The following is a 72,089-nucleotide window of genomic DNA, read 5'->3' as shown; positions in this document are numbered from 1 at the left end:
CGGCTCGTACTTTTGTAACTTTTAGACGTTTCTTATCAATAAATTGAACCACTTGGATTTTACTTTGTACTTTTGAGCTTTTTGGTCGTTTGCATCTTCAAATCGTCGAATCTGTCTTTTGTCTTCACCTTTTATTATTTAAACGAATATCACTTGTAAATAGAACAATTGCAACCAAAAGCTTGTCTTTCTTGAAGGATAATGCTATGAAATATATGTTCGTTTTTAGCATTATCAAATATTCCCACACTTGAGCATTGCTTGTCCTCAAGCAATATAGTCTTGAAATAAAAATACTAGAATCACTTCTTTATTCTTCACACTTTGTACATCAGTGATTTCAATATGGCGGTATGAACAATGATAGTAACGTTGTGGTTTACAGTCCCATATGACTATGAAAATTTAGATCCTTGAGGAAATTGGATCCTTATGAAAACATTTGATCTTTCGAAAATTCAATCTAGCTTTTACCCTAGATATGTTTTCCGGAATAACCCTTCACCGGTGTTTACGAAATTGTTTTTGTGGGTTTTGTGGGTTTCAGATTTGAAAATTTTAGCTCAAAACTTTCAGTTTTGTGTCACCCACTTGCTAACCTTGTATTGGAAAAGCAACACGTCCAGTATACTTGCTCAGTATATTACCTTTCGGTAAACTACCGTCCGGTTGTAAAGGAAAGCGTTGAACAAGCAACTGTTAAGGCAATGTCCCGTAACATGCTTTTGATTATGGTTTATATCGTATCAGATGCAATTACTATCCTTTGTAGGAGCAATAGTAAAGATCACCTATAGTTTTTCGGTCTGGCACAAGGTCCTGTCTTTGACCATGCTATGCAACTACCGTTCTTACAGTTGACACCCGATTTGGTTCAGGTGACCTAATGAATTTCAGGTGAATTCCTAGGATTTTACGTTCAATGGTAATGAACGCATTGAAAATAGGGTTTTCAGAAAAGAAATCGGTTTGTAATTTGATCAAAATTTTTTCTTCGTTCAATCTCGAGTTTAGATATCATTGAATTCCATGAGTTTGAATTCTCAATCTTTAAGGTCAATCTTAAGGATTGAGTAATATCAGTCTTAAAAGCTGATTTTTGATCTATAAGAGGATTATCCTTTCTGGGGATCTGATTCATTAGTCTTATAAGCTAATTTGCACGGTGCCCCCCCCATTGTACGAGACAGATCCTCTCATGGTTAGGATAAGTCTGACCACTTGGCGACCCTGTTTAATGCTGAGGTCCGTGGATTTCCATCTGATTTTTGAGAAAACTTTTCAAGGTTTTTCGTAGACTCTACAACTGGTCTGGACGACAACTTCCTGACCTAAATCAAGAAATGCGTGTCTTTTTCTCGAAAGACTTTACTTCCTTTTAAATTCCATTTATATTACAATAAATTGAGTAAAACTGATTAATATTGTCCAAAACAAAAGTATCTTCAATTATTTGTACACAAATATGTGATATATGTTCTAAATAACTTGGTAAATTTTTCCCACACTTGGCTTTTATTTTCCTTTCTTTGCCTTTTTATTTTCCTCTATTCCATTTTAAATGAATTCTAACATTTTGGGTTGTTTCTCAATTTATGTCCTTTACGAGGTAACAATAATTTCGGTGTTAACACCTAGTTTTATCGTTCATAAATATCATGATTTTGAGTTCATTTAGTTGAAAATTTTGAAAATTTTTACTAGAATTGGGTAGTCAGTATATAAGACTATGGTTGTTCTTTATTATCAGAGAGCACTAGATTATAATACAACTACTGCGTTACTAGTATTTTTAATGGTAACCAAGTGTTTAAATTAAAATTTTAAAAATCCGAAAGAATTTAACCCCTTCCCACACTTAAGATCTTGCAATGCCCTCATTTACAAGAAATCAGTAACAATTTAAATTATTGAGGGTGATTAGCGTAGAAAAATGATTAAATTTTACTAAAGTTTCCAAACATATTGGCGTTTGTTTGTTGAATGATAAATGGTGCACATCATTTGTTCATTCCGTCTTGTTGTTACATCACATTTGTTTTTCGTTTTGTCGTTAAAATTAGTAGCTTTTGCTGAACTTAATGCCAGTCTTTGAAAGTTAGCTGTTTTACCCTGTTGTGTACAATTGACAATATACATACATACAAATAATAACATGCATGATAATTTGAAATGGGACTTAACATCCCACTTTCAAATTATAAATACGAAATATTAGTAACAAAATAAAAAAAATGTTAAAAATTACATAAAAGTATCACAATATTATATGTTTTAAACATAAGTAAATAAAAATAATAAAAGATAAAAATCAACAACGGGAACTGTATCAATCTGGATAGGGGTTCCAGTTCATGTCATCGGTCGAGTTCCACGGTTGGTTATAGGTGTACTGATAGGCTTGGTTGGGGTCGTAGAGAGTAAATGGTGGTCGTATATCGGGCTGGTGTGGCAGATAGTAAGCAGGTCGGGTCAGTACGTAGTTATTTGGTACCTGAGGTGATAGCTGGCTCATGATCTGATGCTGATGATAGTGCCATCTATCATGCTGTCGTTGCCTGGAATGCTCGTACACATTATCGGCGTGCCACTGCTCGTACTGACTATGTCTAGCCTCGTTTGTCATTTCTACCTCATCTATACGCTGGTAAACGTCAGTAACAGGCTCCCTAATGACATCCCTAATGTCATCCGCTTCCTCCATTTCCTCATCTGAACCTCTCTCTACTGTGGATGACGGCCCTCATATGTTACTGCCTGATTGCGTCTGCTCTTTAATACCTTTGCACCCTGATAGACCCGCAATCCTAAAGTCTCAACCTGTTCCCTACACACCATTAGTGGACCCCCTTGATCCCTATCTACGCCTAAATACTCTCCAATGAGAGTAACAAAAATACCCCCTCCTATTATTCCCCCGTCCTGTATTCCTTCCATCATTTTGGACAGATAAAAACCAACACAGTAGGGAATATTAACAAAGCTTCTAGTGTTTCGAATACACTTCAGGTAAAATAAATCGTGTAAGGTCATTTTCTCCTTGTTGTTACCTCTTTGTGTAATCAAATTAGCTAAAAATCTATGTATAATACGAAGCTCTGCTTTGTTAATATCTAAATAGGAGTGTCTTCCTCTCCGCGCAAAAACATTATAATTTGACATACGCCTCCAGACGACGTCCGTGTCAAAATTCCTATCTACCCTTTCATCATGATAAATCAAATTTGTACAACCAGGTAGTAGTAATTCAGAAGGAGTGTAAATCTGTAAAGCCCTGGCCATGTCCAGCATGGACATTCTGTACATCCTACGGCCAAGTAAAAATTTAAGAAAATTCCTATTGTCTAACCTAACTACATTCGTATCAAGTGATATAGTACTCATAAGCTCAACACACCATTCCTTATATACAGGCCTACGAATGGTGAATAAACGTTCCCAATCGGGAAAAGAAGAGTTCCCATACCTTTGAATTAGATGCTGCCTAACTGAGTTAGCTAGTTGGACCCTTTCCAAAGGCTCCCAATCGATTACCCTCGGTACTTTCACATTTTTCGTTATCAGTTTATATTTGTTACTTTGGTACGTCGGGTAATCTCTCCAACTTCCATCAAATCTCAAATTGGGATGCAAAAGCTCTTCATGAATCGTTGGGTGTTCTATTATTGGATGAATCGGAAATTGTACATAGGCATTAACATATTCTTGCTCCGGATCATAATATGGTATGTGTTGATCATTATGATATTGTTGTTCTTGTTGTTGTTCCTGTTCAGGTTCTGGTTCATATTGTGGCTCATATTGCATTTCTGGTTGTGGTTCGTTTTCAGGTTGTCTGGATGATGATGCACCGCCAGATTCGGTATATTTCTGCAAAACACATTAAACACAAAATTTGTGCATCCAAATATGCATTAGTGTTAGCAAAATAATAACTTGAAACAATTACAATGACATGTTTCATCTGTATTAAACTCATGCTCATTTTCATATTTTTATCAATTCCACACTTTTTCAAATAAGCATATATGAAAATGTTTACAAAGTTCATAAGCATTCAACTCAAATAACATGTCAAAATAATCATTACTATCAATTAAACAAGTTTCAAATGGTATTTACATCAATTTAATCAAGTTCATAAATTTTAGACTTGAAAAATCCACTTTAATTCTCAAAAATCTTGTTTAGGACCAAAGTTTGGATCATTTAGCTACCTAAACATGTTACACTACTCAATTTAGCAATAATCCATGACAAAAATCGGCCATAACCTGTTTACATCAAAAAGCCCCAAATTGCTCAAGAACACAAACCCTAGATTTCTAAAATTTTTGAAGTTTTTGACTTCAAATCATGTTAAATAGCATCAATCTAGGTTTTAATGCATAATATACTAACAATTTAACTCTAATTACACTAGAAATTAACAAAATCAAATTAGGTAAAATTTAGCTCAAGAACATTAAAATTCGAATTTAAAGAGTTTTAGGGGTGAAATCTTTACCTTCTTGCTTCCCCATCTGAAGAAAGGCATGATTATAGCGGATTATTGTGAGAAATTTGGTGAAAATTGATGATTTTAGGGGTGATTTTGGAGTGTGTTCGTGTATGTGTATGTGTGTGAAGTGAGGAGCAGAAGCAGCTCGTCTGCTTTTATGTTTCTGACCAGATTTCTATGGCCATGCGATGGCATGGCTTGACAGTTCAAACCCCATGCGATCGCATGGTCCCAGGTATTTTTTTTATTTAAAAACCTTTTACTTGTTAAACATAAATAATAAAATTAATTTTAAAAATTTGTTTCTTTTAAGAGTGAGGGCGTTTCGGATCGTTGTCCTAGTCTGTCTCTCGACAAAATTTTAAAATTTGTCACTTTTTAAGCGTCGTTTTAAAAGCAAAGATTTTTGGGTTTTTTTAATATTTTTGGCATACTTTAATTCAATAAGATTAAAAATAATGATAATAAAATTTCTCGTCCCACCCTCGGGTAAAGCAATTTTGGTTCAATGACCTAGTCTTCAACTTACGACGAATTTTTAGAAATCATATTTGTAACTTAATGAAATAAAGTAAATTTTTTTTGTTTTAAAATTCACACCAAATTTAAATTTAACATAAAATTAAAAATTCATATTAATATTATTAATATTTTTATACATTAATTTTACAAACTTATATTGAAAATATTAATTTTTAAAATATTTAAAAACTTAAATATATTGATTTTAAAAGATTTACAATATTAATTTAATATTTATATATTAATTTAAAAAAAACAAGGTAAAAATAAAATTAAAAATCTTTTTAGTCTTTTATCCCACTTTAATCAATCATATATTATCAAAAATATACGCCCCTCTTTTGGGTAAAGTAATTTCGGCTATATTACCTAGTTTTACTCCTGACGAATTTTTGAAATATTTTGGATTGATTGATTAAAGATATTTATACCTTAAGAATAAACGGTAAATTTCGCAGTGATGTAATAAATTTTTGTATGATATCATTAATTTCGGTTTCGCATACCTAATTTTATTAAATACCAATTTAATACTTTATAGCGAACGATTTAGCATTTATTATCAAAAGGTTAAAAGCAATAAATAAAAACAAATAAAAACTGTACATACTTACCTGTGAGAAAGAATTCCCAGAGACCTGCTTTAGTCGACTCATAGGAGAGTCGTGTGATTTGGTTTTCCATAGCTACATAAGTGTAATCTCGATTCTTCAATAACTTTTCTTCTAAACATATGAACGGTCCTTCTCTGCATAGAGTAACAAATTTGGTATTTGAATATGTTTGATTGTTCGAACATTTACCTTCGTGTGACTATTTTCCACATTTATGACATCTTTCAAGGTGTCATGCTCTTCTTTTTGTTGCAGATTTTGATTTTCCTTTACCAAAATGTGTCTTATGGTGGTCTTTCCTGAGTTCTTTCTTCACTTCGTCTATTTTGCCTCTTATGAATGATACCGGTTCACTCGTGAAGATGTTATTATTACGTTTAGTAATCATAGCGTGTAGTAGTAGACCATGGTTCAGATCAAAGGAATTCTTCATCTCGTAAAACCTAAAAGAAATAAAAATTCAGAATGGAGGGAGAAGACTAGTTCTTTAGGGTCTGCTAGGGAAAGACCATTCGGATTCCATTCTCGGAAACTACACGAAAACATAAAATCTAACTCTAACAGAAATATATATATATATCCTTAAAAATTCAAATCTTCCCACACTTAGTTAGTTGTGGTATCGAAATTGTGATTAACTTCATCTTCAACTTTCATTGGATTATCTATGTAATGTTTAACTCTGTGACCATTAACCTTAAATTCAATCCCATTTGAATTTATTAACTCAACTGTTCCGTATGGGAAAACTCTTTTCACTATGAATGGTCCAGACCATCTTGATTTCAATTTTCCAGGAAATAGCTTGAATCGTGAATTGAAAAGAAGAACTCTGTCTCCTTCCTTAAATTCTTTTGAACTTCTGATTCTTTTATCATGTCATTTCTTCGTTCTTTCCTTATAGATTAACGAATTTTCATATGCTTCATGTCTCAATTCTTTTAATTTGTTTAGTTGACTTAATCGTAAATGTCCGGCTTCATGTAAATCAAGATTACATGTCTTCAAAGCCCAAAATGCTTTGTGCTTAATTTCTACTGGAAAGTGACATGCTTTTCCGTAAACGAGTTTAAAAAGTGTGGTTCCAATTGGAGTTTTGTTGGCTGTTCTAAAAGCCCAGAGTGCATCCTCTAATTTCATGGACCATTCCTTCGGATTTGATCCTACGATTTTCTCTAGAATACGTTTTAAAGCTCGATTGGTATTTTCAACTTGTCCACTTGTTTGTGGATGATAAGCGGTTGAGATTTTATGAGTTACTCCATATCTTTTAAGAACTTTCTCAAGTTGATTATTACAAAAATGAGTACCCCGATCACTTATTAAAGCTTTCGGTGTTCCGAACCTAGCAAAAAGACGTTTTAAGAAGTTGACTACAACTTGTGCATCATTAGTTGGGAGAGCTTGTACTTCCGCCCATTTAGATACATAATCAATGGCAACGAGAATGTAGAGATTATTATGAGATTTTGGAAATGGACCCATAAATTCAATACCCCAAACGTCAAATACTTCACATACTTGAATGACATTTTGTGGCATTTCATTACGTTGACTTATTTTTCCGGCCCTTTGACAAGCATCACATGATTTACAAAGAAGGTGTGCGTCTTTGAAAATTGTAGGCCAATAGAATCCAGCGTCGTAGACTTTTCTTGCTGTGAGTTGAGGCCCATAATGCCCTCCTATTAGTCCTGTGTGACAATGGTTTAAGATTTGACTGGCTTCATCCCCGAATACGCATCGGCGGATTATTCCATCGGGACAACTTTTAAACAAATGTGGATCTTCCCAGAAATAGTGTTTTTAATCACTAAAGAATTTCTTTCGTTTTTGGTACGACAACCCTTTTTCAAGGAATCCACATACTAAATAGTTTGCATAGTCTACAAACCATGGAATTTCACTATAATCGATTTTCAATAGATATTCATCAGGAAAGTTATCTTGTATGGCCGATTAATTTAGAACTTCTAATTCGGGATTTTCAAGACGAGAAAGATGACCAGCTGCGAGATTTTCTGCTCCCTTATTGTCTCGGATTTCAATATCGAACTCTTGTAGGAGTAAGATCTAACGGATTAATCGTGGTTTAACATCTTGTTTTGAAAATAGGTATCTAAGAGCAGAATGGTCGGTATAGACCACCGTTTTAGCTAGAACAAGATATGAACGAAATTTGTCAAAAGCAAAGATAATAGAAAGGAGTTCTTTTTCAGTAGTTGTGTAATTCGTTTGTGCTCCTTGTAACGTCTTACTAGCGTAATAAATAGGTTGAAATCGTTTTTCAATCCTTTGTCCTAAAACGGCTTCCATTGCAAAATCACTTGCATCGCACATAAGTTCAAACGGTAGATTCCAATTTGAAGTTATCATGATCGGCGCATTAGTGAGTTTTTCTTTAAGAATATTAAAAGATTTGATGCATTCATCTGAAAAGATGAATGGAGCATCCTTTTCTAGGAGTTTATTCATAGGAGTGGCAATTTTAGAAAAATCTTTTATGAAACGTCTGTAAAAATCGGCATGCCCTAGAAAACTCCTAACTCCTCTAACATTGGTGGGATGTGGAAGTTTAGCAATTACATCTACTTTATCTCTATCAACTTTAATTCCTTCCTTTGAAATTTTATGACCAAGAACGATGCTTTCTTTAACCATGAAATGGCATTTCTCCCAATTAAGAACTAGATTTGATTGCTCGCATCTAATAAGCATTCGTTCAAGATTAACTTGACATGATTCAAATGTATCACCGAAGACTGAAAAGTCATTCATGAAAACTTCCATGCATTCTTCTATCATGTCGTGAAAAATCACCATCATGCACCTTTGAAAGGTTGCAGGGGCGTTGCATAATCCAAATGGCATGCGTTTGTAAGCAAAAGTACCATAAGGGCACGTGAAGGTGGTTTTCTCTTGGTCCTCGGGTGCTATTGAAATTTGAAAATATCCAAAAAAATCGTCAAGAAAACAATAGTAACTATTTCTGGCTAATCTTTCCAACATTTGATCAATGAAAGGTAAGGGAAAGTGATCTTTTCTGGTGGCGTCATTTAATTTTCTATAATCAATACAAACACGCCATCCTGTTACAGTCCTAGTAGGAATAAGCTCATTTTTTTCATTTGTGATGACAGTCATGCCACCCTTCTTAGGTATACATTGAACTGGGTTTACCCATAGACTATCAGAGATTGGATAAATTAAACCTGCATCTAGCAGTTTAATAATTTCTTTCTTAACAACATCTTGCATATTAGGATTTAGTCTTCGTTGGCGTTGCACATAGATTTTATGACCTTCTTCCATAAGGATTTTATGTGTGCAATACGAAGGACTTATGCCTTTAATGTCATGAATCTTTCATGCAATAGCTGGTGTATGAGCTTTTAACACATAAATGAGTTGAGATTTTTCATTTTTCGTAAGAGAAGACGATATTATTACAGGTAATTTAGATTCACCATGTAAATAAGCGTATTTCAAATGGTTTGGAAGTGGCTTTAACTCTAATGTCGGTAGTTCTTCTATCGATGATTTGTATCGATATCTGTCTTCTTCTTTTAGCATTTGAAGTTCTTCTGTTGTTGGTTCGTATTCATTTGCCATAAGTGCGGCTAACATTTCAGTTTCATCAATTGGTTCAGTTCCTTCTCCTATAGAACATTCTCCTGTTCCTTGTAATTCTGGAAATTCTTCTAACAATTCTGCATGTGAATCTATAGTTTGAATATAATAACATATATCATCTGCAGATTGCGGTTTTTGTATGGCTCTATCAACAGAAAAGGTAACACTCTCGTCCTCTATACTTAGGGTCAATTTCTTACCGAACACGTCTATTATTGCTTTAGCCGTGTTTAAAAATGGTCTTCCTAATATGAGAGGAACTCGAGAATCTTCTTCCATGTCTAGAATAACAAAATCTACTGGAAATACTAAAGTACCAACTTTAACTAGCATGTTCTCCATTATCCCTCTAGGATATTTTACTGATCGATCTGCTAGTTGTATGCTTATTCGTGTTAGTTTCAATTCTCCGAGGTCTAGTTTAGCGTATAGTGAATACGGCATTAAATTTATACTAGCACCTAAGTCTGCCAATGCTTCTATTGAACTAAGACCACCCAGAAAACATGGAATTGTGAAACTTCCTGGATCAGATAATTTTTCTGGTATCTTATTCAACAATACTGCAGAACAATTAGCATTCATTGTAACAGCCGAAAGTTCTTCCATTTTCTTTCTATTTGTGATTAGATCTTTTAGAAATTTAGCATATCTAGGTATTCCTGAAATCACATCAATGAAAGGAAGATTGACATTTATTTGTTTAAACATATTCAAGAATTTGGATTGTTCGGCTTCAAGTCTTTCTTTTCTCATTTTACTCGGGTAAGGAAGTGGTTGTTGGTATGGTTTAACATAAGGTTTAGCCTTAACTGTATTATCTTCATTAACCTTTTCAACTACCGGTTCTTTTTCCTTATCTTGCTCAGGCTGTGGTGCCTGTGTAGTAGGAATAGAGTCGTCAGAAATTTCAGGTATTTCAGGTGGTTTAAGTGTAATACCACTTCTTGTGGTAATGGTTTTAGCTGTTTCATTCCGGGGGTTAGCATTTGTATCGCTAGGTAGACTTCCCGATTTTCTTTCACCTATCAACCTTGCTAGGTTACTTACTTCTTGTTCCAGATTTTGAATAGAAGCTTGTTGATTTTTAAATGCTTGAGCATTTTGTTCATTGGTTTATTTCTGAGATGTGAAAAACTGCGTTTGAGATTCAACTAGCTTTGACATCATGTCTTCTAAATTTGGCTTTTTATCATCGGTTTGTGGTGGTTTAATTGAAAAAATAGGTCTTTACCGATTGTAAGTATTATTAGATACTTGTTGATTGCTAGGACCTTGTTGATTGTTGTATGGAACATTTTGGTTATAATTCTAATTTTGATTGTAGTTTGGTCTTGGCGGTTGATAATTATTTCCCGGCCTTTGGTTCATGTAGGAAACATTCTCTCTTTGTTCCATTGTTTGTTCAATAATGAGACAATCTTTTGTCAAATATGGTCCTCCACACTGCTCACAACTAATTTGTATTGCGTGAATATCTTTAGTCATCTTTTCCATTCGTCTTTCGACAGCATCTATCTTTGCGGAAATAGAATCAAAGTCATGGCAAGAATCAGCTCTAGCCGCTTTAGATGATCTAATGATATCTTTTTCTTGATGCCACTCATGTGAGTGGGAAGCAGTGTTATCAATAATTTTGTAAGCTTCAGTTGCGATTTTCTTCATAATGGAACCACCAGCTGCTATATCGATGTCTTTTCTTGTAGTGATGTCGCATCCTTGGTAGAATATTTGTACTATTTGATAAGTGTCTAAACCATGTTGCGGACATCCTCTTAACAACTTTCCAAATCTTGTCCATGCCTCATATAGAGTTTCATTTGGCTTTTGCGTGAACGTAACAATTTTTCCTTGAAGTCTCACGGCTTTAGATGCCGGAAAGAATTGTTTAAGAAATTTTTTAACTAAGACATCCCATGTATCAATCGCCCCTTCAGGTAACGATTCTAACCAATCTTTGGCTTCTCCCTTTAAAGTCCAGGGAAATAACATGAGATATATCTGTTCATCCTCCACTTCTCGGATTTTAAATAGAGTACAAATCCTATTAAAGGTACGAAGATGTTCATTTGGATCTTCCTTCGGCGCACCACTAAATTGGCATTGATTAGTTACCATGTGTAGGATTTGTCATTTGATTTCATAATCTGGCGCATTAATGTCTGGTTGAGTAATTGCATGACCTTGGCCAGTGCATTTAGCTCTCATTCGGTCTTCCATACTTAGAGGTTCCAGATTTTCCATGATTGAATTTGTTGAATCTGAATCACTAGAGGATTCTGATTTAATGGTTTCTTCCTCGACAATATCTGATTGAGTGATTTGTGGTTCAGGAGGAATGATTAGTGGTTCAGGATCTCTGAATTGTCCCTAAATATCCTCCGGATTCTCAATTGTGAGGTCGGGTTCAAAAAATAGATTATCGGAAATTTGAATTGGGGTACTTGGTCGACTGGATGATGATTCTAAAGAAAAATCAACGGCGACAATGTTGGCTAGATGTCTTGATCGAGTTACAGGTGGTAAACGTATGAAAGGTGGTGAGCGTTTTGCTCGGTGCATTCATTGAATATCCTATTAGTTATAAAAATAAAAATTATATAAGTTATCAAATTAATAGATTTTTCTGATTTTACCCACGTTTCGAATAGCCAATAGATGCAGCAGGTAGCCAGGACCCTTTAAATCGGAAGCTGTGATGACCCGGAAATTCCTGATCAAATTTAAACTTAATCTTTGTATGATTAACATTTCCGACACGATAAGCAAAGTCTGTAATATTGATTCTCAAAATTTTTGAACTAATGTTATATATTCAGTTAACCTTTGACTATTGACCAACGATTCATGAACATCTATTTGAAAATAGATATATAGATATATATATATATATATATATATATATATATATATATATATATATATATATATATATATATATATATATATATATATATATATATATATATATATATATATATAAATTGGAATATTAATTATTCATAAATAACTTGCAATGTGTATTTAAAAACTGATTTATGTATATTAAAAAGATATATACATATATATAATTTCAAGTTATTTAGTAAACGATAGTAACATTCGTTTATTGATTCGATTGATATTTAGATAAGTTAACTAAAGCGTTTAAGATGAACCAGTAAAACACTAATTTGCTACAGTATTTTCAAATTGCTACAGTACCCAAAATGCTATAGTGTTTTCGAAAATCACTATTTGCTACAGTGAAATTTACTTTGCTACAGTGAATTGCTACAGTACAGTAAAACACTATTTCAAAATGAAAATGTATGTATTATATGTTAAAAAATAGCGAGACGATGATTTATAGAAGTAAATGACCAAAACACTCAAATGTATAAGTTATACCTCGAGTGGTATAGTTTATGGATGATTTAAGACTATATTTTGACAAAGGTACGATTCACGAAACGTAAAGTACAAGTTTTCTCAGTATACGATAGGACGTTCGAAAAACCGGAACCGGGACATAAGTCAAGTGATGACGTACGACTTATCGGAATAAAAATTACAAGTCAACTATGCACGTGAATTTAATATAATATATAATTAATTATATAAATTATATATTATAAATATAATATAAATAAATATGTCGACAAGAGTCACGACAAAATCATATGTGAGCTGGAAAAGCTTCCCATGCGATCGCATGGGAATTACACTGTCCAGCCATGCGATCGCATGGCAACCCTGGACAGGCCACATCTATAAAAGCCGATGTTTTGTGCTTCTGATTTCATTCCTACTCCGTATTATATTTATTAATTATATTATTATTATTATTATTATTATTATTATTATTATTATTATTATTATTATTATTATTATTATTATTAAGATTAATATTATTATTAATCTTATTATTATTAGTAGTATTTGTATTATTATTAGTATTATACATAAAATACTACGACGAGGTCATGAGCGTGTCACTTTCAAAATATGTTTTCAAGCGGGATAGAGTTAAGGAAATTATGGGTTATTGCCATGAAGGTTATGGATAATGTTCGGGGGTATATTTATGAATCAAATCTAGTGTTTATTATCTCCGTTACTTCTACGTACTTTTCTACAATATTGAATCTCAATATTGATATGTTGAGATCTACAGTTATTTGGTAATCCGTGTTTCGATCACATTTTGGTGAACGACTTTATATACTGCTAAGGTGAGTTTCATTTGCTCCCTTTTACTCTTTACATTTTTGGGACTGAGAATACATGCGCTGTTTTTTACAACTGCTTTATTAAATGCTTTTGAAATATATTTTGAACTGCGAATACATGCAAATGCTTTATTAACTATTTTACAATATTTATATGCGTGAGTTTCATTTGAATCCCTTTTTACTCATTACATTTTGGGCTGAGAATACATGCAAATGCTTTATTAACTATTTTACAATATTTATATGCGTGAGTTTCATTTGATTCCCTTTTTACTCATTACATTTTGGGCTGAGAATACATGCAAATACTTTATTAACTATTTTACAATATTTATATGCGTGAGTTTCATTTGCTCCCTTTTTAATTGCTTTTGCAATCTATATTTTTGGGCTGAGAATACATGCACTTTATTTTAAACGCAATGGATACAAGTACATACTAAATTCTACACTGAGTTTGAACCGAAAATCCCTTAGCTTTGGTAACTAGTAACTGCCAGTTATAAGAACTGGTGGGCGCGAGTAGTTGTATATGGATCCATAGGGCTTGATATCCCCGTCCGAGCTAGAGCACTAGCCTTTTAACGGACGTATGCTATTTGAGAAGCGTACACGTTGGTTTGCGTGTATTATTAAGATGATTATACAAAGGGTATAAATTATATATACGTTAAGTTTAGTTACCAGGGTGCTCAATTTCGTAGAATATTTTGATAAACGTTTCTGGATGAAACAGCTGAAATCTTGTGATCCACCTTTATATACAGATTATACGAAACATTAAAACTATGAACTCACCAACCTTTGTGTTGACACTTGTTAGCATGTTTATTCTCAGGTTTCCTAGAAGTCTTCCACTGTTTGCTTAGATGTTAGACAAGCTATGTGCATGGAGTCTTACATGACATATTTTTCAAGGAAACGTTGCATTCACCAAATCATCACCATGTATCTTATTTTGACTGCATTGTCAACGGAAGTACTGTTGTAAACTATTATTTATGGTGATTGTCTATATGTAGAAATCATCAGATGTCGAAAACCTTTGATTTAAATATTCATTTATGGTGTGCCTTTTCAAAAGAATGCAATGTTTACAAAACGTATCATATAGAGGTCAAATACCTCGTAATGAAATCAATGAATGACGTGTTCGTCCATATGAAAATGGAGCGATCATCACAGAAGCTCACAACTCGCCACTAACAAATCCAACTATTACTACGAACCAGAAAATTTTGGATGTCTATCAATTTAACCGCTTAAAATAATTTTTCGTTTTGAAATTGTAGAGAAGAAATAGAAAATTCTATGTCCTAAAAACTAGAGCGTCGAGAAATAAGAAAGAAAAAGAGTGCGTCGAAAAATGTCGAAGAATAAATGTCGAAAAATTAAGCGTCAAAAAATAAAAGTCTAAAAACTAAAAATTAAAACTTACGTCTAAAAGTATTAAAGCTTAAAAAGAATTCTATATCTAAAACGGCAATAACTTAAAAAATACTAAAATCTTAAAACGGTGTCGCAAAATTCTAAAGCACCTAAATCTTAGTTTAAAGAAAAAGCACTTAAGGGATTTTATGGCAAAGCCTAAAAATCTAGAAATAAAAATAACTACGGCAAAATACTAGTCTTAAAGTTAATTACGAACTATAAATATAAAATTTAAACGATTAAAAAGATATGAAAATATAAAAATAAAACTTAAAGTTATAAAATACAATTTTTATGAAAATATTATTTTTATATTATTATTTTATAAAAATATTAATTTTAAAACTAATAAAACTAATTTAAACTAAATATTACAAATTAATTAAAACTAAAACTAAATATTAAAAACTAATTAAACAATTAAACCCTAATTAGGGTTAATAATAATAATAATTATTAATATTCCGTAATTAATGTTGTACGATGATTAAACCTGGCGTGTCAGATAGGATCATGCGATCGCATGAGTTCTCCGTGTATGGGCCATGCGATCGCATGAATTCAGATACCAGGCCAGGTCTTGGGCCGCTACAGTATTGTGGCCCGATTACAATTTTAATTATTTTTTTTCTGTTTTTAATTTATATAAAATATTTATATAAATAAAAACTTATATTTTAAAAACTACCTATTAGTTTTTGTAACTAAAAGAAAATACAAACTTTTTAATTTTAAAAAAACGCAAAAATATATAGTAATATATATATATATATATATATATATATATTTTTCTTTTTCTTGTTTTTATATTTTTGATATTTAAAACGTATTTTTACAAAAGTAAATTAAGACTTAATAAGAATCTTATATATATATATATATATATATATATATATATATATATATATATATATATATATATATATATATATATATAGCGTTTCGCTTTCGGGGTCCCCGGCAGCGGCGCCAAAAATACTTGATGTGTGCAGCAGCGTATACGAAATAGTTATATTTTTATTGCGAAATACTATTAAATATGATACAATTTTATACAAGTTATTTATTTATTTATATAGTGGATATACCTAAACCTTGCTACAACACTTATAGGCAGTGTACCTAATCGTACAGTAGTGTAGTTTTTAGTAAGTCCAGTTCATCCACAGGGAACTAGCCAAGTTTAACGCTATATTTTTAAAAACTATATTTGTGTGTGTGTATATATATATATATATATATATATATATATATATATATATAAGTAGTAGTATTATTATAAAGGGGGGTTTTTACCGTTTAATGACCGGTTTGTCAATTTTATGTCTTAAGTCGCAGTTAAAACCTAATGTAAAATATTAAAAATAAATATAACTTAATTTAAAGCGTAAAGTAAATAACGATAATAAAAGTGCAATAACTCAAAGTGTGATAAATAAAATGACGATAAATAAAATTGTGATAATTAAAAAGTACGATAATTAAAAGTGCAATAAATAAAATGACAGTAAATAAAAGTGCGATGAAATATGAAATAAAGGAATTATGCTTTTTTAAACTTCCGTAATCATGATGTTCGACGTGTTGATTTTAATTTATTACCATGGATTAATTGTCCTTTGTCCTGGATTATTCGATATGTCCATCTGGTTTTTGTCCATAATAGTCCATCAGTCATAAATATAAAGTGCGAGTGTCGTCGTCAAATTATCCTTATATCCGAAGTCAAATATTCCAACTAATTGGGGACTTAAACTGTAATAAGGTTTTAATACATTGTTAATAATTACACCAGGTTATCGACTGTGTGCAATCCAAGGTTTTAATACTTTATTATCAATTACACCAAGTGTCCTTGTATGTAATCTACCCCTATTTTAATGAGTCAATTGACTATTAATCCATTCCCGTGTCCCGTTAAATGAACGATTATTAGTACTTATAAATATCCCGCCTATCGTGTCCGATCGAGTGTATGTGGTTATTTATATGTATGTCCAATTGTAAATCTCTATATTAAATTAACGAACTATAATTCAGTTAAACAAATATAAGGCCCATTAATAGTCCATAGTCCAATTTCCACAAGTGTCGGTCTTTTGTCCAAACCCCAATTATGGTACAAAGCCCAATAACCCCGTTTTTAATATTTAGTCCAACATCATGATTACTTCGATTTAAATAAGCATAATAATAACTTAGCTACGAGACATTAATTTAAAAAGGTTGAACATAACTTACAATGGTTAATAATAGCGTAGCGTTACACGGACAAAATTTCGACTTACACACTTACAACATTCGCTAACATAACCTTATTATTAGAATTAAAATTAAAATTAAAATTAAAATATAAATATAAATATATACTACGTATGAATGAGGAGAAGAAAAAGATGTTGTTTTGATGTTCACCAAGCTGCTAATTTTATAGGCATGTGGACTGGAAAAGTGGCTCATGCGATCGCATGAGCTTTACCCTTCAAGGCCATGCGATCGCATGGCCAGTTGGAGAGGCTCACATGCCTTTGTTTTTTCTGCCGACGGTTTTTAATAATATAATATATAATATATAAATAATTATAAGAATTATTTAAATATTATATTATATTTATGTGCATAGTTGACTTGTAATTTTTAGTCCGGTGCGTCAAGCGTTGAGAGTTGACTCTGGTCCTGATTCCGGATTTTCGAACGTCCTTGCGTACAATTTAATATCTTGTACTTTGCGTTTTGAATCTTGTACTCTTGTAATTTTGAGACGTTTCTTATCAATAATTGGAACCTCTTTGATTGTCTTTTGTACTTTTGAGCTTTTTGGTCGTTTGCGTCTTCAATTCGTCGAATCTGTCTTTTGTCTTCACCTTTTATTATTTAAACGAATATAACTTGTAAATAGGACAATTGCAACTAAAAGCTTGTCTTTCTTGAGGAATATTGCTATGAAATATATGTTCGTTTTTAAGATGTATCATGATTTGAAAATCCAGGTTGACAGTACATCCGGGTAGTAATAAGATGTATCATGATTTGAAAACAGTGTATTGGTGGCCGACAATGAAAAAAGATATCGCTCGATATGTCGAAAAGTGTCATATTTGTGCTCAAGTGAAGGCAGAACATCAGAAACCTTATGGTTCATTACGTCAGTTACATATTCCAGAGTGGAAATGGGAACATATAACGATGGATTTTGTGACCAAATTACCTCGAACTCATAAACGACACGATATGATTTGGGTAATAGTGGATCGTCTAACTAAAAGTGCTCATTTTCTTGCTGCTCGTGAAACAGCTTCGTTAAGTGAGTTAGCCGAATTGTATGTGAAAGAAATAGTTAGTCGACATGGGGTGCCGTTATCGATTGTTTCAGACAGGGATTCTAGATTTGTGTCGAATTTTTGGAATAGTCTTCAACAAAATCTAGGTACACGTGTGAATTTAAGTACAGATTATCATCCTCAGACAGACGGTCAGAGTGAAAGAACGATACAGACTTTGGAGGATATGTTAAGGGCTTATGTGTTAGAATACGGTGGTTCGTGGGATACGCATTTGCCGTTGGTCGAATTCGCGTATAACAATTCATATCATTCGAGTATAGGGATGCCACCCTATGAAATGTTGTACGGTTGTCATTGCAGAACTCCGACTTGTTGATTAGAAGCTGGGGAGAAACAGTTTGCAGGTCCCGAAATTGTTCAAATGACAGCCGAAAAAGTTGCAATCGCGCGAGAAAAGTTGAAAGCCGCTAGAGACAGACAGAAAATGTATGTTGATCCGCGTAGATGTCCGGTAACCTTTAGTGTGGGTGAACGAGTGTATCTAAAAGTTTCGCCGTGGAAAGGGGTTATCAGATTCGGTAAACGTGGTAAGTTAGCACCAAGATTTATTGGTCCATTTCCGATCAGTGAAGTGTTGAATGATCAGACTGTGGTGTTAGATCTTCTGCCAGAGTTAGCCGGTATTCATAATACATTTAACGTGTGTTATCTTCGTAAGTGAAAAGTCGATGATGAAACGCAACTCCTTTATTTAGAAGATTTAAGGGTCGATTTGAATAAGAAATTGGTGGAAGAGCCGGTCTGTGTAGTTGACCGAAAGATGACTAAGTTGAGAAATAAGGAGATACTGATGGTGTTGATTGAATGGAAACACAGTTTGGGTTCTAATCTTACGTGGGAAACGGAAGAGTTGATGAGAACCCGCTACCCTCGTTTGTTTGACGAAGACCAGATTCCGAGGACGGAATCTCTTTAAGGGGGGTGGATTTGTTACAGACTGAAACCTGGGCTAGTTGTAAGTGGACTACTTTGTCCTTAGGATTTTATTATGTGCTTTATATGCTTTTAATTTTAATTATGTGAATAGTGTTATTTTATTATTTGGTTAAGACCAGTTTGTGACAAGGGTCACAGAACAGGTTTGTTTATTTAATTTGGACTTTGTTAGGGTCGCCTAACGAGGTACGTAAGATTTCAGATAACTGGTAAATACCCATGTGTGATGGGGTATGGGTTTTAACCCAAATAAGTGGGTATTACTTGCTTCATTCCACATTTTTTAGATTTTTCCCCAAAATCACTCCCGTACCTAACTTCTTCTTCCTCTTGAACCCTAATTCACTAAATCTCGATTTGAAGTCTAATTTGTGTTAGAAATCGATTCTTTGTATTTTACTGATTCAAACAAGGTAAGAATCATGTGTTTTCATGCTTGAATTTGTGTAAAAATGGAGTTTTTGTGCTAGGTTTTACAAAAGTGGGTTTTGATGTTAAAATTGCTTAATTTGTTGTTGTTTTGATGTAATGTTTGTGGGTTTATGTCCCAAAAGGTTTTATAAACAAGATGGGATGAGTTTTGAGGTTTAAAACGAGTATATGGTCGAGATTTGGTGATTTTTGGCTCAAACCCGTCACTTTTCCAAATTTCAGCAGCTCAAGAACACACTCGGTCGAGTGTATTTTGGAGGTGGGCCGTGTGCGTACACACTCGGTCGAGTGTCTTTTGTATTCGGCCATGTGTCTACACACTCGGTCGAGTGTCTATGACACACACTACCGAGTTGGGTAGTGTGTCTTTTCAGCATTTTGAGAAATTTGTTTTGGTCATAACTTTCAAACCGTAACTCCGTTTTTGATGAATCAAATATCGTTGGAATCGTATTGAAGAGTACATTTCAATGATGAACTTTTAAGAAGCTGGATAAAAATGTTTTTAGGGCAAGAAAATAGGTTTTGGCGTGTGTGTCCCATTTTCCACGTACTTGTTTGACAATAGTAAATAGAGTTACGTTGTGGACTTGTGAAATAATGTTTTGACCTAGTTTATAGTATGAATTGTTTATAATATTGATTGAGATATGTATATTGACTTCCTTTGTATTGTTCTCAGGTGATAAGAACAAGGAAGAAGCTCAGAAGTAAGATAACTGAGCTGTAGCTGGTAATCGGTGAGTGGATCTATCTCCGGATAGAGTTTAAGTAGCATGTCATGCTACTGTGATTTATTCTATTACCATGCTTTGCTATAATGTTATTGTCATGTTTAGATATTGGTTGCCATGCTAGTGAGTTTATTACATGTTTATTGTGATTATGTGATATTATGTGCGCACTGTGTTTGGCACCAGCCGGGCCTGAGGAGGCTGGGGACTCGTAACCGGGCCTGAGGAGGTTAGAGTTCATGTGAGGTCAACCAGGCCTGAGGAGGTTGGGTCCAAGGACTACCGATTGTGGAGTATAGTATTGAATGATGCATCCCCTGCGTCCGGATAACTATGCTGTGAATCGTGTAGGAAGGACTATCGGTAGACTCTAGCTCGATCAACTAGGAGTCATGTGCTCGTACAAGCCGCCGATCCTCATATTGTCTTTATGTTGTATGCTATTTGGTTGTTAGCATGTTAGTGATATTGTTCGCATGTGTGGTGCTTATGCAATATCTGTTAGATAGATTCCATTCACTTAGCGTTATGCTAATCCCCCACATTTCCACCCTTGCAGGTTTAGGTACTGCTAGTTTGGACGGGTGCTAGTGTTGAAGATATGTTTGACGTGTGAACTCTTATGTGGACTTTTGTAACATGTATTTTGTAATAAGTAACACCGTCTTGTAAACTTAAACTTAATTATGTAGATTTCTGCCGTGATGTAATTAATGTTGTGATTTTAATATAAAAGTCTTTCACTGTGTTTAAAAAAAAATGGCTGGTGTTACAAGTTGGTATTAGAGCATAGGTTTGACAGCAAGTACATGCGTGTATATTATTCCCAAACTTTGTGACTAGTCAAACATGTCAATGGGATGGGGGTTAAGTGAATGTAGGATTTGTGTGCGTGTTAGTTGTGATTGAACTAACTGATATCCACTAAGCTTTTGTGTGAGCTGTTTTGTAGCACAGGTATAGCTGATAGAAACGCAACTGGCCCATCCATCCCCGGAACATTTAGAGCACCAGAAGAGGGTGTTGAGTCGGATGAGGATCAGAATAGTTACATCCTTTAGTTAGAAAGCAAGCTAAAAGAGGCTGAAGACAAAATTAATGAGATTGAATTAGCGAGGCATTCTGGAAATGATGATACACCACCTGGATTCCCAACCGCGCAGTCCCAAACAATACCTAATGTGCACCAGAATCAGTTTCAGAACCAAATACCTAACCAATACTATATGCCACCGCAAAATGCTTTTACTTACCAAAATCCTATGATGATGAACCCATATCAAATTCAAATGTTTCAACAACCATACATGCAACCACCTAAAAGGTGTACTTATAAGAACTTCCGTGATTGCAAACCCTCCGAGTTTTCTGGAAGTACTGATCCGACTGTAACTCTCAATTGGTTGCGAGAAATTAAAAGGGTATTTGAAGTGTGTCAGTGTGAACCTGAGCTGAAAGTAACATATGCTAGTCGACTGTTGAAAGGTAGGGCTATGATTTGGTGGGATTCTTTGATTTCCAGTATACCGAAGGAGCAAGTGAGTATGATCACTTGGGAGCAGTTTCATGGGAAGGTGTGTGAACAGTATTGTAATCCGTTTGATATGAACCGAATCAAGACTGAGTTTCTTGAAATGAAAATGATACCTCAAATGACGATCGATGAGGTAGTAGAGAAGTATATGGATAAACTGAGGTTTGTACAACAGTGGTTGCCAGACGAAGCGTCTCGTATCCAGCATTTTGTAAATATCATTATGCCAGAGTACCGAACTTTTGTTAGAACAGCTACATCGTTGTCTCAAGCTGTTGTGCTAGCCAAGATGGTGGAAAGTGATGTTAAGGCAGCTAGAAGTAGGATGTTTGGCAATGTGGTAAATCAGGGTGGACAGGCATCTAGTCAATCAGGATCTAAGTCCAAGAAGTCAGGCGAGTTTAGATCAAAGGGTAAAAGTGGTCAGAGTAGTTCTGGGTCTGGATCTGGTAGAGGGGATTGGTGCCGCAATTGTAAATCTTCACATAATGGTCAGTGTTCAGATGCGACTAGGCGGTGTATAAGATGTGGTGTAATTGGGCACGATTCACAAGCTTGCTCATTCCCAAGTAGTGTGTGCTGGAATTGTCATCAATCTGGGCATCGTGCAGCAAGTTGTCCATCCAAGAGTGTTAGTTCCGGGGCGGGGTCAGGTGTGCGTTCGACATCAGCCGGAGGGTCTACTGCCTCGAGTGGGAAGAAGAGGAAGAACCCTCCATCAGCGGAGGCCAGGGCTTTTCAGATGTCAGTTGAGACAGCTACTGCAACTGACGAAGTGATCACCGGTATGTTTCTAATCAACTCAATACTTGCTCGCGTATTGTTTGATTGTGGTGCCAATAGGTGTTTTATGTCCCAAGATTTCTGTACTAAGTTGAATTTACCAGCTGATGTATTACCCAAGCCGGTTAGTGTAGAAGTAACCGATGGTAAGACCACACCCGTCACAACATATGTGTCTGGGGTTTGTATAGAGATCGAAGGGAAGTCTTTCCCGGTGACTTGTTTAGTGTTACCTATTCCTAGCTTTGATGTAGTATTAGGAATGGATTGGCTGAGCTCGCTTAGGGCTAATATTAAGTGTGATAGGAAGATGATTACCTTCTGTTTGACCGATGGAACCCGTGTTGTGGCCCGAGGGGAGCGGGGCGGGTATAATTTTCCGTTGATATCCATGATGAAAGCTAAGAAGTCGTTAGCGAAGGGTTGTGAATCATTTCTTGCATATGTGATTGATGCGAAGAAAGAAAAGAAAACAGTGGCTGATATACCGATAGTATCAGAATTTCCTGAAGTGTTCCCTGATGAGTTACCTGGTCTGCCGCCGGTAAGGGAAGTCGAATATAAGATTGAGTTGGTTCCTGGAACAACTCCAGTTGCAAAAGCTCCATACCGATTAGCGCCGTCTGAAATCCGTGAAATGATGTCACAGATTCAAGAGTTATTAGATCGTGGGTTTATCCGACCGAGTTCTTCACCGTGGGGTGCTCCGGTATTGTTTGTTAAAAAGAAAGATGGTTCAATGCGTATGTGTATAGATTATCATGAATTGAACAAAAGAACAGTGAAAAATAAGTATCCATTACCTCGAATAGACGATTTGTTCGATCAGTTACAGGGTGCTTCATTCTTTTCTAAGATGGTTCAATATTTCCCGTGTTTTGGGTTAGTTAATTAAAAGCTATGATAAACTTTGATTTAAAAGTTGTTCTTCTGGGAAAATGATTTTTCTTATGAACATGAAACTATATCCAAAAATCATGGTTAAACTCAAAGTGAAAGTATGTTTTCCAAAATGGTTATCTAGACGTCATTCTTTCGACTGAAATGACTACCTTTACAAAAATGACTTGTAACTTATATTTTCGACTATAAATCTATACTTTTTATGTTTAGATTCATAAAATAGAGTTCAATATGAAACCATAGCAATTTGATTCACTCAAATCGGATTTAAAACGAAGAAGTTATGGGTAAAACAAGATTGGATATTTTTTGATTGTTGTAGCTACGGGAAATATTGTAACAATTCTATACAAATCATATCCTAGCTAACTTATATTGTATTATACATGTATTCTAATATATTATGTAATCTTGGGATACCATAGACACGTATGCAAATGTTTTGACATATCATATCGACCCGTGTATATATATTATTTGGAACAACCATAGACACTCTATATGCAGTAATGTTGGAGTTAGCTATACAGGGTTGAGGTTGATTCCAAAAATATATATACTTTGAGTTGTGATCTAGCCTGAGATGTGTATACATTGGGTCGTGGATTGATTCAAGATAATATATATCGATTTATTTCTGTACATCTAACTGTGGACAACTAGTTGTAGGTTACTAACAAGGACAGCTGACTTAATAAATTTAAAACAGTAAAACGTATTAAAAATGTTGTAAATATATTTTGAACATACTTTGATATATGTACATATTTGTTATAGGTTCGTGAATCGACCAGTGGCCAAGTCTTACTTCCCGACGAAGTAAAAATATGTGAAAGTGAGTTATAGTCCCACTTTTAAAATCTAATATTTTGGGATGAGAATACATGCAGTTTTGTAAATGTTTTACAAAATAGACACAAGTAAATGAAACTACAATATATGGGTGAATGATCGAAGCCGAATATGCCCCTTTTGCTTGGTAGCCTAAGAATTAGTAAACCGATCTACTAATTGACGCGAATCCTAAAGATAGATCTATTGGGCCTAACGAACCCCATCCAAAGTACTGGATGCTTTAGTACTTCGAATTCGTTTATATCATGTCCGAAGAATTTTCCGGAATGATAGGGGATATTCTTATATGCATCTTGTTAATGTCGCTTACCAGGTGTTCTGATAACGCTAAAAACGAACATATATTTCATAGCAATATTCCTCAAGAAAGACAAGCTTTTAGTTGCAATTGTCCTATTTACAAGTGATATTCGTTTAAATAATAAAAGGTGAAGACAAAAGACAGATTCGACGAATTGAAGACGCAAACGACCAAAAAGCTCAAAAGTACAAAAGACAATCAAAGAGGTTCCAATTATTGATAAGAAACGTCTCAAAATTACAAGAGTACAAGATTCAAAACGCAAAGTACAAGATATTAAATTGTACGCAAGGACGTTCGAAAATCCGGAACCAGGACCAGAGTCAACTCTCAACGCTTGACGCACCGGACTAAAAATTACAAGTCAACTATGCACATAAATATAATATAATATTTAAATAATTCTTATAATTATTTATATATTATATATTATATTATTAAAAACCGTCGGCAGAAAAAACAAAGGCATGTGAGCCTCTCCAGCTGGCCATGCGATCGCATGGCCTTGAAGGGTAAAGCTCATGCGATCGCATGAGCCACTTTTCCAGTCCACATGCCTATAAAATTAGCAGCTTGGTGAACATCAAAACAACATCTTTTTCTTCTCCTCATTCATACGTAGTATATATTTATATTTATATTTTAATTTTAATTTTAATTTTAATTCTAATAATAAGGGTATGTTAGCGAATGTTGTTAGGGTGTAAGTCGAAATTCTGTCCGTGTAACGCTACGCTATTTTTAATCATTGTAAGTTATGTTCAACCTTTTTACATTAATGTCTCGTAGCTAAGTTATTATTATGCTTATTTAATCCGAAGTAATCATGATGTTGGGCTAAAAATATTAAAATTGGGTAATTGGGCTTTGTACCATAATTGGAGTTTGGACAAAAGAACGACACTTGTGGAAATTAGACTATGGGCTATTAATGGGCTTTATATTTGTTTAACTAAATGATAATTTGTTAATGTTAATATAAAGATTTACAATTGGACGTCCCTATAAATAACCATATACACTCGATCGGACACGATGGGCGGAGTATTTATATGTACGAATAATCGTTCATTTAACCGGACACGGGAATGGATTAATAGCCACTAGAATTATTAAAACAGGGGTGAAATTATGTACAAGGACACTTGGCATAATTGATAACAAAGTATTAAAACATTGGGTTACATTCAGTCGACATCCTGGTGTAATTATTAAACAAAGTATTAAAATCTTGTTACAGTTTAAGTCCCCAATTAGTTGGAATATTTAACTTCGGGTATAAGGATAATTTGACGAGGATACTCGCACTTTATATTTATGACTGATGGACTGTTATGGATAAAAACCAGACGGACATATTAAATAATCCAGGACAAAGGACAATTAACCCATGGGCATAAAACTAAAATCAACACGTCAAACATCATGATTACGAAAGTTTAAATAAGCATAATTCTTTTATTTCATATTTAATTTCCTTTATTTTATATTTAATTGCACTTCTAATTATAGCACTTTTATTTATTGTTATTGTATTTAATTGCACTTTTAATTATCGTACTTTTTAATTATCGCAAGTCTATTTTATCGCACTTTTATTTATCGCAATTTCATTATCGTTATTTACTTTACGCTTTAAATTAAGTCTTTTATTTATTTAATATTTTACATTTTGTTTTAACTGCGACTAAAGTTTTAAAATTGACAAACCGGTCATTAAACGGTAAAAACCCCCCTTTATAATAATAATATTACTTATATATATATATTTGTATTTTTATAAATTTAAACTAATATAGCGTTAAGCTTTGTGAAAAAGATTCCCTGTGGAATGAACCGGACTTACTAAAAACTACACTACTGTACGATTAGGTACACTGCCTATAAGTGTTGTAGCAAGGTTTAATTATATCCATTCAATAAATAAATAAATATCTTGTGTAAAATTGTATCGTATTTAATAGTATTTCCTAGTAAAATTTAAACTATTTTATATACCCTTTAGCTTTAACTATCAAGTATTTTTGGCGCCGCTGCCGGGGAACATCTAGCTTAAAAGACGGAAGCGCAACGCTAATATATATATAAAAAAAAAGATTTGTATTATTTAGTTTAATTAATTTATAAAATTAATAGTATTATAAAATAAATAATATAAAAATAATATTTTTATAAAAATTGTAATTTTTGCAACTTTTAGTATATTTTTATATTTTGTCCCTTTTTAATTGTTTTAGCGTAATATTTGTATTTTTCGCTCGTATTTAGTTATTAATTCTTAGTTTTTGCCATAGTTATTTTTATTTATAGATTTTTAGGCCTTGCCGTAAAATCCCTTAAGTGCTTTTTCTTTAGACTAAGATTTAAGTGCTTTAGAATTTTGCGACGCCTTTTTAAGTTTTAGTACCTTTTTAAGATATTGCCATTTGGGATATAGTTTTACTTGTAAGCTTTAATATTTTTAGACGCCTTTTACCTATGTATCAATTATCATTCCAATTAGTAATCTCAATTTGCGATTATAATTTTAAGTTAGTGATAGTAATAAGGTTGGGTTAGTCAAGTATTTTTCAGTTTTATATGTCACTCTTTTTCTTTCTTATTTTTCGACGCCTTTTATTTTTCGACCTTTTTCGACGCGCTCTTTTTCTTTCTTATTTCTCGCAATTCTAGTTTTAGGACATAGATTTTTATTCTACTTCTTATCTAAATTTCTTAAAATTACGAAAATTTATTTTAAGTGGTTAAATTGATAGACATCAAAATTTTCTGGTTCGTAGTAATAGTTGGATTTGTACGTGGACCGGGTTATTGGAGCCAAACAGTCCTCAATTATATTGAGACCAAACGAATCCTGCCCCTCTGCTGCATCTTTTGGCTATTCGAAACGTGGGCAAAATCAGAAAAGTCTATTAATTGGATAACTTATATAATTTTTCTTTCCTTTTAAAAACTAATAGGATATTCAGTGAATGCACCGAGCAAGACGTTCACCACCTTTTGTACGTTCACCACCTGTAACTAGATCAAGACATTTAGCAAATATTACCGCCGTTGATTTTCTTTTAGAATCGTCATCCAGTCGACCAAGTACTCCAATTCAAATTTCCGATAATCCATTTTTTGAACCCGACCTCACAATTGAGAATCCGGAGAATATTCAGGGACAATTCATAGATCCTGAACCATTAAATTTTCCTCCGGAACCACCAATCATTCAAACAGAGATTGTTGAGGAACGAACCATTAAATCAGAATCCTCTAGTGATTCCGATTCAACAAATTCAATTATGGAGAATCTGGAACCTTTAAGTATGGAAGACCGAATGAGAGCTAAACGCACTGGCCAAGGTCACGCAATTACTCATCCAGACATTAATGCGCCAGATTATGAAATCAAAGGACAAATTCTACACATGGTAACTAATCAATGCCAATTTAGTGGTGCGCCGAAGGAAGATCCAAATGAACATTTTCGTACCTTTAATAGGATCTGCACACTATTTAAAATCCGAGAAGTGGAGGATGAACAGATATAACTCATGTTATTTCCCTGGACTTTAAAGGGAGAAGCCAAAGATTGGTTGGAATCGTTACCTGAAGGGGCGATTGATACATGGGACGTTTAGTTGAAAAATTTCTTAAACAATTCTTTCCGGCATCTAAAGCCGTAAGACTTCAAGGAGAAATTGTTACGTTCACACAGAAGCCAAATGAAACTCTATATGAGGCGTGGACTAGATTTGGAAAGTTATTAAGAGGATGTCCGCAACATGGTTTAGACACCTGTCAAATAGTACAAATATTCTACCAAGGATGCGACATCACTACAAGGAAAGACATCGACATAGCAGCTGGTGGTTCTATTATGAAGAAAACCGAAACTGATGCTTAAAAAATTATTGATAACACTGCTTCCCACTCACATGAGTGACACCAAGAAAAAGATATCGTTAGATCATCTAAAGCAGCTAGAGCCGATTCTAGCCATGACTTAGATTCCATTTTCGCAAAGATAGATGCTGTCGAGAGACGAATGGAAAAGATGACTAAAGATATCCACTCAATACGAATTAGTTGTGAGCAGTGTGGAGGACGACATTTGACAAAAGATTGTCTCAGTATTGAATTAACAATGGAACAAAGAGAGAATGTTTCATACATAAACCAAAGGCCTGAAAATAATTATCAGAATAATTATCAACCGCCAAGACCGATTTACAATCAAAACCAGAATTATAACCGAAATATTTCATATAACAACCAACAAGGTCCTAGCAATCAACAAGTATCCAATAATACTTACAATCAGCAAAGACCTAATTTTCAAAACAAACCACCACAAACCGATGATAAAAAGCCGAATTTAGAAGATATGATGACGAAGCTAGTTGAAACTCAAACGCAGTTTTTCACATCTCAAAAACAAACCAATGAACAAAATGCTCAAGCATTTAGAAATCAACAAGCTTCTATTCAAAATTTGGAACAAGAAGTAAGTAACCTAGCAAGGTTAATAGGTGAAAGAAAACCGGGAAGTTTACCTAGTGATACAAATGCTAACCCCCGGAATGAAACAGCTAAAGCCATTACCACAAGAAGTGGTACAACACTTAAACCACCTGAAATACATGTAACTTCTGCTGAAGCTATTCCTACTTCACAAGAACCACAACCTGAACAAGATAAGGAAAAAGAACCGGTAGTTGAAATGGTTAATGAAGATAACACAGTTAAGGATAAACCTTATGTTAAACCATACCAACCACCACTTCCTTACCCGAGTAAAATGAAAAAAGAGAAACTTGAAGCCGAGCAATCCAAATTCTTGGATATGTTTAAACAGATAAATGTAAATCTTCCTTTCATTGATGTGATTTCAGGAATGCCTAGATATGCTAAATTTCTGAAAGATCTAATCTCAAATAGAAAGAAAATGGAAGAACTCTCGGCCGTTACTATGAATGCTAATTGTTCAGCAGTTCTGTTGAATAAGATACCAGAAAAACTATCTGATCCAGGAAGTTTCACAATTCCATGTTTTCTGGGTAGTCTTAGTTCAATAGAAGCATTGGCAGACTTAGGTGCTAGTATAAATTTAATGCCGTATTCACTATACACTAAACTAGACCTTGGAGAATTGAAACCAACCAGAATAAGTATACAACTAGCCGATCGATCAATAAAATATCCTAGAGGGATAATGGAGAACATGCTAGTTAAAGTTGGTACTTTAGTATTTCCAGTAGATTTTGTTGTTCTGGACATGGAAGATGATTCTCAAGTTCCTCTCATATTAGGAAGACCATTCTTAAACACGGCTAAAGCAATGATAGACGTGTTTGGTAAGAAACTGACCCTAAGTATAGAGGACGAGAGTGTTACCTTTTCAGTTGATAGAGCAATGCAACAACCGCAATCTGCAGATGATACATGTTATTATATTCAAACTATAGATTCACATGTAGAATTGTTAGAAGAATTTCCAGAATTACAAGGAACAGGAGAAGGAACTGAACCAATTGATGAAGCTGAAATGTTAGCTACACTAATGGCTAATGGATATTAACCAACAACAGAAGAAATTCAAATGCTAAAAGAAGAAGACAGATATCGATATAAATCATCGATAGAAGAACCTCCGAAATTAGAGTTAAAGCCACTTCCAAACCATTTGGAATACGCTTATTTACATGGTGAATCTGAATTACCTGTAATAATATCGTCTTCTCTTACTGAAAATGAAAAATCACAACTCATTTCTGTGTTGAAAGCTCATAAACCAGCCATTGCATGGAAGATTCATGATATTAAAGGAATAAGTCCTTCGTATTGCACACATAAAATCCTTATGGAAGAAGGTCATAAGATGTATGTGCAACGCCAACGAAGACTAAATCCGAATATGCAAGATGTAGTTAAAAAAGAAATTATTAAACTGCTAGATACAGGTTTAATTTATCCAATCTCTGATAGTCCATGGGTAAGCCCAGTTCAATGCGTGCCTAAGAAGGGTGGCATGACTGTCATTACAAATGAAAAAAATGAGCTTATTCCTACTAGGACTGTAACAGGATGGCATGTGTGTATTGATTATAGAAAATTAAATGACGCCACCAGAAAAGATCACTTTCCCTTACCTTTTATTGATCAAATGTTGGAAAGATTAGCCGGAAAAAGTTACTATTGTTTTCTTGATGGATTTTTTGGATATTTTCAAATTCCAATAGCACCCGAAGATCAAGAGAAAACCTCGTTCACGTGCCCTTATGGTACTTTTGCTTACAAACGCATGCCATTTGGACTTTGCAACGCCCCTGCAACCTTTCAAAGGTGCATGATGGCAATTTTTCACGACATGATAGAAGAATGCATGGAAGTTTTCATGGATGACTTTTCTGTCTTCGGTGATACATTTGAATCATGTCTAGTTAATCTTGAACGAATGCTTATTAGATGCGAACAATCAAATCTAGTACTTAATTGGGAGAAATGCCATTTCATGGTTAAAGAAGGCATCGTTCTTGGACATAAAATTTCAAAAGAAGGAATTGAAGTGGATAGAGCTAAAGTAGATGTAATTGCTAAACTTCCACATCCCACCAATGTTAGAGGAGTTAGGAGTTTTCTAGGGCATGCCGATTTTTACCGACGTTTCATAAAAGATTTTTCTAAAATTGCCACTCCTATGAATAAACTCCTAGAAAAGGATGCTCCATTCATCTTTTCAGATGAATGCATCAAATATTTTAATATTCTTAAAGAGAAACTCACTAATGCGCCGATCATGATAACACCAAATTGGAATCTACCGTTTGAACTAATGTGCGATGCAAGTGATTTTGCAATGGGAGCCGTTTTAGGACAAAGGATTGAAAAACGATTTCAACCTATATATTATGCTAGTAAGACTTTACAAGGAGCACAAACAAATTACACAACTACTGAAAAAGAACTCCTTGCTATTGTCTTTGCTTTTGACAAATTTCGTTCATATCTCGTTCTAGCAAAAACGGTGGTCTATACCGACCATTCTGCTCTTAGATACCTATTTTCGAAACAAGATGCCAAACCAAGATTAATCCGTTGGATCTTACTCTTACAAGAGTTTGATATTGAAATCCGAGATAAAAGAGGAGCAGAAAATCTCGCCGCTGATCATCTTTCTCGTCTTGAAAATCCTGAATTAGAAGTTCTAAATGAATCGGCCATACAAGACAACTTTCCTGATGAATATCTATTGAAGATAGATTATAATGAAATTCCATGGTTTGCAGACTATGTAAACTACTTAGTATGTGGATTCCTTGAAAAAGGATTATCGTACCAAAAACGAAAGAAATTCTTTAGTGATATAAAACACTATTTCTGGGAAGATCCACATCTGTTTAAAAGTTGTCCAGATGAAATAATACGCCGATGTGTATTTGGAGATGAAGCTAGTAAAATTTTAAACCATTGTCACACAGGACCAACAGGAGGGCATTATGGGCCTCAACTAACAGCAAGAAAAGTTTATGATGCTGGATTCTATTGGTCTACAATTTACAAAGACGCACACCTTCTTTGCAAATCCTGTGATGCTTGTCAAAGGGCGGGAAAAATAAGTCAACGTGATGAAATGCCACAAAATGTCATTCAAGTGTGCGAAGTATTTGACATTTGGGGTATTGACTTTATGGGTCCATTTCCAAAATCTCATAATAATATCTATATTCTCGTAGCCATTGATTATGTATCTAAATGGGCGAAAGCACAAGCTTTCCCAACTAACGATGCACGAGTTGTAGTCAACTTTTTAAAACGTCTTTTTGCAAGGTTTGGAACACCGAAAGCTTTAATAAGTGATCGGGGTACTCATTTCCGTAATAATCAACTTGAGAAAGTTCTCAAAAGATATGGAGTAACTCATAAAATCTCCACCGCATATCATCCACAAACAAGTGGACAAGTTGAAAATACCAACCGAGCTTTAAAACATATTCTAGAGAAAACCGTAGGATCAAATCCGAAGGAATGGTCCATTAAATTGGAGGATGCACTCTGGGCTTTTAGAACAGCCTACAAAACTCCAATTGGAACCACACCTTTTAAACTCGTCTACGGAAAAACATGTCACCTTCCAGTAGAAATTGAACACAAAGCATTTTGGGCTTTGAAGACATGTAATCTTGATTTACATGAAGCTGGACGTCTACGGTTAAGTCAATTAAACGAATTAGAAGAATTAAGACATGAAGCATACGAAAATTCGTTAATCTATAAGGAAAGAACGAAGAAATGGCATGATAAAAGAATCAGAAGTTCAAAAGAATTTAAAGAAGGAGACAGAGTTCTTCTTTTCAATTCACGATTCAAGCTATTTCCTGAAAAATTGAAATCAAGATGGTCTGGACCATTCATAGCCAAAAGAGTTTTCCCATATGGAACAGTAGAGTTAATAAATTCAAATGGAATTGAATTTAAAGTTAATGGTCACAGAGTTTAACACTACATAGATAGTCCAATGGAAATCGACAATGAAGTTAATCACAATTTCGATACCACAGCTAACTAAGTGTGGGGAGAATCAAGTCTTTAAAGGATAATATGTATTTCTGTTAGAGTTAGATTTTCTGTTTTCGTGTAGTTCTCGAAAATGGAACCCGAATGGTCTTTCCCTAGCAGACCCTAAAGAACTAGTCTTCTCCCCCCATTCTGAATTTTTATTTTTTTAGGTTTTTACGAAATGAAGACTGCCTGTGAACTAAACCATGGTCTAATGCTACACGCTTTGATCACTAAACGTAATAATGACACACTTCCGAGTGATCTAGTATCAGTAATCAGAGAAAGATTGGACGGAGTAAGAAAAGAATCCAGATGCGAAGATAATAAGTTACAATTTGGTAAAGGAAAATCAAAATCCGCAGCGAAAAGAAGAGCACGACACCTTGAAAGATGTCACAAATGCGGAAAATGGTCACATGGAGGTAAATGTTCAAATAATCAAACCTATTCAAACACCGAATTTGTTACTTTATGCAGAGACGGACCGTTCATATGTTTAGAAGAAAAAACACTGAATGCTCGAGGTTACGCCTATGTAGCCATGGAAAATCAATTAAACCGAATATCTTATGAATGAGATAGATCATATAACTAAGAATACTATCTCACAGGTAAGTCTGTACAGTTTTTATTTTTTTATTTTTATTTTTAACCTTTTGATAATAAACGCTAATTTGTTCGCTATAAAGTATTAAATTGGTATTGAATAAAATTAGGTTTGGCGACCGAAATTATTGATATCATTCAAAAATTTATTACATCACTGCGAAATTTAACGTTTATTCTTAAGGTATAAATATCTTTAATCAATCAACCCAAAATATTTCAAAAATTCGTCATGAGTTAAATTAGGTCATGGAACCGAAATTACTTTACCGAAAAGAGGGGCGCATATTTTTGATAATATTTGATTGATTAAAGTGGGATAAAAGCCAAAAAGATTTTTAATTTTATTTTTTACCATGTTTTTAAAATTAATATATAAATATTAAATTAATATTTTGAACTTTGTAAAATCAATATATTTAAGTTTGTAAATATTTGAAAAATTAATCTTTTTAATATAAGTTTGTATGTATAAAAACAAAAATAAAATATAAGTTTGGTGTAAATTTATAATATGAATTTTTAATTAAGTTTAATATGAATTTTTAATTTTATGCATTTTAAATTTAAGATTGGTGTGAATTTAAAAACAAAAATTTACTTTATTTCGCTAAGTTAAAAATATGATTTTTAAAATTCGTCGTGAGTTGAAAACTAGGTCGTTGAACCGAAATTGCTTAACCCAAGGGAGGGACGAGAACTTTTATTATCATTTTTTTTAATTGAATTAAAGTATGCCAAAAACATTAAATCCAAAAATCTTTACATTTAAAATCGCGCTTTGATTTGACAAATTTTAAAAATTTTGTCGAGGGACAGACTAGAACATCGATCCGAAACGCCCTCATTCTAAAAAGAAACAAATTTTTAAAATTTTATTAATTTTATGTTTTATAAAGTATAACCTTTAAAAAAAAAAAAAAAAAACCAAATCACTATAGCCGGCACCCCATGCGATCGCATGGGGTTTGCACTTGGAACCCATGCGATCGCATGGGGACCAAATGCAGGCCAGCCTCAAAACAGACAGCAGGTCTGTCTTCTCCACACAACACACACTCAAACACGAACTCTCTCAAATCTTCACCAAATTTCGCCAATTTTCCACCGTAATTCGTCATTTTTCTTGCTCTAATCATGCCTAGATTCTCATTCTTCAGCAAAATGGTAAAAATTACACCCCTAAACTCTATAAATTCCTAGTTTTTGTGATAATTACCAATTTTTTACCTAATGCAATTTTGTTAATTTCTAGTGTAATTAGTGTTAAATTGTTAGTATTTTATGCATGTATAACCTAGATTGATGCTATTTAATATGATTTGAAGCCAAAAACTTCAAAAATTTTAGAAATCTAGGGTTTGTGTTCTTGAGCAATTTGGGGCTTTTTGATATAAACAGGTTATGGCCGATTTTTGTCATGAATTATTGCTAAATTGAGTAGTGTAACATGTTTAGATAGTTAAATGATCCAAACATTGATCCTAAACATGATTTTTGGAGATTAAAGTGGATTTTTTAAGTCCAAAATTCATGAACTTGATTAATTTGATGTAATTGCCATTTGAGACTTGTCTAATTATTAGTAATGACTATTTTGACATGTTATTTGAGTTAAAAGCTTATGAACTTTGTATACATTTTCATATGTGCTTATTTAAAAAGTGTAGAATTGTGAAAAATTGTGAAAATGTGTATAAGTTTAATTTTGATTTAACATGTTATAGTGATTGTTTTAAGTTGTTATTTTGCTAACACTAATGCATATTTGGATGCACAAATTTTGTGTTTAATGTGTTTTGCAGAAAGCCGATACGGGAGGTTCAGGAGCATCATCATCTAGACGACCAGCACCAGCACCAGAACCAGAACCAGAAATGCAACACGAACAAGAACCACAACAAGAACCACAACAACAGCCTGATCAGCACATACCTTATTATGATCCGGTACAGTTTGTTGATGAATTCATAGTATTCCCAATGAGGCTGCCAGTAGAATTCCCAACGATTCCTGAGCACACTCTGCATCCTAATCTAAGATTTGATAGGAGATGGAGAGATTACGAGACATATCAAAGGAACAAATTCAAATTGGTAACAAAAAATGTAGAGGTGCCAAGGGTAATCGATTGGGCCCCTTTAGAAACGGTCCATCTAGCTGACCGTGTTAGACAGCTTTTGGTACAAAGGTATGGCAGTTCTTCTTTTACAGATTGGGAACGTCTTTTCACCATTCGTAGACCTGTATATAAGGAATGGTGTGTTGAGTTGATGAGTACTGTATCACTTGATACAAATATAGTTAGAATAGATGATAGAAGATTTCTTAGGTTTATCCTTGGCGGTAGGATGTACAGAATGTCCATGCTGGACATGGCCAGGGCCTTACAGATATATACTCCTGGTGAGTTGCTATTACTCGATTGTACAAATTTGATTCATTATGGTGAAAGGGTAGATAGTAACTTTGACGCTGACGCCATTTGGAGGCGTATGTCATATTTTGATGTTTTTACACGAGCAGGAGGACACTCCTATACACATATTGACAGAGCCGAGCTTCGTATTATTCATAGATTTTTGGCTAACTCAATTACACAGAGAGGTCATAATAAAGAAAAAATTACCTTACATGATTTATTCTACCTAAAGTGTATTCGGGATCCTAGAAGCTTTGTCAATATCCCTTACTGTGTTGCTTTTTATTTATCTAAAATGGTAGAGGGAATGCAGGACGGGAGTATAATAGGAGGAGGTATTTTTGTTACTCTCATTGGAGAGTATTTAGGTGTTGATAGGAACCAAGGGGGTCCATTACAGCTTTGTAGAGAACAGGTTGAGCCCTTAGAATTGAAAGTTTATGTGGGTGCTAAGGTATTAAAAAGTAGACGTAACCAGGCGGTACCCTATGAGGGATCTCATCCTCAGGTAGAGAGAGGCTCAGACGAGGAAATGGAGGAGGTGGAAGACATTAGGGATGTCTTTCGAGATGCTATTCTTGACGTCCACGTTCGTATAGATGAGGAAGCAATGACGAACGCGGCCAGACATAGTATGTACGAGCAGTGGAACTCCGAGCGAGTATACGAGGATTATAGGCGACGCCAACACAATAGCTGGGTAGTTCATCAGCACCAAATCATGAGCCAGCTATCATATCAGGTACCAAATAACTATGTACCTACTCGACCTGCTCATTTTCCGCCACACAGCCCCGATATCCGACCACCCTTTAACCGGTATGACTATAACCAAGCCTATCAGAACACCTATAACCAACAATGGAACCCACCTGATGGAACCCCTATCCAGACTGATTTGGTTCCATTTGGTTATTTATATGATTTTTATGTTTTTATCTTTTTACTTATTCATGTTTAAACTTATGTTATTGAATATACTTATGTAATCTTTATCATTTTTATTATTATTGTGTACTAATATTTCACATTTAGGATTTGAAAGTGGGATATTAAGTCCCATTTCAAATTGCCATGCATGTTTATATTTGTATGTATGTATATTGTAAATTGTACAAAACAGGGTAAAACAGCGCATTTTCAAAGACTGGCATTAAGTTCAGCAAAAGCTACTAATTTTGACGACAAGATAAATGTGATGTAACAACAGACGGAATGAACAAATGATTTGCACCATTTATCATTCAGAAAAAAAAACGCCAATATGTTTGGAAACTTTGGTAAAATTTAATCATTTTTCTACGCTAATCACCCTCAATAATTTAAAATTTTAAATTGTTACTGATTTCTTGCAAATGAGGGCATTGCAAGATCTTAAGTGTAGGAAGGGGTTAAATTATTTCGGATTTTTAAATTTTTTTTTTACTTTAAACACTTGGTTACCATTAGAAATACTAGTAAAGTAGTAGTTGTATTAGAATCTAGTGCTCTCTGATAAAGAACAGCCCTAGTCTTATATACTGACTACCCAATTCTAGTAAAATTTTTCAAAATTTTCAATTAAATGAACTCAAAATCATGTTTATACATATTTATGAACGATAAAACTAGGTGTTAACACCGAAATTATTGTTACCTCAGAAAGGACATAAATTGAGAAACAAACCAAAATGTTAAAATTCATTTAAAATGGAATAGAGGACAATAAAAAGGAAAATAAAAGCCAAGTGTGGGAAAAATTACCAAGTTATCTTAAACATATGTCACATATTTCTGTAACAAATAATTGAAGATACTTTTGCTTTGGACTAAACTAAACTGTTTTACCCGATGAAAGAAAAGAAGAGATGGATCAACACGATGAATCAATTCCATCGTTAAAAGGAATTAAAGTCTTTCGAAGAAGAAACGCGCTTCTTGATTTAGGTCATGAATTTGTCGTCCAGACCAGCTGTAGGTTGATGAAAAACCTAGAAAAGTCATCACTAAAATCAGCAGGAAATCCACGGACTTCAGCATCAAATAGGGTCGCCAAATGGTCAGACTTATCCTAATCATGAGAGGATCTGTCTCGTACAATGGGGGGCACCGTGCAAATTAGCTTGATAAGACTAATGAATCAGATCCCCAGAAAGGATAATCTCCTTAAAGATTAAAAATCAGCTTTTAAGACTGATATTACTCAATCCTTGAGATTGACCTTAAAGATTGAGAATTCAAACTCATGGAATTCAATGATATCTAAACTCGAGCTTGAACGAGAAAATATTTTGATCAAATTATAAACCGATTTGTTTTCTGAAAACCCATTTTCAATGCGTTCATTACCATTGAACGTAAAATCCTAGGAATTCACCTGAAATTCATTAGGTCATCTGAACCAAATCGGGTGTCAACCGTAAGAACGGTGGTTGCATAGCATGGTCAAAGACAGGACCTTGTGCCAGACCGGAAAATTATAAGGGTGAGCTTTACTATTGCTCCTACAAAGGATAGTAATTGCGTCCGACACGTTATAGACCATAATTAAAAGCATGTCAGGGGACATTGCCTTAACAGTTGCTTGTTCAACGCTTTCCTTTACAACCGGACGGTAGTTTACCGAAAGGTAATATACGGAGCAAGTATACTGGACGTGTTGCTTTCCTAATACAAGGTTAGCAAGTGGGTGACACAAAACCACAAGTTTCGAGCTAAAATTTTCAAATATTAAACCCACCAAACCCACAAAAATATTTTGCAAACACCGGTGAAGGGTTATTCCGGAAAACTTATCTAGGGTAAAAACTAGATTTAATTTTCAAAAGATCAAATGTTTTCATAAAGATCCAATTTCCTTAATGGATCTAAATTTTATAGTCATGTGGGACTGTAAACCACATCGTTACTACCATTGTTTATACCGCCGTAAAGAAATCACTGATGTACAAAGTGTGAAGAATAAAGAAGTGATTCTAGTATTTCAAGACTATATTGCTTGAGGACAAGCAACGCTCGAGTGTGAGAATATTTGATAATGCTAAAAACGAATATATATTTCATAGCATTATTCCTCAAGAAAGACAAGCTTTTAGTTGCAATTGTCCTATTTACAAGTGATATTCGTTTAAATAATAAAAGGTGAAGACAAAAGACAGATTCGACGAATTGAAGACGCAAACGACCAAAAAGCTCAAAAGTACAAAAGACAATCAAAGAGGTTCCAATTATTGATAAGAAACGTCTCAAAATTACAAGAGTACAAGATTCAAAACGCAAAGTACAAGATATTAAATTGTACGCAAGGACGTTCGAAAATCCGGAACCGGGACCAGAGTCAACTCTCAACGCTTGACGCAACGGACTAAAAATTACAAGTCAACTATGCACATAAATATAATATAATATTTAAATAATTCTTATAATTATTTATATATTATATATTATATTATTAAAAACCGTCGGCAGAAAAAACAAAGGCATGTGAGCCTCTCCAGCTGGCCATGCGATCGCATGGCCTTGAAGGGTAAAGCTCATGCGATCGCATGAGCCACTTTTCCAGCCCACATGCGTATAAAATTCGCAGCTTGGTGAACATCAAAACAACATTTTCTTCTCCTCATTCATACGTAGTATATATTTATATTTATATTTTAATTTTAATTTTAATTTTAATTCTAATAATAAGGGTATGTTAGCGAATGTTGTTAGGGTGTAAGTCGAAATTCTGTCCGTGTAACGCTACGCTATTTTTAATCATTGTAAGTTATGTTCAACCTTTTTACATTAATGTCTCGTAGCTAAGTTATTATTATGCTTATTTAATCTGAAGTAATCATGATGTTGGGCTAAAAATATTAAAATTGGGTAATTGGGCTTTGTACCATAATTGGAGTTTGGACAAAAGAACGACACTTGTGGAAATTAGACTATGGGCTATTAATGGGCTTTATATTTGTTTAACTAAATGATAATTTGTTAATGTTAATATAAAGATTTACAATTGGACGTCCCTATAAATAACCATATACACTCGATCGGACACGATGGGCGGGGTATTTATATGTACGAATAATCGTTCATTTAACCGGACACGGGAATGGATTAATAGCCACTAGAATTATTAAAACAGGGGTGAAATTATGTACAAGGACACTTGGCATAATTGATAACAAAGTATTAAAACATTGGGTTACATTCAGTCGACATCCTGGTGTAATTATTAAACAAAGTATTAAAATCTTGTTACAGTTTAAGTCCCCAATTAGTTGGAATATTTAACTTCGGGTATAAGGATAATTTGACGAGGATACTCGCACTTTATATTTATGACTGATGGACTGTTATGGACAAAAACCAGACGGACATATTAAATAATCCAGGACAAAGGACAATTAACCCATGGGCATAAAACTAAAATCAACACGTCAAACATCATGATTACGAAAGTTTAAATAAGCATAATTCTTTTATTTCATATTTAATTTCCTTTATTTTATATTTAATTGCACTTCTAATTATAGTACTTTTATTTATTGTTATTGTATTTAATTGCACTTTTAATTATCGTACTTTTTAATTATCGCAAGTTTATTTTATCGCACTTTTATTTATCGCAATTTCATTATCGTTATTTACTTTACGCTTTAAATTAAGTCTTTTATTTATTTAATAGTTTACATTTTTTTAACTGCGACTAAAGTTTTAAAATCGACAAACCGGTCATTAAACGGTAAAAACCCCCCTTTATAATAATAATATTACTTATATATATATTTGTATTTTTATAAATTTAAACTAATATAGCGTTAAGCTTTGTGAAAAAGATTCCCTGTGGAACGAACCGGACTTACTAAAAACTACACTACTGTACGATTAGGTACACTGCCTATAAGTGTTGTAGCAAGGTTTAAGTATATCCATTCAATAAATAAATAAATATCTTGTGTAAAATTGTATCGTATTTAATAGTATTTCCTAGTAAAATTTAAGCTATTTTATATACCCCTTAGCTTTAACTATCATGTTCACCATATGAATGATTTTTATCTCTATGTTTGGGATGTATATTGAAATATGAAATCTTGTGGTCTATTATTATGATCTGATAATATATAAGTTAAACCTATAACTCACCAACAATTTTGTTGACGTTTTAAGCATGTTTATTCTCAGGTGATTATTAAGAGCTTCCGCTGTTGCATACTAAAATAAGGACAAGATTTAGAGTCCATGCTTGTATGATATTATGTAAAAAATGCATTCAAGAAACTTATTTTTGATGTAATATATTCTTATTGTAAACCATTATGTAATGGTCGTGTGTAAACGGTATATTTTAGATTATCATTATTTGATAATCTACGTAATGATTTTTAAACCTTTATAGATAAAATAATGATTTTGGTTGTTTTAAAAATGAATGCAGTCTTTGAAAAACGTCTCATATAGAGGTCAAAACCTCGCGACGAAATCAATTAATATGGAACGTTTATAATCAATATGAACGGGACATTTCACGTGGTACTAGTATTTGGTCAAACATCGTGTCTGCCATCAACTTCATGAACGCTAAAGGTATCATCCCATATCAAACTCTTTGTCGCATATTTGGAAATGGTACCACTAACAAGTGGATTTTAACTTCAAAATAGGCATGTGTTAATTGAGTACATGTCTATACTAATGGCGATTTTTTGGATAACAATCAACTAATTTTTCGTCAAAATGCAGATAAAGTAGTTGATTCAATAGACATAATGAGTCTTAAGATTAAAATGAGTGTGTTACTTGATACTATTATCTCTATTTTTAGGTGGACACGAAAATTTTAAGGTAATTAATGAACCAGTCACCGTCACCCGAACTCACTTCAAGAGCATCAACCCAAGTTCAGAGGTTAAAGACACCTATAAGAGCGTGGTGGAAGTGTAGATTTGACTAAAATCTCGGTACAATTTATATAGCCAAAAAAGCGACTAATTATGTAGTAACCATATTAAGGAGTAATCATGCATTTTATAATTGACAGGGACGATTTAAGCAGAAGTTGAAAATATAGGGACTATCTGGGAAATTTTGTCCAACTTTTTTTACCCTAATAAATTAGTCGAGTAATACTACTCCAGACCTCCAGTTCTTTATTCTAAACGAGCCGACCTCCTTCTCTGCTAGAATCAAAAAGCTTCGAGATAACTTTTTAGGGCGAAAGAGATAAGAAGAGAAACGATGGTGATAATCAATGATGATTATGAGGTCTGACTTATAAACCTAATTTTTTTTTTTTTTTTTTTTTTTTTTTTTTTATCATTTTACGTAATATTTCTAATTAATTACATTCTGTTTATCTGCTAAACCCTAGATTTCTTTTGTGTATATTTTACATATATTCTGTATCAACGAATTGATTAGTTGTTTTTTTCCAGCTCTATATTACGAGTAATATTAATGTTTTGTATGGTTTTTTGCTGCAACATTATCTTAATATATTTTAATGAAATTATACAGAACGATCAAATCCTCAAAGAGTATAAACTCTATGAGGATTATTGTTTGTATCAATTTGTAATAAATTGCTGGTAAGAATATAGTTTTATCTTAGTTACATTATCAATCTGTTTTGACCAGTAAAGTTAAATGATTTCCAGACTAGTCTCATGTTAATGAATGGATATTTGTTATTGTGCAATTGGATTTGAGTTGTTACCTGATTTACTATAAAATCAGTTGGGTTGTAGAGTTGGGGGAATATATCTGATTTAAACAAGAGAAATGAGGTTTTGATTTTGAGCGAAGTTATTTTTAAACTTGATTTAAGCATTTTTTTTATATGTTCTTATTATAGTTTATTACTACATTAATGAGTAACTAATGCGTTTATAGTATTTTTAAACTTGATATCATAACTAATGTCGGAGGTCCCTAGGAAGCAGCCTCTCTGCTCTACAGAATAGGGAGGGACGACTTCCTCTACCTGGGGACCGATAGGTATCCGTGGGTGGAGGAATGACTTCCCTTTTACTTTAGGGTAGAGGAAAGGACTGTCTACATCTAACCCCCCCATACTCCACTCTAGTGGAATTGGGTATTGTTGTTGTTGTTGTTGTTAAACTTGATTTAAGCATTTTTTAAACTTGATTCAGGCATTTTGTTTTATGTTTACTTATTACAGTTTACTAAATTTATCAGTAACTAACGCGTTTAGTATATTTTGTATTAAAAATAAAATGCATTTGCTTAAAAAAAGTGAGTTATTTTTTGCTTTGTGTACTTATATGACGTCTGTTGGTATCATAATTAATTATTATTTCTTATTGTATATTTCAGAATGCTGTGATCAAAGGGAAGGGCGTTGATGGTTGTTCTGTTGATGAAGGTATATATGTCTCTCATAATAATTTGGGTAACATGAAAATAAGTGTACTGATTGATTGGCTAATTTCCACAGTTAATGATCCAGTCAACTCCAAAATTCCCGAGGCATCACAAACACTGGTACTAATGTTCTGTCTTCTTCATATGTTCTTTTTTTCTCAATTTTTGCTCATATGTATATTTCCGGTTATGATGGCTATTCATTATGCTTTTTCTGATGATTTACTTCTTATGTAGGGTGTAACCGACAAACAAGATAATCGTACCATCGGTAAGTTTTCATTCTTATATTACCCTATTATGCATATCTTGTGTTATACTTTTTACAAATATTTCATGATTGACAGGTTTGAGTGAGGATGAACTTTTTGCTCAATTTTTGGATGCCGAAGAAAAGGCTGGCTTATTAAGGATGTATACACCGGATAAAGCTAAGAAACAGGCACGCAGGTTGTTCAACTGTGCTTTAGGGGTATGCTATTAACTATTAACTTCAAATCTTTTTCCGTTTAGATTACATCATACTTATAATCATGTTTGTCTTAATATTTGTGTTTGCAACAAACTTAGATTTGCCAATTTTGAATCGTCTTATCCTTGAGTGAAAACATCAATACGTTTTTATCTTTTAATATTAACTAGTGGAGGAGCCCTCGCTCCGCGTCGGGACTCCGTTTCGGATATAATTTGTTGTGTTTGGTTCGTAAAATTATTTCGTGTTTAACGGTTATGTCGGTTAAACCTATTCCAAGTTGTATAAAAATTAAAGGCGGTTAAAAATTTAGGTGGATTTGTTGGGGAGTTTTATGGAAAATAAAGAAGTTACGATTTGACCCTTGAACTTTAACTTTAGACCCCTATGAAGTTTACATTTTTTACCCTTAGAATTTACATTTGGCGCCCTAAAGTTTATAATGGTTCTCAATTTTTAGTGTGGTGTCATTGTGGGTACAACCTTTTTGCACGACGTATAAACGATTAAAGCATGGCAAAGAACTATTCATAAAGCCTTTGTCTTTTAGAGTATATATATATATATATATATATATATATATATATATATATATATAATGAGTTACGTAGTTAATTTATATTAAGAAAAAAGGTTAAACAATAATAAAGTGAAAAATTATGTGGTTGATTTAATAATATATATATATATATATATATATATATATATATATATATATATATATATATATATATATATAATGAGTTACGTAGTTAATTTATAATAAGAAAAAAGGTTAAACAATAATAAAGTGAAAAATTATGTGGTTGATTTAATAATAATAATAATAATAATAATAATAATAATAATGATGAATAGTTGTTAGTTAGTAAAAATTATGGGATCGACTTATAATGAATGAGAAGTGTAATGGTTAAAGTATAAAATGTGAAAACTATGTGGTGCGTAAAAATTATGGGATCGACTTATAATGAATGAGAAGTGTAATGGTTAAAGTATAAAATGTGAAAACTATGTGGTACGTTTGTAAAAGCTATAAAGTTAAGTGTTATAAAATGCAAGATTGAATTGTGAAAATATAAAAAGTTTTAGGGGTGTTTGTGAAACTACTGAGGGTTACTATTCCTTTGTTCTATGTCATTTAGATATATAGAGTAATTATATTGTTCTTAAGAACAACTCTGTGTGTCTATATTTTCGTATATATATATTTCTTGAATTGTAGTTAAATGGCTATCATCAACTCGCAAGGCTTTCTATTTTTGACATTTTCACACACAATAGTTAATTTTTGTCTACATTGTTCCCAAATTGTGTGAAGATTTGCCAATTTTCACACACAATAGTTAAATGGCTGTCAAAACCTGAACTTTAAGAAGCTTTGGCGCTTTGCCTATTGAGCTTAATATTCTTATCTCTTAAATATTTAAATGTTGAACCAGTTACTCAAATAGGTTCATTTTTTGCCTTAATGAAACTTATATTGCTGTCTCATACTAGTTTTGAAGCTTGAAGGTGTCATATATATTTTTTGTAGGTAAAAGAAAGACTCTTATTCTGAAAAATTAAATGACTACTTATAGTTAAAAACCTGGTCCATCATACAATTTACCCTAAATGCATTATCAATTGAAGATGCTCCGTATTGTCAAAACATTAAACTAACTATTTAATGTAAATCTTAAAAAAAACTTTAAAAAAAAAACTTGTGTTACAGTTCTCCAGAATTGTGTCAATATTTCACACTTGATACTTATATTTAATGACGTGGGTGTCCTGATAGGATTCTATTATACTTGTATATACCTTTAAATTTGATGATAAAGATTGTTGACTTACTATTGTTTCATTTATATCATTTGTGCATTCTCTAAGGATATGCAAGAATATGGAGTTGAGGTGTTGAGTGTTAAAAATTTAGCTGATATCTTCAAGTCAAAAGGTAATGATTTCTTAAACGGGTTGAAAAAGTTGTATGTTATTTATTTATTACTATTAATAAAAAAAAAGATGGTTAAGTAGAAATGTAAATAGTATCATAGTATACTACTGCATTCACTTAGGTGCTTTTCATGCATGCAGGTAACGATGCTATGATGCTATTCAAGGAGTACCCGTTTGCAATTTTTTCTTACACTGTTGCTATTGCACTTTGTGGTGATAATGCTATCTATTATTGCAACAGGTAACTACTTATTTTATTACCCAAACAATTAGAAGTTTTTTTTATTGGTCTAAATGTACATCATCATCATCTAAATTACTTGTTTTTGTGAATGGGTACTTTTACATTTACAGAGCAGCTGCTTACACACAGACCAAACAGTATACCGAGGCAATCAGTGATTGTCAAAAAGCGATTGAATTAGACTCGTCATACCGCAAAGCTTATAGCCGATTAGGTTCTGTGTACTTTGCTCAAGGGAAGTACAATGATGCTATCCATAAAGGCTTTAAGAAAGGTCTGTTTTTATCATATTACAAAAAATTGTAACATCAAAATATGAATTATTATTCTTTTAATTATTTAATGGAGCATTTTTTTGTTACCTGGAATTATTATTATTATGTGAAGGTTGTTAAACGGTTGTATATATTAAATATATTAATATTAATATTAATTATTATTATATTATTCTGGTATTCATGCATGCAGCCTTGCAATTGGATCCGGATAATGAATCAATGAAAGGATATATTCAGGTTAGTTAGTACATCCTTCAGTTTGATTAATTGAATTAATTATTATATAGTTGTTATAATTCAGTAGGCTTATAACTACCTTTAATGGTTATAAGAACAAAGAGAGAAAAAGAGAGAAGAATGAGAGAAGAAATATTGATATTGATATTTCAAGAGAAATGGTGCACCTTAAATGGCTACCATACATGTCTATTTATAGCATAAAATATTACTATGCAAGAAATATAATAATAATAAAATTAACATCCAATCTAGATATTTTATAACACTCCCCCTTGGATGACAATTTTATTAGAGAATAACTAGTACTGCCTCGTTAAAAACCTTGCTAAAGAAAACCCATTGGGATAAAACTTTAGCTAAGGGAAAAAGAGTGCAGCATAGAGTTGACTCCCCCTCAAGTAGGCAACGTCTGAGTTGTTACATCTTCTGAACATGCCTCATGTCAATATTATGAACGTGTGTTCTGAAAATAGCAGTTGGCAGTGCTTTGGTATAAAGATCAGCAGAGTTGTTGATTGAACGTATCTCATTTTAATCTGGTTGTCTTTTACGAGATCTTGAGTATATGAGAAGAATCTGAGGTTTTCATCTGAAACTGTATCATCTAAATCTTTTATGTACAAGTTTAGCCCCTGTGATTTGTCTACAGTCTCCTTCATGGTTTGCTCAAACACTTGTTTCAATTCCTATTCCCTTGTAGTTTTTTCTGAGCCTTATCAACATACCATTCTTTTCCATCAAACTTATGACCGTTAAGACCGTCTATGGCTTTAGCGCCTCGTCAGTATTTATATTTTGTTCAGTCACTTTTGATACTCTTCTTTCATTTGTATTATGCAAGCTGTAACATCCCGCGTTTTTCCGTTAAATTTATTTTTAACACCGTCTTTTTTTTTTTTTAATAATATCTTTCGCTATTTAAATTCCCAATTTCCGTTGACTAACGTTTATAATATTCTCGTTATTTAATTATAACATCACTCGTCTACTCGAGCGTTTTTAAAATATTCGTTTGGTTAAATCCCGCACCCGCTTCTAAACTTGAGGGACTAAAATTGACACGGGGCAAACTAGTTGACTAGGTCAACTAGTCCACCCCAATCACCACCATTCAATCCCTCCATCTCTCTCTCTTTCTTTCTTTTTTTTCTCTCAAGAACACAAACATAATTCATCATCTAAATCCGGATCGGGAAGCAAACTTCAAAACAAATTACATATTCGTGATCCTCTCATCATCCTCTTCGATTTGGTACCAATTTCATCCATTTTGGGTAACATTTCTAAAACACTAAATTTCTCTAAATTCGTTTTATATACTTGAAATTGTGTTAGTTAGTGTCTATGGCTCGTGTGTAACATGAATATATGTTTTGTTTGCTCGATTTGTGGTTTGGAGTAACTAGTTTGAGTTTTTGAAATGGGTTTGCTTAATCCTTGATTTTGGATGAGTTAATGTTGTTAGATTGTTAAAGTGCATGTTTTAATTGTGTTACTAGTATCATTAGCCACATTTGGATGTGTAGGTTGATTAAGAAAACTTCAAAAACCCGATTAATGATTTTGTGATGTTTGACTAGGGTTTGATAGTTCTTGACATGAACTTTTGGATGCTTAAATGCCATGGAATGTTAATTGTTAGTGTTTAGTAGTAATGTATGCTTCATTACCTTCGAAACGGCATATCGTATGTGTAAATTGGATTCCCGAATCATAAAATACGTTTTACGAACTTGAAACTTTGAAAATAAACCTTTCTTGATCAATTGACGAGTTTTCGGTTATTGTAAATGATGTTTTTGATTGATGATATGTGGTTAGTTGTATTCCTCGTCAAAATACCTTTTCGACGATATATGATAGGCATTATAAGTGTTTGCGGGTCAAGAATTGGGTTGGAAAAGGTTTTGGTTCGTGCACACTTGGAAAAACTGACCAGAATTCTCTGCCCAGGTAGTGGCGCGGCGCGCCACATCCCCGCGCGGCGCGCAGAATCACCTGGCCAGATTCTGCTCACTTTGTCACATTTCACGCGAAATGTTTGCTATGCTACGCACCTCCGATTAACATGTAACTTGGCCAACATGCTCATATATGACTTCTAAGCTTAGAAAAATAGTTTGGGACCCGACCCGAACGCGTTGACTTTTTCGTTGACTTTGACCAAGTTTGACTTTTAGTCAAACTTAACCAAACTTTTATACAATCATTCTAACATGCTTTTACACTTGTTTCTTGTATGAAACTTGACAACGTGATTCACATGCTATACTTAATCGAGTCGTAACGAGCCATAGGACTAATTGAACACATTTCGCCCGACCTTGTGTCGTAACCGGTTAATTGATACAACTTATTTGTTTAGGTCAAGGCTAAGCAACTTTCATGCACACGTTTACTTTGTGAAGTACATTTATACTCGTGCACTCGAGGTGAGATCATAGTCCCACCTTTTCAACAACTTTTATTCTTTTAAATCGTGGGCTGAGAAACATATACATTACATACTTATATACATTTCACATGTATATATACTTTTCATACTTTTATACTTTGAACACAAATACGAATACAAAGATACAGACGAGTTAGAACAAAAGTCCTCAATCCAATTATCATTAGTTCCACTTGCAGGGTGTAAGTGTAAGCGAGTGATTATGTTGTGTGGCCATACGGGTTTAACGAACCCTCATTCAGACGGTTCGCTACCGTTAGTGGATGAAATATAATTTCAACGTGCATAGTGTATGTTCTAACACTATATTCAAAATTCAGAGGGAAGATTCAGTTAAGCTTTGGTAATTGGGTGCTCGCAATACAAACTACATTCTTCGGAATAAATACGATTTGGATAATCATCTATACAAACTATTGTGGTTCAAAATATACGTTTACAAATACATCTATGATTTCACCAACGTTTTTCGTTGACAGTTTTCTATATGTTTCTCAGGTTCATACTTGGCTATTTGATACATGCTTCCGCGTACATTCATACTTGCTTGGGGTCAAGCATACATGCATACACTCTGATTTCATGCTTGGAGTCAAGCATACATACATGCATACGCTAGTGATAGCACCGTTGGATTCAAACATATTGTTTACATGCTTACGCTATTTATAGCAACTGTGATTTTAAACTAATTATGTCGCAAGATATTTCATTTGTACTTTACTACTTTTGTAAACTTAAACTCGTTGTCGATCCGTCTGGTGAACTAAACTTTGCAAGTCATGCACATTTCAAATGAATGCGACATAATTTTGGTCAAACGCGTCTCATATAGGGACTATGACCACGCAACGGGACCTAAGTAGCGGCGCCGTCAATAACGGTTTTGGTCGGGTCGCTACAAGTGGTATCAGAGCGTTGGTTGTAGGGAACTAGGACGTGCATTAGTGTGTCTAACAGAGTCGTTAGGACGCATTAGTGAGTCTAGACTACAACCGGATAGTTAGCATTTGCATTCTGACATACATTTGCTATAGATAGCACTTACTTGACTACTTGTGCATTATAGTTGAATCATTCTTAGGCAAACTTTTTAATGGTACCCAACCTTCATCATACGAACTCGTATTCCGCCACTTTCTGGTAACACACGTAAATTCAAGATTCATGCGCGTAAGGATGACAACGACTTCATTGGTCACACTTGTCCGGGAACCCTGTCTCCCAGATTATGATTCGCCACCGTTTCAACTTACTATCGGTGTCACACCGGTGTTCCTTACTATCTACCACTTCTTGTTACTACCATCACTACTCTAGGTGAGTATCGTCATCGCTAATTATCACTACGGTTGCGTGCTTTTTGTTATCATGATTCGTTACTCTTTTCGTGCCTAAGGGCATTATCGCTTGACTTGAACCGCAATGACGTGAACAATCATTTATACACTTCCCTCGGGGAACGCTTCTTTATAGTTGCACTAATTCTTTCGATTCAATACGAGTCACGTTAGAGACGTCGTTACACTTTGTTTATTTTAAACTTCACGATTACACGAACTTGAATCTATAGAGTGATGTGGGAATGGAGGTATGAGTTAGCGTAATATAACGACACTCGATCAACGTGGTTATATTACGGTAAGACATACCAAAGTTCTAGTGACACGTGATGGTGGTTAGACTCGATCAACCTAAACACCACCATGTGCCATGTACATGACTTCATCTTTTCAGGTTTGGACATCCGAAAACTCCGAGAATATTTATAGCAACCATACCGGGGACACACCTTCAATTTTTGTCAAATTATATTTATGCTTCCGAATGAATTACCGATTCCATTCGACTTCAACCGTATGTCACACGGGTATACTAGCTCGTCCTCGCGCAGTCTTATTGACTAACTACAATTTACTCGTTATGCTCGCATCGAGGCGGAAACTTCTCTCGCCTTACACTCGTAATTCCGGTTCAGGAAATCTTTTATTTTAAATTCTCAATGGAGAGAGACTCTTCACGTTATACTAGTATTCACCTCGAGGGTGAATAGTTCCGACGAACGTTTTTCTTTCAAAAACCCGATAAGAACTTGCCCCGACGAACGTTTTTGGAAACCGATAAATCTTCCGCGACGCGAATTTTCTTGAGAAACTTGTCCTAGCTAACGTTTTCAATTCCTAGCAAACTTGTTCAATATGCCTTAGGGAAATGTACCCCGTTTCGGATCGAGATCCTCGTTTCACTTCTAGATTTTGGAGTGCCTTACAAAAAGCCTCGGGACCGCGTTTAGACATGAGTACCGCGTACCATTCACAACCCGACGGACCGAACAAACATGCGATTTAAACCTTGGAAACCATAATACAAGTTTGTATTACCAACTTCAAATTTACTTGAGAAAAGTATTTTCCTTTAACCGAATCCTCGTACTACAATGATTTTCATTCGAGTGTTGACGCCACGCCTTCGAAACCTTATATGACCGGAAACGTCATTCTCCTTTTGTCGAACCAAGTAAACGATGACCAATTCACCGGGACCGGGATTATGCATGAGCGACCGAGAAAACTTATCCATATCCAAGAAAGACCCAACACGACTCGTTGTCGCCAAATGAGCTACGCCGATTTAGACGTAAACATTTCAAATTCCACGTGGGAAACTGCGTCACGTTAAGAGTCGCACCTTGGAAAGGTGCAATCCGTTTCGGGAAAACGTAGGAAGCTAAATCCGCGATATTTTGATCCTTTAAATTCTTGGGGTGTTTTGGACCCGTCGCTAGCCGTTTAGACTTTTCCGACTCATTTTGGGTCTCCGTTTATCCTACATTCGATGTATCAACTCAAAGACGTGTTTTGCGAAACAAGAACTTGTTATCTCCTTTGATGAACTCACTATCGACGATAACCCTCACTTCCTAGGAGGACCGGTTGAAACCATAAATCGTGAAGCCAAACCTTAAAACAACATATGATCCCGACCGTCAAAAATTCGTTGAAATACCCTAGAACGTACTTCTCCCTCATTCGTAGAATTGGCAACACAAAATCTCGAGGAAGATTCAACAACTACTACTTCCAACTAAATTTCGGGACGAAATTTCTTTTGAGATGTGGATAATGTAACATCCCGCGTTTTTCCGTTAAATTTATTTTTAACACCGTCTTTTTTTTTTTTTTAATAATATCTTTCGCTATTTAAATTCCCAATTTCCGTTGACTAACGTTTATAATATTCTCGTTATTTAATTATAACATCACTCGTCTACTCGAGCGTTTTTAAAATATTCGTTTGGTTAAATCCCGCACCCGCTTCTAAACTCGAGGGACTAAAATTGACACGGGGCAAACTAGTTGACTAGGTCAACTAGTCCACCCCAATCACCACCATTCAATCCCTCCATCTCTCTCTCTTTCTTTCTTTTTTTTCTCTCAAGAACACAAACATAATTCATCATCTAAATCCGGATCGGGAAGCAAACTTCAAAACAAATTACATATTCGTGATCCTCTCATCATCCTCTTCGATTTGGTACCAATTTCATCCATTTTGGGTAACATTTCTAAAACACTAAATTTCTCTAAATTCGTTTTATATACTTGAAATTGTGTTAGTTAGTGTCTATGGCTCGTGTGTAACATGAATATATGTTTTGTTTGCTCGATTTGTGGTTTGGAGTAACTAGTTTGAGTTTTTGAAATGGGTTTGCTTAATCCTTGATTTTGGATGAGTTAATGTTGTTAGATTGTTAAAGTGCATGTTTTAATTGTGTTACTAGTATCATTAGCCACATTTGGATGTGTAGGTTGATTAAGAAAACTTCAAAAACCCGATTAATGATTTTGTGATGTTTGACTAGGGTTTGATAGTTCTTGACATGAACTTTTGGATGCTTAAATGCCATGGAATGTTAATTGTTAGTGTTTAGTAGTAATGTATGCTTCATTACCTTCGAAACGGCATATCGTATGTGTAAATTGGATTCCCGAATCATAAAATACGTTTTACGAACTTGAAACTTTGAAAATAAACCTTTCTTGATCAATTGACGAGTTTTCGGTTATTGTAAATGATGTTTTTGATTGATGATATGTGGTTAGTTGTATTCCTCGTCAAAATACCTTTTCGACGATATATGATAGGCATTATAAGTGTTTGCGGGTCAAGAATTGGGTTGGAAAAGGTTTTGGTTCGTGCACACTTGGAAAAACTGACCAGAATTCTCTGCCCAGGTAGTGGCGCGGCGCGCCACATCCCCGCGCGGCGCGCAGAATCACCTGGCCAGATTCTGCTCACTTTGTCACATTTCACGCGAAATGTTTGCTATGCTACGCACCTCCGATTAACATGTAACTTGGCCAACATGCTCATATATGACTTCTAAGCTTAGAAAAATAGTTTGGGACCCGACCCGAACGCGTTGACTTTTTCGTTGACTTTGACCAAGTTTGACTTTTAGTCAAACTTAACCAAACTTTTATACAATCATTCTAACATGCTTTTACACTTGTTTCTTGTATGAAACTTGACAACGTGATTCACATGCTATACTTAATCGAGTCGTAACGAGCCATAGGACTAATTGAACACATTTCGCCCGACCTTGTGTCGTAACCGGTTAATTGATACAACTTATTTGTTTAGGTCAAGGCTAAGCAACTTTCATGCACACGTTTACTTTGTGAAGTACATTTATACTCGTGCACTCGAGGTGAGATCATAGTCCCACCTTTTCAACAACTTTTATTCTTTTAAATCGTGGGCTGAGAAACATATACATTACATACTTATATACATTTCACATGTATATATACTTTTCATACTTTTATACTTTGAACACAAATACGAATACAAAGATACAGACGAGTTAGAACAAAAGTCCTCAATCCAATTATCATTAGTTCCACTTGCAGGGTGTAAGTGTAAGCGAGTGATTATGTTGTGTGGCCATACGGGTTTAACGAACCCTCATTCAGACGGTTCGCTACCGTTAGTGGATGAAATATAATTTCAACGTGCATAGTGTATGTTCTAACACTATATTCAAAATTCAGAGGGAAGATTCAGTTAAGCTTTGGTAATTGGGTGCTCGCAATACAAACTACATTCTTCGGAATAAATACGATTTGGATAATCATCTATACAAACTATTGTGGTTCAAAATATACGTTTACAAATACATCTATGATTTCACCAACGTTTTTCGTTGACAGTTTTCTATATGTTTCTCAGGTTCATACTTGGCTATTTGATACATGCTTCCGCGTACATTCATACTTGCTTGGGGTCAAGCATACATGCATACACTCTGATTTCATGCTTGGAGTCAAGCATACATACATGCATACGCTAGTGATAGCACCGTTGGATTCAAACATATTGTTTACATGCTTACGCTATTTATAGCAACTGTGATTTTAAACTAATTATGTCGCAAGATATTTCATTTGTACTTTACTACTTTTGTAAACTTAAACTCGTTATCGATCCGTCTGGTGAACTAAACTTTGCAAGTCATGCACATTTCAAATGAATGCGACATAATTTTGGTCAAACGCGTCTCATATAGGGACTATGACCACGCAACGGGACCTAAGTAGCGGCGCCGTCAATAACGGTTTTGGTCGGGTCGCTACACAAGCTGCATTATCTTCATATATAGTTGTTGGTGAAGATAGTTGTTAGTCTTTTATAGCGTTCTAGTCCACAAGAATCAATAATGATTTGTGTCATTGATCTCAACCAAACACATTTTCGAGTAGTTTCATATAATGCAATCACTTCGTCATGATTTGATGATGTTGCAACAAGTGTTTGTTTTAAGAACACCATGATTTTGTGGTACCTCCATTTAGGAATACATATCGAGTTTGAGATTTATCTTTATGAGGATTTGATGAATGACCTGCATATACATAATCAACCAAATCTTGTTTTGAAACGTTAGAATAAAATAATTTTAAATCAGTAGTTCCCCGAAGGTATCAAACTATTTGTTTGATCCCATTCCAATGTCTTTTGGTAGGGGCTGAGCTGAACCTTGTCAACAAATTAACTGCAAAAGAAATGTCAGATCTTGTATAATCTATAAGATACATAAGAACCTCAATTGCACTAAAATATAGAACTTCCGATCTGTTAAAATTTTCATGATCTTCGCAGGGATGAAATAGATCAGTGTCAATATTGAGTGATCTAACAACAATGAGTTTGTCTTTAAAAAAAATGTTTTAAAATCTTTTCGGTATAAGTTGTTTGATGTACAAGTAAACCATTAGGCATATGCTCAATTTGCAATCCAAGGTAATACTTGATTTTTTCAAGATCTTTCATTTCAAAATAATTCTTTAGAAGTTGAATGATTTCATATATCTCTTTATTTGTTCATATGATGTTAAGAACATTGACATAAACAACTACGATCTCATATCCGAACATTGTTTTTATAAAACATACGTGCAAAATAAGTTTATATTTATACCCTTTTTTTTATCAAGTAGTCATTTAATCGGTAATACCACATACGTCCCATTTGTATAAACCCATTTAGAAATCTTTGTGATTTAATGGAATATATTCCCTTGGGTTTTACATTAGATGCTTATGATACCTTAACCCTTTAGGTATATTCATATATATCACTATTAAGTGATCCATACAGATAAGTAGTAACAACATTCATGAGATGCATTTAAATAACTACCAGGTTGATTAAGTGTCTAATAAGTAATTGTATCCATTACAGGAGGATAAGTTTTCCTCCTAATTCATTTCTGGTCTTTGTGGAAAATATTGAGTTACAAGTCTAGTTTTGCCTTGCAACTTCATTTGCACATTTCTTTTCGGATAAAAATTCATTTGTATCCCATACGTTTCACATCTTTAAAAGTGATAACGATTGATCCGAAAACTTTTCTTTTATCGAGCGATTCTAATTCAGCTCGTATTGCTCCTTTCCATTGAGCTCAATCATGTCCATTTTGTATATTCAATGATAGATTTTAGTTCCAGATCATCATCTTTATTCATGATGTCATTGTAACATTATATGAAAATATCTCATAGAGATTTTAATTTCATTTCGGTTCCATAATATTGCATAGTTTATCGCAATTTTAGTATTTACATTTATCAATATCCTCTGTAGAAGGAATATTGATTTGCGGTTCTTCTTGAACACTTTCTTTTACCTCATTATCAGCTGATTTTCTTTTTCGAGGATTTTTATCTTCGGAACCAATTGATCTTCCACGTTTGATGCGTGGCAAAGACTCAACAATGACATTATTGCCAGCTTTTGGAATTTCAGTTCGAGCTGGAGCATTTATCGCTGGTATATATGATTTAGTCACTTTTTTTATATCTGTAAATGCATAAAGTAATTAATTTGCAAGTTCTTGCATATGCATTATTTTTGAACTTTCGTTTCACATTCTTTTGTGCGAGTTCAATATACCTTAATTGATGTTCACATCATGAAGCATCATTTTATTTTTTATTTTTTTTTCTCCCCCTAATCTAGGGAACAATGTTTTATTAAAATGACAATCAGCAAAACGTGCTGTAAAAACATCACCCATCATGGGTTCAATATATCTTATGATTGAAGATGTTTTATATCCAAAATATATTACCATCTTTCTTTGAAGAACCATTTTATTGTGTTGTGGTGATACAATTGGAACATACACTGCACAACCAATGTTATAAGGTGGAAAATATTTGGCTCTTGGCCAAAATCAAGTAGTAAGTGAAAATATTTATGACTTCCACATGGTATAATGCGAATTAATGTCGCAGCATGTAAATTTACATGTCCACATATAAATATTGAGAGTTTTGTACTCATTATCAATTGTCTATTTATTAGCTGCAAGCGTTTATCTATTGATTCAGCTAAACCAATTTTGTGTATGCATATGAGCAACTGGATGTTCAACAACAATCCCTGTAGATATATAATGATCATTAAATGCTTGAGATGTTAACTCACCAGCATTATCAAGTCTCATCCTTTTAATGGTGTAATCAGAATAATGTGTTCTCAATTTAATAATTTGTGCAAGAAACTTTGCAAATGCCATATTACGGCTTGATAACATATAAATATGAGACCATCCGCTAGATGCGTCTATTAGAACCATGAAATATCAAAATGGTTCACATGATGGATGAATTGGTTCATATATCTTACCTTGAATTCTTTCAAGAAACATTTGTGATTCTTTTTCACAATATACTTTTCATTAATCACCATATGTGCTTTCCATTAATCACCATATGTGTTTTTTTTTTTTTTTTTTTTTATAAATCACCATATGTGCTTTTTCATCATATATCCTTTTCACCATATACGCTTTTAATCATATGCGCTGTGTTTTTCACCATATGCGCTTTTCATCATATGCGCTGCGCTTTTCATCATATTCGCTTTTTATCATATGCGCTTATTATATGCGCTACGCTTTTCATCATATGCGCTTTTCAGCATATGCGCTTTTATAATATGCGCTTTTTATCATATGCGTTTTTATAATATGCGCTTTTTATCATATGCGTTTTTTATGTGAATAGTAAATTAATTAATTTCGTTTTACTATTCATATGAATTAATTTCGATTTACTATTTTGTTAATTGAGTAATATATATACATCATATACTTGTGACTCCGAAGGCTCAAATGAATTTGACCATATAGTTATATGTTGTACCTTGCACATTAATTTTCAGTAGAAGCTTTAGATGCATATTATTTTCAGTAGAAGCTTTAGATGCACTTTTTTTTTAATCACCAAATACCACAAACACTTTGTTTGCGTTTGTTCATAGTCATCAATGAAAACCATTTTCTTTAATTTTATTTTATACAATAAAATTAACGCATCATTATTCTTTTCAAAAAAAATAATTTATTGTTATTGTTCACTTGTGCCATGTTTAACAACAAAAGTCAACAACCTCTGTCTTGTTTGTTGTGGCAACCAAAAACAACCTTTGCTTTTGTTACCGAGAATCCAAGATCAAAAAACAATTAATTTTTAATTAATCTTTTATCAAAACCATAAATGATTTTATTGATCTACGTTGATATGGCCATAAAGAATTGACGGCTGACCTACTTTTGTAAGTGTATTTCGGCTATCATCCCGAAAACGCACAACGACCTTTTTTTTTTTTTTTATGAACTATTTGTTTCATATCTAGCTTAGGCAATTATTGTGAACATTTGGTCCCTATAAGAGCATTTATTTTTTAGACTTTTAGTTGATTTGTACTTGTCACAATTAGGGATAGCACCCGCGGGTCGTGAATGCGGATCCATTGGATCCATCACCCGTACCCGCGGATTTTTTTTTTTTAAATCAAATAACTGGAAATTTGGAATTTTTTTTTTTTTTTTTTAAGAAACATCCAATTGAACCCTTGTTCGTTGAAACAATTTGACTATCTTTTTAACTCCCCATTATTAAACGGGCCATTTTGATGCACACTCTTAAAAAAATAATTTGTTTTTTAAGTTTTATTATTCAACCTCCTTTTTTCAACGGTCACGTTTTTAACAAAACATTTGACAAGTTTGGAAAATTTTTTTTTATTGATTATCATCAAAAGTTTTCTATTGTCACTCTACTGGATGGAATTATGGCATACAACCAAAATTGCAACCCAACACTACATAAGAACAAAAAGGTTGTTTTTAATTAACATATGTATATGTGTTAAACTCAGAATAATAATAACTTATTTTAGAAAATTAACATAAGACATGTTGAAACATTTTTGTCACATTTAGCTCATCAAGTCTAATACTTATCATTGATAGATTTTATCACGTCTAGGAGATGTTTACTTTTTTCTTGTATTAAGTCCTACTTTCATTTACCTTTGTTTGGAAAAAAGTTTTTTTTTTTACTTTGCTTTCCCCCTTTCTGTAAAACTCATTTAAACACTTTCTTTGTTTTTTTTTTTTTAAAAAAAAACTTCCTTTTTTTTTTTTACGTTACCCGTAAATTATAAATATATAAAAAAAACTTTTTGTTTAAATTTTTTTTCTAGTTTTTAAAAGGCCACTTGACCAATTTTTAAATTCTTTCACAACACCTGATATCGTGATCGTGACCTTTCACCAAAGCAAGAGATATTCTTGATAAACTAAACACGGACTCGTGTTTGAAATTGTCGGCCACAAAAAAATTCATTTGATAAAAGTATATATATTTTTTTTAGTTATAGAAGGAGACCACTTCATTTTCAATACTTCATTTTTGACAAAAAACTATTCCATTTTACCATCCCTTTTTTTCTTATTTTAACTTTTAAGATTTACTTTTAATAAAAATACAAACTACTTTTTTTTTATTTTAACTTTTAAGATTTACTTTTTAATAAAAATACAAACTACTTTTTGTATTTTAACTTTTAAGATTTACTTTTAATAAAAATACAAACTACTTTTTGTATTTTAACTTTTAAAATTTACTTTTAATAAAAATACAAACTACTTTTTTGTATTTTAACTTTTAAGATTTACTTTTAATAAAAATACAAACTACTTTTTCTTATTTTAACTTTTAAGATTTATAAATTTAAGAATAAACATTAGTATGCATGAAATAAATAATGATTAATTGCATAAGTAATCATAAATGTTAGATAACATATAAAGACCCCGTCGTATTCGTATTGATCGGAATTAATCTCGACCCATGGTACCGTGTTGTCAAATGACGTGTTGCGTACATAAAGTACCGTGTTGTCAAATGACGTGTTGCGTACAATCATGAGGTCTTATTAACATAAATATAAATGTTAGTGAAGTTAATAAGAGTTAGATTACAGAAAATATAATTCAGGTGGTATAACCGACCATATATAACTTAAATAACATAAATATAAATGTTAGTGAAGTTAGTAAAAGTTAGATTACAGAAATATAATTCAGGTGGTATAACCGACCATATATAACTTAAATAACATAAATATAAATGTTAGTAGTCCAAAATTTGATATATTCGAGTCTGAAAATTATTAATAATTTCATACCTTGATTAGTGATTCGTGATCGTTTGAGATATCTTTTAATTACACTAAGCTTTTCGTGCTGATAACGTGTTATAATTAAGTAGGCTTATAACTACTTTTAATGGTTATAAGAACAAAGAGAGAAAAAGAGAGAAGAAGGAGAGAAGAAATATTGATATTGATATTTCAAGAGAAATGGTGCACCTTAAATGGCTACCATACATGTCTATTTATAGCATAAAATATTACTATGCAAGAAATATAATAATAATAAAATTAACATCCAATTTAGATATTTTATAACAATAGTTTTCTTTTTGCGTGTGTGATATATTTTTGGTTTTTTTTTCTTTTTCTTACTTATAGGCAGCTTAGCAGAAAATCATGGAAGAGCATAATAGGGAGAGCTATCCTCAGTTTGATCTCAATGATTATCCATTGGCAGTATGTCTTCTTCCTATATTTTTTTCAACTTTTTTTTTCTTTCTATTATTTGTATATGTATTTTGGGTGATGTCTTCAATATGCTTGTTATACTTATTATGTAGAGTGACGAGGACCGAAAGATTATGAAAATGATTAATGAATATAATCGTCGAAATCACGCATCATTGGTAAATTTTGATTATTCTATTTTTTTAATATGCTATCCAGATCCTCCCATGTCAACATATAAAGTTAGAGAGTTCATTCATTCTTTTATATATGAACATGTTGATAACATTATTAATTGCACATTAATAATCTTGTGTTATAATAACTTGTATGGATATGAATGAATTGAAATTGAATGTATTTATAATTGACAGGCGAGCAGAAACTCACTGAAGAGGGACAAAGAGTTGGTGATGATCAATTAGAGATGCTTGGTGATGCTCTGAGATCTGTAGGTCAGATGGTTGGTGGTGATAGTATTAAGATAGAAACACAAGACAACAACAACAACAACTTTGATTGATGGAAACTAAACACCATGATGTGGATTATTATTAGTATGTTAATGTTAATGTAATAGTTGCAGTTGCTTAAATTCCTTTAAAGTACCAACTGGTTATGAATCCTAAGTATTGACTGTAATCATTTGGTGGAAACTTAACACATCCCATCATGCTTTTGAAACTAGCTTTCTTTGTTCAGAATATGTTAATTCCAGTAGGTTTTGTTAAGCTAAATTTTGGTAATTGTTGAAAATGAAACGCTGTCGCTAGATACAGACTACATGTGTTACCTTGTGTTTAAGCTATCTGAAAAGTGTCACGGTTTGCATTAATGTCCAGTCAGAGTACGAGATGTACTCCGTGTTAACGGATATTAGACGTAGCCATTATCTTATGTAATATCTAGCATTAAATGTAGGCATATCTATCCATATCTCATATTAAATGTAGGATCCCTAAAATCAAGGGATATGAGATCAGATCATGTACTATATATTTGGTCTCTTTGATCAATAAGAATCATGGGTGAATTATAACATTCTAACATGGTATTAGAGGGTTTGATCCAAAACCTAGTCGGCCGAATATGTGGCGCTTCTGCTCTACCGCCCATCAAATCTTCCAATCAACCACCGAACCTTTAATTCGGTCTTCTATCTATCTTTTGTTTTTCAATTCTTGCAAAAAGCATTCAAACCACAGTCGAAATATACACCGTCATACCATCACCGGAGCAGCAACATCACGGTTGAAATATACACCGTTTCAGCTTCCGTCTTCTATATTTCTTTTCTTTTTCAGTTTTCTGCAAAAAGCATTCAAATCACGGTTGAAATATACACCGTCATCTCACCACCGGAGCATCAACATCACGGTTGAAATATACACCATCTCACCACCGGAGCATCAACATCACGGTTGAAATATACACCGTTTCAGCCCCCGTCTTCTTTCTATGACTTTTTGTTCTTCAATTTCTTTCAAAAGAAAAAATTTATATATATATATATATATATATATATATATATATATATATATATATATATATATATATATATATATAAAAACGTACCTCTACTCTTGATCTTGAAATCTCCCACGGAGATTATTTTTTTTAATCTCACCTCTCTTTCTTTCTATTGGTCGATATTAATTTTCTGGCCAAATTTATATGTGCCACTGTTCTTTTTCTGGTATTGGGTTGGTTTTACATTCTGTTATTTCACTTCTTGTGGAGCTGATTGTTTTCAGTAGGTAGCCTCAGAAATCTCAGAATGGTATTTTGAACTTATAAAGTTGAAACTTCAATTAATATAATAAGGGATTCTTTCTTTGATAATATGTTGACATGGAACCCACTTTTAAAATCCTTTCACGGGATAGTAATATGCAAACATCAATTATTGAGTGCATAGTGGAAGTTTTATTCAACATTAGGGTCCACGTTTGACAACCAAGTGGATTGCAAGATGAAAGACAAGTGTCAAATTAAGTTTTCTTGACGACCCGTAAATATCCCGCTCAATCGGCGTGAGGCTGAGCCGCCTAGCTAGACTAGGTTCCAAACCTCGGAAAAAAAATTAATAATAAGAATAATAATCTCTTCCGATAAAGACTGGTTATCGTCGACAAAGTTCTATGCTCAAGTCCTGCTCAATCCTTAGGCAAAGCAAGCCACGGCGTAAAAAAAAAAAAAAAGCTACGGAAAAGGAAACGCAGTCAAGCAATACGCAACCACATCAACGAATATCAGTCTGCTCGGACAGAAGAATGTTATTTAATTTTTTTAGCATTTTAATCCAGTTCGACCGTTCATTCCTCTCCCGCTCGAACTGCGGGGGGATGTTAACGGATATTAGACGTAGACAATATCTTATGTAATATCTAGCATTAAATGTAGGCATATCTATCCATATCTCATATTAAATGTAGGATCCCTAAAATCAAGGGATATGAGATCAGATTATGTACTATGTATTTGGCCTCTTTGATCAATAAGAATCATGGGTGAATTATAACATTCTAACACTCCGCTGGAAAAACAAAGAGACTAGATTTGTTTATTTTAAACCCCCAAGTACGTATATCGAATTTATTAATAGTTGAGTTCCTGAAGAGAGGGAAGATGGATCTATGGAAATTTAACTCAACTACTGATCTAAGGGATGATTATATTCCTATGCATTTGAAATGGGGAAATGACCCAAAAAGGTCACATTGTGATATGTGAAGAACGTTCATGCACGTACTTTGTCACATATAATATCTCATGACGGATCGACTTGGCCAAACAACAAAGTAATCGAACACGATAATGAACTTTGAGCCAAAAGCCTTCAAGGCTTACTGTGACTTTTATTTCTAATGATAAAATCAAAAATAACTGAGCTTGAAAACCAACAACTCACGTTTCATATAATCCTATCCGTGAATTGAGGCAAAGCTAAAACAAACTAAAAGATAACATCAAATAAAAGATAACCGGAATTCAAATAACAAATAAAAGATAGAATGTTTGTTGAGCCGCAAGCAGTCCTCCAACATATACGACTTGTCACCTGCAGCCCCTTAAGTTATCCCGGCATCAATATCTCTTACAAACAATTAGAAGATAGAGTCTACTTTACAAATTAGAATTCAAAGTTTAATTTTATTTATTACATGACTCTGACTAACTAATGGTAAATTAATTAGTCATCAAATTAGTAAAAAATACTCCGTATAATATAACTGTCATACATGTCATCTGAAAAGAACTTACATTTTATAAAGGAAAACAAACAATAAAAGAATATGTATAACTTTTTTTAGCTTCCCATGGCCCAATAAACATTTTATGGCTTCAAAGCTTTTTGATGAATTGAGGTGATTTTGTTGACTCTCTCAGCTTCTCCTCTGAAAGCAATTTTGCAAATCTGCATACAAGTGAATAATATAATATTATTGATTTACTCCGTATTTGTTTAACTTTAACTAAATCAATATTATTTCAAACATAACTTAGAGAGAATCCTTAATTAATCACAGTCAATGCAAAGAATAAGTTCTAAACATTTACAATTGCAAAATTTTGTATACACATTTGCACCATCACTATCACTATTATTTTAACCTATTGATTGAGTCAAATTAATTAAATCTACTGATTAATTTTTATTTTTTTTTGAAAGACAAGTTATTGGCATCAAATACTCTCATTTGCCACGCACGCACGCGCTTTTGTTAGAAATCAGGTATGAATTGACTGCCGGATTCGTTCTTGAATCGTGTAATCACTATCTCTATAAAGTATTTCGACCCTACGATTGCCACGGTTGCACGAAATCTTTACAGGGATCAAACAAGAACGCAATCAGTGTTTTGGGCAACGAAATCACTGATCAAATTGTTAGAGAATATGTGTGTGTTTCTGTTGGTTTGATGAATGTAGAATGAATGAACAAAAAACGTCCATAAACTGATAAAGGATAACAGTTAAATCGAAAGGGTGTAACCCTTCAATTTTGGCGGGAAAGTCGATTATACCAAAAGGCATACCTGTTCGCTGACACTTATTCGAATGCCAGGGGCGCTGCCCCTTGGACCCCGCAAGGGGGCGCAGCCCCCTTGACCCCCGCATTTTGCGCGACAGTTAGCAGCCAACTCTTACGGGCGTGTACTCTACACTCTCCGAATCCGTTGGTAAGTATAGCTAGCTAACACCTGCATTCAAGTAAATCGCAACTAACTAAAATGTACGTTGGATGACACTAAAATCACCAACAGCTTTTGGGCAGGAAACCCGAACCGCATTACAGGGATCCGAACCTTATACCATCCGGAGGAGTAGGCGGTCGGAGTTGGGTCCTGAATACGGGTCGGTAAAACACCTTCCCCGATGCAATTCGGCTTTCAGGAAATAAATCTCACGAATATTTTTAAGGGGAGGGACTCGAACTTGAGACCTCCCCACCCCCATCCCAATGCACAAGTGGAAAGGGGTGAACTACTGGACCAAAAGGGTAGCTTATAAGACTTTCAACGTTGGTTTGGCCATTATTTCTAGGCTCAGACAACCCACTCCTTAAATTAACCCATGAAGCTGGTTTTTTTAAGTAGCTTTTCACCAATTTCCTTAAGTTTGGACACGTTATCTATTGTTGCAATATCCACTGATGCCTCATCACCACTTAATGTATCATCCTACACAATATGTATTGAGTTAGAGTGAAGTTCAAAGTATATAAACATATTTATGTAATTTAAACTTTAATTTAATCATCATAACAAGCTTTAACTATTACTTGGATTCGAAGATAGTTTCCTTGTGAATGAACTGCGTGCTTCAAAGAACACTGCTATGTGACCATCAACCATATCTCCACTCGCTTGAGTGAATACGTCCACTATTGGGGTTGAATTGTCGTGGATCAACCAACCAAATATCCCCCATTTGGAGGCTGCATTAACGTTGTACGGTTTTGCTTCCTTAGATGCACCCGAGCCTATTGAGATCACCAGGAATCGACCATAATCCATCGGTTTAATTGGAAAGAATTCCGGATCTTTGCTAAACACCTCTCTCGTTAATTATCACCAACAATATAATGTATATAGTATGATTCAAATAGGTAATACACAAACCTTTGTTGTGGAAATATTTTTGGGCCATGCTTCACATAAAATGGTACGATATCTTTAGCCTGGTAGAGGGGTTGGTTGTTTTCGTTCGGGGATGTTAACATGGCTGTAACAAGGCCACCGGTACTAGTTCCTGCAACTACGTCAAAATAATCCACAAGTCTTGCTTCACTACCATCCAATTTCTAAATATGATAATCACCATTCAAGAGAATTATCACGATTCAAATAGATCATAATTAATGTTGTGTATGCTAATGATCAATCATAATTAAGATATATATATATTATACTAGCAACATTTCGCGAATTTGTGGATTTATACATATTATTAATACTAATTAACAATATCCGGTGGTGGTTCGTGTTGTGGTTCACTAGAGGTTAGGTGGTGTTTCGGTTGTCCGAAGGTGCCAAGGTGGTCCACTGGTGGTGTCCGATGGTGACATAATAAGTCTTAGAATAAAGGACCATTCTCACGGTATATCTTAGAATACATGACTAGTGACATGATTGCTTATTGAAATACAATTGTGTAAACTGCAATCAATCTTAGAATACACGAATTCGCGAAGATGACCTTTGCCCAAAAGAAACAATCAATGTTATTAAGCAATAGATAGATTACTGTTATTAGCTTTATTGTTATGTTATTTAGCATAAACAAAATCTGTTTTGCAGGATGTTATTCATAAATTTGTTTATGATTAAGCTCCGTCATGTTAAATGTGGTGGATAAAATTGTCTGTTTTGGTTATGTTGAAATACAATTGTGTAAACTGCAAACTGCTATAGGGTCTTACTTCTATGATTTACATTACTTTCAAGTTTGTTTGACTACAGACTGTGACGTGGAACCAGATGGATGAATGGGCTGATTTGCTCGAATAAAAACTGATCATAGTCAGGAGGAAGAAATCGAGACATCAACATTCGTTTCATCTTCGTCCATGATCTTGTAGGTGGTTTGCCCGATCGCCTCCGCTGATTTTGAGCTTGTTCCCACCAAGACGAAGCTCCTCCTTTTAAACGATAGGCTACAAGTTTTACCTGTTTAGCTTCAGGAATGTCAGAGAAATCGAAGAACCTTTCAACCTCTGCGATCCAATCCAGAAACTCTTCTATGTTAAGATTTTCGTTAAATGGCGGAAGGTCCACTTTTAACCGGAACTCCTCTTGATGATGTTGTCGACCCCTGGTCACTCGACCATCTTCATGAAATTCTGGGAATTCTTCCTCTGATGAAGAGTCATAGGGGTCTTCCATATGTGGTGGTGGTCGTTGCAAGATGGGTGGTTGATAATATCGTGATTGTTGTTGTTGAGTGGTATGTTGGTAGTAACGGGGTGGTGGTCGAGGTGGACCTCTGGTGGGTGGAATCCGTGAGCGGCTACGAAGAGAAAACCTCTCAGTATCATCGCCATCTCTGTCTTTTTCCCTCACCTGCTGCTGCAGCTCTTGAACATCAAGTTCAGTCCGTGCAAGACGTTCATTGATGGTCTTGAGAGTAGCATTGATGGTTTCTATCCCTTTGATCACGTCAGAGAGATCATTATCCCTAACCCTTTCATCGCCGGACATCGTGGCGAGTGAACCTCGCTCTGATACCAACTAATGAGGACGAGATACCTAAAGAAGCAAACGCTACTTTAGAATGAAGTAAATGCGCACAATTACTTATGAAGAGAATAATTCAGGAACAAACTTTATTCAATAATTATTAGATGATCGTCCTAAGATAAAACAATAGGGTATATATATAGGTAAATAACCCTAATTTAAATAAGGAAACAATTAAACTAAAAAGGAATTAAAATCAGTCTTAATTAAAAGAACTTGGGGCCAAAGAAAACCCCTTTAGGCTCCAGCAAATCAGCCCATTCATCCATCTGGTTCCACGTCAGACTGCTATGGTTTTCATTAGTGCTACAGATCATATTCGGTTTACATTATAAACAACCTTTGTGTCAGTTTTGTTTGATTGCACACAGCCTATGCAAGTGCTATTTCAACCTGTATGTATCAGGTTGTTTTGCTGCCCCCACAATACTTTTGGTTAAATTTGCAACTCATATTTCACACACGAACACCGTTTGCTGTGTGTTTTCTTGGTGCTCAACTCTTCTTTGTGCAAGCGCTGTTAGATTGTAGTCTTCTTTGTGCAATTCTATCCCTCGTTGAATTTCCGTTCTACATCATCTTTGTGCAATTCTATCCCTCGTTGAATTGTTGTTGCATGCTTTTTCTTGAGGTGGCAAATTGGGTAACGGGTCAAAACTCAAAGCAGCTTCTGTTCTAAAAGGGCATGGTGCTCTTTAGATCTTGAAGCAATATTTAAGGTTAAAGGTTTGTTGGATTGAAATTAAAATTGCATTAAAATAGATGGTTAAATAGTAATATATTTTGTAGTGTGATACACATATATTTGGCTAGACTTATATATTTTGTTACTTCACTACTTGACGTTTTTCATGGCTGCCATTATTTGATTTGATTTGTTGTACTTACAATAGATGGTTTGGGTTGTGGACATCAATTGAGTTTAACTCTCCGGCCCGAAGCACCGTGAATAACCTCTTACAAGATGAGGATCTCAGCATGGGTGGTGAAACATAGACCCGCCATCGACGGGTTACCCGGTTGGTGATGGCTCGCATTAGGTTAAAAGGTTTATGTTCATAGAACGTTACCCGTAGATCAAGAGTGTCTAGTGATTTATCAAGTGGGTGCCTTATTTGAAGTTGTTTCCATTTGGGTTGGTGGTAAGTGTTGGTTGAATGGGTTATTTGTCTTTTGTTAGCAGAAATTTAGGAGTACTTGGGTGTAATGATTTATTGTGCGAGTCGAGGGACTTGTGTTCCAACAGATTATTTGTTTGATAATCTATGATGATTATGAGGTCTGACTATACCTAATTTTTTTATCGTTTTACGCAATATTTTTAGGGAAGTGATATTTCCACACCTATTTTTTATAAATCGAACATAATTTGAAGTAAGTTTCTAAATTACCCTCACATCTAACAATAATTATTCAACTGCATTCTTTTTCCCTACCTCTCTCTGTATTCATCCCTCTTTCACTTCATTCATAAAATAAATACTCCGTATAAAATGCAATGTCCTACCTCTGATGTATTTTTTATTTTTTTTTGGTATATCCAACAATTTTTTACTGACTAATCCCAGGACGACTACCCGCTTTGCGTCCTAGCTCTGATGTATTCATCCCTCTTTCCCTTCATTCATAAAATAAATAAATATAAAATACCCACATTGAATGTTTCTTTTTCATTGAAATATACCCACAACAATCGATGTAAAGTCTAAATTTATAAATCTCTACAACACACCACTCTGAGAAAAGAATTTTTTACTGGAATAATGGTCGCTAATGTGATACGTCGGAATTAATAACGCAAATCAAAGAAATAAAAAAAAAAACAATCATGTTGTTGGTGACGATAATCGGAATAACGAATGAGTGAATTGAAGTCATAGGTTGGAGGCCTAAAATATGACTTCATCGTAGGTAAGTCATCATCAAAAGAGGCAAAAAAGAAAAAGACAAAAAAAATGAATCTTATTGAGGCATGATATGATGCTTCTCAAAGATGTTGCAGTGATGTGATGGTTTTATTAAAAAGGGGTTTTAGGGTTTATAATTTATATGTTAATTGTTTAATAAGACCACTTGTAGTGGTTGGGGGCGTGGGTTGGGGGTGAGTTGCTTTTTGATGACTAGGACGTGTGAGTTGTTTTTGTGGAGTAGTGGTTGTGTGAGTTTTTAGTGTGGGTTGGAAGTATTGTGATGATGTGTTAAAATATAATTGGGTTAAGTATTAAAAAGAGGTATAAAATAATATTTTAAAATTAATAAAAATTAATAAAATTGCAAGCCACACCGTTGCCAACCCCGTTGGATTCCCAGGAACGCTCCATTTTCTTGGTTGTGCCACGCCTTGATACGGCTACAAGGGGGCGGCGCCGGGTGCCATGTCACCCCCCCATGTCGTTGCACAACACCGATACAAGTCTAAGTGTAATTGTACTCGTGCCATCCAGATTAAATAAAATGGTTATCTTTAGAACATTCGTAATGGTGAGTGGTGTTACTTTTGGTGTCACTTGCCTTTTTGCACTTTTTTTTTATGAGTAGGACGTGTTACTTTCCTGAGTGGAGTAGTGGTGGTATTTCTTTTTGGTGTTAGTCAGGAGTATTGTGATGAAGTGTCAAAATATAATTGGGTTAAGTATTAAAAGGGGATAAAAATAATATTTTTAAATTAATAAAAAAAAAAAAAAAACAAGAAACGAGTGTTGCTTGCTGCGTCACTTTCAATCAAACGCCAAAGAAACGGAACAAAGTGACAATGGATACGGGTGCAAAGATGGCGTTTCTTGATGCCAACTAGGAAAGTGACGGGGTCACTCTCCCCCGTTACAGATGGTCTTAAAAAAAATGGTGGAATAAAGTGTTGTAGAAAGAAATGCAATCGCAAGTGAAAAGAACTGAAAAGTTCATAGGGAAGGATTTCAAGGAAATAAATAAATAAAATATAAAATAATAACTTATATTAAATAATTATACAAGGGTATATTGAGAAATGACATGAAAAAATGTTGGATTTATCAAATTGGGGTGAAGAAATATCACCACTCATATTTTTATTAAAATACATTTTGTTTATCTGCTAAACCCTAGATTTCTGTGTATATTTTACATATATTTCCTATCTACGAATTGATTAGTTGTTTGAAATGAGAATGAGTTCTGACTAAACCTTATTTTGTTATGGTTTTAAGCAATATTTCTATTTCTATTGAAACACATTGTCTATCTGCTAAACCCTAGATTTCATTTGTGTATATTTTACATGTACTCTGTTTGTATCTACGAGTTGATTAGTCGTTTTTATTCCAGTTCTACATCAATATTAATGTCTTGTATGGGTTTTTGCTGCATCAGTATCTTAATCTTAATATATATTAAAATGATATTTTAATGAAATTATATAAAGAACGATCAAAAGCTCAAAGATTATAGAATTTTTCTAATGACAGCCCTAAGGGTTGTCAATAAGAATTAAATTATGTTAAAAATGATTGTACATTTTACAAGTTGAGAGTAGTTATTTGCAGGAAGTGAGTAGTTATGTCTAATGTACAAATAAAACAAACATGTCTGAATTTCTTATTGACAGCCCTTAGGGGCTATCATTAGAAAAATTCAAGATTATATGAACTCTATGGCAATTATAATTTTGCATCAATATATAAATTCTATTAAAATGCTAAAATGATGATGCAATAATTACTCTTTTTTCTTCTATAAAAAAAATCAAAAATAAAAAGAAAAATTGTGAGGTCATGTAAGTGATGTCATAAAGCTAATTAATTTATAATTGAAAATTATTAGTTACTTTAATTAAAAATATAGGGAGTATTAAAATAAACACATAGCTTCTACAAGAAGCCTTATCAAATACTATAAAACTCTTTACAAATGATTTTCTTAACCAAACCCGTGATTTTACATGTCTCTCCTATATTGTACAAATCTTTTACGGAACACTCAATGAACACATCTATAAATTTTAAAACATATTGTACAATTTTTATATAAGAATTGTATTTTAATTTTCTAAAAAATATTTCAAAAAGGCATTTATTATTAAAAATATAAATACTCAAATTGAGCAAACGTTATTATTATTATTATTATTATTATTATTATTATTATTATTATTATTATTATTATTATTATTATTATTTTATTATAATTATTATTATAATAATTATTATATAATATTCAAATATGGATTCTCTTTACGAGATTAATTACGTTACATATGTATGCGAAATTAATGTCTCTGTATATTTGTAAAAACACGACAAATTTACTTAGACGAACGGGTCATTAAAATAAATGACTTTAGCATTAACATTCACTTACTACCTGAAATATGTTATTATATTATTTCGTTTAAACAAACCCGTGATTTCACGGGTCATTTCACTAGTTTGTAATAAATTGCTAGTAAGAATATAGTTTGTAAATGAATCGCTATCTGTTAATGTGTAATTGGATTTGGATTGTTACTTAATATGTTATAAAATTAGAAGTGAATAACAAACCTTTTGATGTTCTCGATGGAGATAGCCGGGAAAATGTGGATGGTTTGGAGAAGAATGCTAAGGGTGC

The 72,089-nt window shown here is 33.7% G+C and overlaps 1 protein-coding gene and 1 pseudogene across 1 annotated transcript; one reads left to right on the top strand and one right to left on the bottom strand.

Moving 5' to 3' along the window:
* The first annotated feature begins 42,431 nt into the window (after positions 1 to 42,431).
* Positions 42,432 to 61,537, top strand: LOC139847816 (small glutamine-rich tetratricopeptide repeat-containing protein 2-like). Its single transcript, XM_071837538.1, has 12 exons — positions 42,432 to 42,549; positions 43,621 to 43,669; positions 43,742 to 43,788; positions 43,906 to 43,939; positions 44,016 to 44,140; positions 46,016 to 46,082; positions 46,223 to 46,325; positions 46,439 to 46,602; positions 46,797 to 46,843; positions 60,694 to 60,771; positions 60,876 to 60,941; positions 61,137 to 61,537. The coding sequence occupies exons 1-10, from the start codon at positions 42,523 to 42,525 to the stop codon at positions 60,700 to 60,702; spliced, it is 672 nt and encodes a 223-aa protein (XP_071693639.1). The 5' UTR covers positions 42,432 to 42,522; the 3' UTR covers positions 60,703 to 60,771; positions 60,876 to 60,941; positions 61,137 to 61,537.
* A 2,570-nt stretch (positions 61,538 to 64,107) lies between these two features.
* On the bottom strand, positions 64,108 to 67,466 carry LOC139848771 (patatin-like protein 2; annotated as a pseudogene).
* Positions 67,467 to 72,089: the final 4,623 nt, after the last annotated feature.

This window comes from Rutidosis leptorrhynchoides, chromosome 5 (assembly GCF_046630445.1).
Source record: "Rutidosis leptorrhynchoides isolate AG116_Rl617_1_P2 chromosome 5, CSIRO_AGI_Rlap_v1, whole genome shotgun sequence".
Classification (NCBI taxonomy): domain Eukaryota; kingdom Viridiplantae; phylum Streptophyta; class Magnoliopsida; order Asterales; family Asteraceae; genus Rutidosis; species Rutidosis leptorrhynchoides.
This window is presented reverse-complemented; position numbering and strand designations above follow the sequence as displayed.

Bases quoted from the DNA above. Each gene is read 5' to 3' on its own strand.
- LOC139847816 (XM_071837538.1), top strand. From the start codon at position 42,523: ATGGTGATAATCAATGATGATTATGAG. The intron at 43,789-43,905 runs GTACTAATGTTC...CTTCTTATGTAG, and splicing joins CCGAGGCATCACAAACACTG to GGTGTAACCGACAAACAAGA. The intron at 44,141-46,015 runs GTATGCTATTAA...GCATTCTCTAAG, and splicing joins TGTTCAACTGTGCTTTAGGG to GATATGCAAGAATATGGAGT.